At 35.4% G+C, this 72089-nt stretch overlaps 1 protein-coding gene across 1 annotated transcript; it reads left to right on the forward strand.

Moving 5' to 3' along the window:
* EIF3E (eukaryotic translation initiation factor 3 subunit E) lies at window positions 2221-56936 on the forward strand. Its single transcript, XM_021089027.1, has 13 exons — window positions 2221-2764; window positions 8122-8236; window positions 9530-9647; window positions 13258-13300; window positions 14388-14492; window positions 20227-20352; window positions 21179-21303; window positions 37524-37650; window positions 38421-38522; window positions 40073-40182; window positions 54514-54616; window positions 54907-55041; window positions 56756-56936. The coding sequence occupies exons 1-13, from the start codon at window positions 2675-2677 to the stop codon at window positions 56792-56794; spliced, it is 1338 nt and encodes a 445-aa protein (XP_020944686.1). The 5' UTR covers window positions 2221-2674; the 3' UTR covers window positions 56795-56936.

The raw sequence follows: 72089 nt of genomic DNA on the forward strand, positions 1-72089 counted from the left end.
AATAGTACAGGAAGATCCCATGTATCTGAGTAAAGGTAACTTTATTCAGTTTCCTCCAGTGGTAACATCTTGCAAAATTATAGCATACTCTGGGAGTTCCTCAAATGATTAAACACAGTTACCATATAACTCAGCACTTCTACCTCTGAATATAGATGCAAGAGAACTGAAAATATATTTTTACATAAAAATGAGTACATTAATGTTTATTAACAGCATTATTTATAGCAGCCAACAAGTGGAAACAATCCAAATGTCCATCAGTGGATGGATGCATAAATCATATATTCTATATCCTTATAACAGAATATTATTCAAACATAAGAATGAATGACATCCTGATACATGCTACAACTTGGATCGACCTTGAAAACATTATGTAAAGTGAAAAAATTCAGACACAAAAGGCCATATATTTTCTTATTCCATTCATATGAAAGTCCTGAATAGGAAAATTGACCGAGGCATAAAGTAGATTAGTGGTTGCTTAGGGCTGTGGTAGAATGAGAAAGAGAAGATGGAGAAGATGAGGTATGAGAGATTATGCGTCCAGATGACCTAGGACTTTTTAGACTATTTTAAAACCTATACAATTTGCCCTGAGATAACAAGGTGTGGACGGTTTTGAGCATAATTTGGCTTTTATAAGACAGTCTGGCTGTTGCATGGAGAATAAACCACAGGAGGAAAAGAGGGGAAACAAGGTGATTAGTGGAGAGGCTATCCCAAAAATCAAAGCAAGAGATAATGGTGGTTTGGCATAAGAATTAACTTTGTGGGTGGTATGAATTGATTGGCTCTGGATTTGCTTTTTTTTTTTTTTTTTTTTTTTTTGTCTTTTTAGGGCCACGCCTGCAGCATATGGAGGTTCCCAGGCTAGGGGTTGAACCAGAGCTGTAGCTTCTGGCCACAACCACAGTCAGAGCAACATCAAATCCAAACCGTGTCTGCGACCTACACCATGGCATATGGCAACGCCAGATCATCGATTTGCTTCAAAGGTAGAACCAGATGATTTGCTGGTAGAGTCAATGTAAAGTATGAGAAAGAGAAAAACCGAAGATGATTTGAAGATTTTGGGTCTGAACAACCAGATGGATGGAGGTGACATTCACTGAGGTGGAGAAGGGTGCAAAAAGGAGCATTATTTGGACATGTTAATGTTTAGGATGTTGCATATATGGGCACCTGCTATTGACCAATAGTCTGTGTTTGGGTGTTGTCAATGTGAAGACTGCACCTAAAGCCATTAGGTTGAATGAGGTCACTTGGGACATTTGCCTAGATAGCAAAGAGGTCCAAGATCCCAAGGCAGTCCAAAATGAAGAGGCCTGAGAGATGACAAGGAACTAGCAAAGGAGATGAGTACTCAGAATAAAACCTGTAAACCTTACCTTATTATGACCTGACCTATCTCAATGTCTTTAACCCACTCTTCAGTCCAGTAGGATACTCAGTTTTTGAAACACACCAAGTCCTTTTCTGTCTTATGGCCTTTGTCTTTGCTGTGCCTTTCACCAGGCATGTTTTCCAGGCTCTAATTTTGGTCACCTGCTTCTCTTACCACAACTCGCAGCTAAATTATATACCTCAATTTTCTTTTGTTGAAAATTAATCAGTTGACCTAAGAAAGAAGTGGAAAACTTTATCCGAGCCAAATTTGGGGATTATAACCCAGGAGGAGCATCTCAGAAAGCTCTGAGAACTGTTTCACTGGTTAGAAATCAAGGCACAGTTATGTAAATTTTTTGAGACAGGGCTGTAACATCAAATGATGTATTATTGACAGTTTATATAATCCAGATCTAAGCATCATTCTCGTGGGTCATGTGACCCCTTTCAAAATTGAGAAGGAATGTTATCTTTTAAGGAATTGTCCTATTGATGCTAGGAAAATATTGTTTTTTATGCTTGGGCTGGTATCCTGCCGATGGGAGAGGTTTAGTTGATGCATAATGCAGGCATACAATGCACAGTAGCAGGAGAAAGAAGGCCAAAGGTCAGATAACTTTTTAATGTTTAAATTTTTATCTTGCCATAAAACAGTGAATTTTATTTTACATTCTAAATTTCCTAATAAAAAAGTCCCAACCAGCATCCTCCACCTACGACAAGTTATGGATCTTACTATAATCTGTAATTACTTCATTTGCTTTTTGTCCAGAAACCCGTCCCGCTTTAACACACAAAACCGTAACTATATGCCAAATACAAGTTCAGCTATTCCTCCCTGTATGTAACTTTCAGAAGAGCAGAGACCTCATGATCTTATCCCGTGCCACATCTCCAATACAAAGACATTGCCTCAGCAGTCAATTCTAAGTCTTCAGTACCGGTTAGCTGAACACATTGCAGGAGTTTGACAAACTTTCAAGAAGCAATCTTTTCGCGCTCTGATCCGTCCGGAACTGCGCAGAGGGAGGAGGGGAAGGCAGGAGGGAAGCTAAGACCTCGCGCATGCGCAATGTTCTCTGAGCGCCGGCGGTTGAACCCCGCCCCTTTCCTTTGGCGGCTTTAACCAAAGCACATGCGTAGTACCAGGCCTCTCTGAATCCCGCCCCTTTCCCGTGGATCGGTTAACCAGTGCATTTGCGCAGTTCGGGGCTTGTCTGTTCGTTTGTCGGCGCTATCAATAAAGTTTAAGCGAGGGCACACTTTCTTTTTTCTTGCCAAGATGGCCGAGTACGACTTGACTACTCGTATCGCGCACTTTTTGGATCGGCATCTAGTCTTTCCGTTGCTTGAGTTTCTCTCCGTAAAGGAGGTAAGTGGGCCTTGAGAGCGAGGAAGTCTTGGGAGCCCGTGAGATGCGGAGTAAGGCCGACAGGCGGTGGCGGTAGCCCTAGGCCTGACACACGTGTGAGGCGGCCCTGAGTTGGTCCCGAGTGGAGCAGTAAGGACCCTGCCTTACTGGTAGTTTAGCGTCGTCCCCGTTGATTAGCACTGCGGAGTTCGTCCGTGAGTAGGGGTGTGGTGACAGTTTGAAGCTCAGGGGAGAAAGGGAGGGGTTTCTACTTCACTTCTGGAGGTGCCATTGCCTCAGGACTTCCGCGTCATTCTCGGAAGTTGACGATTGGCTGGCTTCGCTGTAGTAATGCCTGAGCTTAATTTAAATTCAGGCCGTTTTCTAAAAGCAAATTGGACTGTTAGAGATTTTAATTTTTCCTTTGGGCTCTGTAGAAAGGGTGGCCTTCACTTTGTGGTTTTGCCTGGAAGACGGTTTGGAATGATTTTCTTAACCTTAGATATGTAGACGCCTAGTTTCCGCAAAGTTCTGAGTTCTTTGCATTGAGTTTCGGTAGCCAGTCACATCTAGAAGCTTATATTTCGTCAGATGGGGAGGTGAGCTCAAAAATAACAACCTGATAATTTTTAAATCAAGTTGTTCTTCGGTGTATAGATGTACAGACTTCGAATGATTTAAATTGGTCGTTAACCTTCACTTGGCTACTCAAGGTATCTTGAAAAAGTATGTGGTTCTGGTAACTCATTTTAAAATGTCTCAGTCCTAAAAGTTTTGAAATGTGAGGTTTAGTAACATCTTAGGGTTTTTTTTTTTTTTTTTTTGGAAATTGGTCCATTGTAATAGTTATAATAAAGTAATATTGTGATGAAGCAGTTAAAATATTGGATAAAAAGTAAGTGCATTCTGTTTCTGGAAGCAGATTAAAACCTAAGTCTACTGGATTTGGGGAATAGATTTTGTGTGTCTCAAGAGCAATAAAACAGAAAAGCCCTACAAATAAACATTAAATTGTTCAGATAACTTTGCAAATCTTCCTGATGGTTATGTATCATTGGACAGGCATGATCCTCAAATTTATAGGAACCTTTTCGGAATACAGACAACTCTATAAAGTTGTTGATATTAGGGAACCGCCAAGTTTATTTTCAATAAATGTATAAGAATGTCTTGCAATATAAAGCTTTATCTTGAAAGGATATATTTTTGTCTTGATGTTTCTTTTATAGGACATACTTACATCTATATTATGGAGTTTAGATAAAACAGCCCAATCTGCCTTGTTTCCTTTTTTGGATAATAAAGGATAATTCACCAAAGATCAAGGAATAAGAAAAAAATCCTCCTCTGAAATCCTTTACCAGCTCCTTGTAAAAATGCTTCTAAATTAGCCAAACTTGGCATTTTCGTAGTGTCTTTATACTTGATTTTCAGAGCAGACAGAGGAAAGGGAGGACTATGTAAGTGTAAATTGGTTTTTCCTAGGGTAAGACCAAAACTATGAACAGCTGAGAATCCGTGGGATGTAAATGCCCCTTACCTGTTTCCTTGGAGAGAATGTTGGTAAGATGGCTGTAATACACCAAGGGGAAGACAGATGCTAGAGTATTTATCAGTTACTAAGTATAGGACTGCCGTGGAATGGTGAGAAATTGAAGATAAAATCCATACAGTTCATCACTAAAAAATATCTTATCCTTTGGAGGGAATAGAGATCTGCAGTTATAATACAGTGTAATAAATGTCAGAGAAATTCTGGCAGAGTGCTATCAAAATTGAAGAGATACTATTCAGTGGGCAAAAAGGACTTTGAGTTTTTCTGGGATAGAGTAGGTACTCCTAAATGTTTTCAGTTAGGAGGCTAGGCCATCATATATGAGAGGGGAAGACTCAGGGTTTTGAAAGTGAAGTAAATACTGGAAGGGGGACTGAAGAAACTGTCCAAGACAGGGCAAAGATTGGTAAGTGCTTGGAGGGCCCACAGACTGGTCATTCTTGAAGTGAGAAGCAGTAGAAAGTTACTGGAGTAGTATAGAAATGAGTGGAGGTAGGCTGGTGGATGAATGCCATTTAGAGATTGATGAAAAGGATTACTGATAAGAGAAAGGCACAGATATGACTGAATAACATTATTGCCTAGTTTTGTTTGTTTTTTAGGGCACCCACGGCATATCGCAGTTCCCAGGCTAGGGGTCGAATTGGGGCTACAGCCACTAGCCTACGCCATGGCCACAGCAATGCCAAATCCAAGCCGCATCTGCGACCTACACCCCAGCTCACAGCAACACCAGATCCTTAACCCACTGAATAAGGCCAGGAATCAAACCTGTGTCCTCAGATTTGTTTCCACTGAGCCACAATGGGAACTCCATTATTGCCTAGTTTGGAAATATTTTATTGTCAATCTTAGCCAGAACATAGAAAAGAGTTGACTTTTTTTTCAGAGCTGGAGATTGACATTGAATTGTATTTGGTTGGAGAAAATGAATGGAATAAATGATAATTGCTAAAGAGGAGAATCTTTGCAATAGCTAAAAACAATATCCAAAGTAATGTCTAAAGTGATAGCCAAATAGGATGATAGAAAAATTAGAGCAAAGGGTATGTTTAGGATGGTGAAGCATTTTAGAGGTAATAGTGGTAGAGGTCATGAATTTAAGTTAGAAGTCTTTGAGGTGAGGTACTGGATGAAAGTTGTTATAATTTGTGGGATAAAGGAACTTTAAGGTTTTAGTTTCTAAAGAATCATCAGTATGTAGATACTGGATTTGTGGAGGAGTACAGCAGAAAGAGATGTCAAAAGATTTTTAATCTACTGAAAAGTAGGAGCTGTTTTCAAGAAGTTGATAGACTGAGTTAGCAAACTGTAGCCTGTGAACCGAGCACTGTTCTTTCTGCCTGTGTTGTGTGGTCTGAGCTTAAAAATTTTTTTTTTTTTTTTTTTTTTTTTTGTCTGTTTGCCATTTCTTGGGCTGCACCCACGGCATATGGAGCTTCCCAGGCTAGGGGTCAAATCGGAGCTGTAGCCACCGGCCTACGCCAGAGCCACATCAACGCGGGATCCGAGCCACGTCTGCAACCTACACCACAGCTCACGGCAACGTCGGATCGTTAACCCACTAAGCAAGTGCAGGGACTGAACCCGCAACCTCATGGTTCCTAGTCGGATTCGTTAACCACTGCCCCACGATGGGAACTCCCTAAAAAAAAACTTTTTTTAACGGATGAACTTGTACAGCCATTTCAATTATAGAGCGCTAACTGCACCAATTAAGTGAAATATTTCCTGCCAAAAGTGAACTCCATTTTTCTCATTAGTAGTACTGTATTACAAAAAATTTTATTCCATGTTATTACATTTTTTATTTCAAAAAGAAATTGTGGGAATTTGTTTCCTTCTTGTGGTACTTATGTATTGATCGAATCATTGACTTTTGCTTTTTGACTCACAAGATCTAAAATATTTACCATCTTCCCTTTACAGAGTAAGTGTGCCTATGAGATAAAATTTAGAGAGGCTGATATAATGCGATGTACAAGAAGAGGCCAGTGAGTTCTGATGGCAGAGCAGAAATGCTTTGGATTTACTGTTGGCAGAAATAATTACAAATTAAAAGTTATTAATGCAGTGGTAAGGAGAGGTGGAATGCCAGGAAAAGGATGTTTCCACCTAAGATTAGAGTTTCCATAGGGCAAATTGAAAGGAAACTTTATTTTTTGTCAAGTGAACTTTTTTATCAAGTATAACATGCATGAATACAGAAAAGTATGCAAATATAATAAATTTTTCTTTTAAGGAAGCACACTTATGTGTGACCACCATCCAAATCAGTAGATAAATCATTGCAGACATCTTAAAAACCTTTCTTCTGACCTCTCCTAGTCATTACTCACACTTCCCAAAGACTAGTTTGATGATAGATTGGCCTTTAAAAGATTTTATATAAATGGAATTAAGCATTCACCACCTTGTACTGCTTTGTATGACTTCTTTCATTGGGAGATTCATCTAAGTTGTTTGAATGGCAGGGGTTTATTCATTTTTGAAATGGAATGTTAATCCATTGTATAAGTTATGCTATAGTTTAACCGTTTTAATGTTTATAGACCCAGCTGTTAAAAATAGTACTGCTAGGAAGGAACATTCTTGGAAAGGTCCTTTGAATATATGCACCCGTTTCTCTTGAATACCTAAGAGTAGAGTTGCTGGGTTAAAGGGTATTTTAGCTTTAGAAGGTAAAAACAACTTTCCAAATTGGTTATAGTTTTGCCAGCAGAGTAAGTGTTCATTTACTCTATACATCTTTACCAACACTGGTATTGTCAGTTTTTTAGTTTTCAGTGTGGTTTTAATTTACATTTCCTTTATAATTAGAGAGGTTGAGGACCTTTTCTGGTGCTTGTTGGCCATTTCGTTATACTCTTATGGAGTGCCATCTTTTTTTTACTATTTTGTAGGAGTTCTTTATGTAGTTTGGAAGGTTCAGGTTTGGTTTTGTGGCTCTACCCTTTGACCACTTTTATCTTTTCATGGGCTGTAAAATGTTGTAGAATCTTCTTGCATTTTTCTTTCCTTCAAATTTAAATTTAGTATGAAAATCTGGAAACCTTGTCTTGACTAAACTATTTGATTAAGACATTTTTTGAATTCACCTTCTATCTCCCTGAATGCTGTTGTATAGAATCCTTGTATATTGCTTAATATACTTCATGTTTATTTATTTGGGTTTGCATATGTATCTAATTTGGTTGTTGTACAGTGGGTTAAATTGTTTTTTTTTTAACTCTTTGCAAAAGCCAAAACCAGCAAGACAAAGTTGACTTATAGAATGGATGCTAGTTTTGTTCCAGGGTGTGGATGGGGAAGCATATAAATAGTTTTTACTATTTAGTGAAAAAAATAATGTGGGGCTTAAAGAGAGGCCACCTCAAGGAGAAATGGGTAAGCATCATGTGGATGTGAGAGATAACTGAGACAGTAAGAACATTTAAGAATTGATTCCAAATTACCTGAATGTGGAGAGGAGTCAACTATCAATGCAGTTGGTGTGGTTGTTTGTTTATACAGAGCCTTGTTCTATAAAAGATGACATCAATCAGGACACATAAAAAAAATCAGTTTAAGTCAGAAGTTGGTGGGAATGGCTTTGCAGTGTAGCCTTTATTTTAAAGTTACTAGGTAAACAAGATATTTTATGTCTCTGAAGTTTGGTCCCTCACCTTTATTCTTACAGGAGAGTGAATTAATAGTATATAATATTTTATTAAAAAAATGTAGTTTAGGACATGTTGCCAGATACACTGATACTAGTTTAGTATTAACCAGTTTATTTGGGGGAATTTCAACTTACTCATTAGAAAGTAATTTTTTCTTGCAGATATATAATGAAAAAGAATTATTACAAGGGAAATTGGATCTTCTTAGTGATACCAACATGGTGGATTTTGCTATGGATGTATACAAAAACCTTTATTCTGATGATATTCCTCATGGTAAGTTTTGTCATTACAATTGAAGCTTGGCTTGTGAACTGAGGGCATGTGTATTAAAAGTTTTGTGATTTATGGAAGTTCCCTGTTAGCCCAGTGGGGTAAGAATCTGATGTTGTTGCTGCTGTGGCACAGGTTTGATCCCTGACCCAAGAACTTGAGCATGACACAGGGGACGGAGGCCAAAAAAAAGTTTTGTGATTTCTAAGTGTTTTAGCCAAAAGTCTTAGTAATTATTTGAATGATTTAAAGGTTCTTTGGATGAAAGGTAATACGAAGATTACAGGTCTTTGAAAGTATTATTTTCTCACCATAAAAGGTGTGAAACTACTTTGAAACATGGTCATCGAAGTTGTGCTTATGGATCAAATTGTGCTTATGGATCAAATTGTTTCCTTAGAATTATCTGAGAATGTTGCAGGTGTTTGGCTTGCTAACTCTTAGTTAGTATCTTGTATGCCTTAGAGATCCCTCTTTTATTTTGTCTTAAAGCATCTGGGTATAAAAGTTAAGGATTTGATATTGCTGTGGCCTAGGTTGCAGCTGTGATTCGTATTTGATCCCTGGCTCAGGAACTTCCATATGCCTTGGGTGTGGCCAAAAAAGAAAAAGAAAAAAAAGGGCATTGGTATTAGTCCTGATTCTAAAACGTGTGGCCCCAGAACCAGCATTACCTGCTCACCTGGGAGAGCTTGTTAGGAATGCAGATTCTAAGGCCATATCCCAGGTCTACTTAATCAAAAACTGTTGGCTGAAAACTAGCACTCAAATTAGAGAATTACGGGAGTTCCCTTAAGGCTCATCTGGCCTTGTCACCGCTGTGGCTCAGGTGTTCCAGTTGTAGGGTTCAGTCCCTGGCCCAGAAACTTCTATGCTGTGGGTGTGACCAAAAAAAAAAAATATTCTAGGATAATATTCAGTGACAACAAATTCAGTGAGAGAATTCAGTGACAGTGAATTTAAAAACACTAAGAATGAAGTCTCTGAAATGTAGAGTTAAATAATTGTTCCTATGACAGTTTCTTCCCCCAGTGCATATTCCTCACTTTTCTTAAAGAATTTAAAAAAAAAAAAAAAAAAAAAGGATTCTCTTTTCCTTTATGTGCCTTTGTAGTGTTAGGTAGAGGAAATTGGATTTGGGATAGTTACTGAGTGGGTGATTCCTGGCCTGTAAATATGTTGGGGAGAAATGAATAAATATATGCACAATTTAGATAGGTTGAAAAATTTCCAGCGGTACCCTCACAGTGAGCAGTATGGTTTAACACTGTAGTACTCATTTGTGTTTCTAATTAGCTTTGAGAGAAAAAAGGACCACTGTTGTTGCACAACTGAAACAGCTACAGGCAGAAACAGAACCAATTGTGAAGATGTTCGAAGATCCAGAAACTACCAGGCAAATGCAATCAACCAGGTAATGTCTCCTTTATTTGAATTCTAAAAATTCTTTTTTCTGGATTAATACAAATGTTAATTCATTAGTGCTATGTTATTGTGGCCTAAAAGTTCAAGCTTTAAAGAATGGCTTTATCTTTTATTTTCATTTATCCTTATTGTGTAGGGACCAGGAAGTTCCTAATTATAAATGTTTGGTACTATTCTTTATAACTTCTTTACCAGTTAATACAAACTGGATTATGTTGAACAGCTCCACCCTCCTTCCTCCTTCCCAGGGGCCATTTGCCAGTGTCTGGAGACATTTTTAGTTGTCACAACTGGAGAGGTGCTACTGGTATCCAACCAGGAGAGTCCAGGGATACTGCTGTACATCCTAGAGTTCATCTGCCTGTACCCCACCTCCCCCAAAAGAATGACCCAACCCAGAATATCGGTAGTGCTAAGGTTGAAAAATGTTATATTTGAGTGTATTGCCCTAAGCACATGGGTTGTTCACTGTAAGAGAAACCTGAACTCACTTTATCACTATGCTATGTTCTCTCATATCCTTCCCTGCCTAGCCCAAGGAGGGTAGTATAGAGCTACCATACATATAGATACGGTTGTATTTTATTCTTGACTTCTTCTTAACTGGAAATACACTTACTGTTTGGTTTCTAAAGAAAGCGTGTTACCTTACTGTGGAAATATATATCACTAATTGAAGCCCTTTGGGTTGTTTAAAAATGTTTAAAAATAAAATTGAAATAAAATCAGGAGTTCCCATTGTGGCTTAATGGAAATGAATCTGACTGGTAACCATGAGGACACAGGTTCTATCCCTGGCCTCGCTTAATAGGTTAAGGATCTGGTGTTGCCGTGAACTGTGGTGTAGATTGCAGATGTGGCTCGGATCTGGCATTGCTATGGCTGTGGTATAGGCCAGCGGCTACAGCTCCAATTCGACCCTTAGCCTGGGAACCTCCATTTGCTGCAGGTGTGGCCCTAAAAAGACAAATAAATAAAGGAAAATAAAATCGTCTACTAAAATTTAATGTTGCCATTGTAGTAAATCTTATCTGTCAGTATTGTCACTTGAGGAATTGTTCAGATTTACCATATTGCACCTTGATAAGTCATTGAACCAAATTTTTAAAATTTATTTCTTTCTCTAGCTACCTCCCTATCTACCTACCTACCTACCTATCTGTCTATCTACCCATCTATCTATCTACCTATTTATTTGTTTATGGCTGTGACCACAGCACGTGGAATTCCTCTGGCCAGGGATCAAACCCACACCACAGCAGCAACCCAAGCAGCTGCAGTAATGACACCGGATCCTTAACCTGCTATACCACAAGAGAACTCCTGAATCACATTTTTAGAGTGATTGACTCTTAAGTTTTCATTCGTGATTTGGGAAAGTGTTAATAGATATTTTTTAGAAAAGTAGCAAATAACTGTACTTTTTCTATACTATTCTATAATATACTACATATATATACAGAGATAGCTATATCTTACAAAGCTATTATATGTATTTTCATATATATGTATATAGCTTGTATATAGTTATCTCTTGTGTGTCTACGTATGCTTGTATACACTTAGAATATAATGAGTAATTATAGGCCTTTAAGTCACATGTAAGTGCCCACAAAGGGACAGCTGAAATAATCTAGATGTTAGGGTACAGCAGAAAATTTAGGGTTTAAATTTTAAGTTTAGTTACTAACACACTAGGAAGTAATAGGATTAGGGTATGAATAAGATGAATGTAGGTTTGTTCACCAATATTAGAACTCCTTGTAGCTTAATAGGTACTGAGTTGGAGATAAATGAAAGGGTAGATTGCGGGTTAAAAAGTTGTAATCTAATTTAATTTATAAACTGATCATTTTTTGAAATAGTAACCTCTCCCTGCCGATTCCCCATTTTAAAATTTCATTGAATAGGAGTTCCCTTTGTGGCTCAGTGGTTAACGAACCCGACTAGGATCCATGAGGATGCAGGTTCAATCCCTGGCCTCGCTCAGTGGGTTAAGGATCCAGCATTGCCGTGAGCTGTGGTGTAGGTCGCAGATGTGGCTCAGATCCCACATTGCTGTGGCTGTGGTGTAGGTCAGCAGCTGTAGCTCCTCTTTGACCCCTAGCCTGGGAGCTTCCATATGATGTGGGCGTGGCCCTAAGAAGCAAAATAAAATAAAATAAAATTTCATTGAATATATAGTGTTGTCCTCATGCTTTCCCAGAAATACTCAGTCAGCCAGAGGACAATGATTATATACCTGAGTATATAAGAGATGCCAAACAAAGTTATTCATCATGATCTACAGCAAGATCTTTTTTGTTTGTTTGTTTGTTTGTTTGCTTTTTAGGGCTGCACTTGCTGAATATTGAAGTTCCCTGGCTAGGGATTGAATTGGAGCTGCACCTGCTGGCCTGTGCCACAGCCACAGCAACTTGGGATCCAAGCTGCATCTGTGACCGACACCATAGCTCACGGCAACACTAGATCCTTTACCCGCTGAGCAAGGCCAGGAATCAAACCCACATACATCCTCATGGATACTAGTCCGGTTCGTTACTACTGAGCCACAATGGGAACTCCTGAAACCTTTTTATGTTAAAATTTCATGGGTTTCTATTCAGTATTGTAATGTGCTCTTGTTAATTTTAGTAATAACACATCACCTCCCCGGTGAAATTATGTTCCCAGAAGACACACCATAATGTTCCTTCTTGCAGTAAGCATGAGAGAGAATGATTTTGTTTTTGAAAATGTCCAGAAGGTGAACAGCTCTGTGACCTTTCACTTTTTCCTTGGTGTCTTTGTCATCAGTTTGTCTTTTACCAGCCTGCCCACATCTCAAGCTAGTTTTAGAAAAGTTAAATTGACACTTTGGTAGATAATAATTATATAGGTTGCGTAACATAGATAGCATGTAAGTTAGGCGTGCTTTATTAATCTTGTAAATTGCCAAGTCATTGTCCTTATGCAAAATATTAACATTGTGGAGGAGGACAAAATTTATATATAGGATTAATTCCTGCTTGTATAGTACATTTATATCAATCTCTGTTATATTTTAAGAATGTATTTATCCATTAGGAATGTATTTTCAGTAGAGCAAATACCGTTCTCAGTAGGTTTTCACCTAAGTAGACTATGACCTCACGGTAAGAGTACTCAGAATAGGGATTCACTGGTGATTCAGTGGGTTAAGGGCATTATCACTCAGCATTGTCACAGCTGTGGTTACAATCATTGCTGTGGCATGGGTTTGATCCTCTGGCCCAGAAAATTAAACATGCCACAGGCCTGGCCCTCAACAAAAAAGTAGTGGTCAGAAGTTCTGGTTTTATTATCTAAAAAATTTAGATCATGTGGATCAGAACACACGATTTTCAGTTAGGGCTAAAGAAATCTGAAAGCGAAATTTTAAAGTTTACGGTTCTCCTTTAGTTCCTGTTCCTTATGTCCAAAACATGTTCTGTTTATTTCATTCTGGAATCTTCTTTTTAGTGTTTTAAGTATTAAGGTAATTAATGGCTTTATGTGAGTAATAAGATAGAAGTTGGTTATGCTTATTTTGGTTTCTGTGACCTATAAAATAACAGTAATTTTTGTTTTTTATTACTAAGGGATGGTCGGATGCTGTTTGATTATCTGGCAGACAAGCATGGTGTAAGTATTAGTCTTTTAAAAAATTGTTTAGTTGTCATGTAATAAGGCTAATTACGAAATAGTGCTGTATAGATAGATTCATGGCTCTATTATATCAAAAATATAATTTCTAGATTTGTTAGACATAATACCTGGTACATTTTTGAAACTTTAGTTTTTAAAAATGGGTCTTGATGGAAAATAATATCCTCCCTTTAAAATAAAAAAAAAAAACTTAAAAAAAAATAATATCCTCCCTTTAGATAACAGAAGTCTCAAAACATTTTTTCCAGAATGATCATAAAATATACTTCTGATAGATTAACAAGTAGGTAAAGACAGAACTGAATTTGAATTAGAATGCCTTGAGCAGTAGAATTAAGTAATGTGTTAGCTGCCCTGTGTAGTACACTAGTCCTTGATATTATCAAGACCTTCATAAATCCCCAAAAATGTTGTTACAGGCTTTCGTAGTCCTCTCCCAATCTCCCTCTGCTTATGCTAACTCATTTTGAGGCTTTGTATATAATTCTTTAACTTGCATTCAAGTTTTAGCTCTCATATAGCAGTTATTTTAGCAAGAGGCATGCTGACCACTGTGGGGAATTACTCTTTCTAGTTTCCATTTAGAAAGTTTGATGTATTTGTTAATGTTCTAGTTCAGACCCCTTCTCTTAGATTTCTTCTCTTTCACTTTGCTTGCATCATTAACTTGAAAAGTTGATATAATTTGGGAGCCAGTTTTTGCAGAGAACTGAAGTTTACTATATACATTATTTGTATAGAATAACACAATCTTACAGCATATGCTTGACAGTGGTCTAAGCTCATTCACCAGCTAAGGGACTCATACGTCAGACCTTCAGATACAGTTTAATTTGTATCACAAAAACGTAGGTGTTGTTACAAGTTGTAACTGAGGCCAGAATTATGAATGTTAAATCCAGTAATTCCTAATATATATTTTAACAGTCGTGTGGGTTTCTGATTTTTGTCAGGGGAGTATAACTTTCGAAAGAACGACCTGAAAGAGTAAATGGTTTGAATTTTAAAACTCAAGATTAAGAAATAGAACTTAAGCCTTTTTCCCTTTTTTTTTTTCTTTTAGTTTAGGCAGGAATATTTAGATACACTCTATAGGTATGCAAAATTCCAGTATGAATGTGGAAATTACTCTGGAGCAGCAGAATATCTTTACTTCTTTAGAGTATTGGTAAGTAATTTTTTTTTTCCCCTGTCTTGTAGGATTACCTTGATTCCTCAAAACATGACTATAGATTTGGTTCTGTCCATTAAGTTTTCAACAAGCATTGGCAAAAGGAGGAAAAAAATAAGGGAATTTTCAACAAAACCCAAATAGGAAGAGGAAGCTTAATATCAGGGCCTTAAAATCTGGAGGGAGATTTAACTTATCCTTGGAATCCAAAAGTAGGAACCACTAATTAGTCATTTTATGTATAATTGTATGATTTTAGTAGAATTCTGTCCTGTAACTTGTTATATTACTGTACAGCACAGTGAGTGGCACATTACAGATACTTAATAAATATTTATTGAAGAAACCCATTTTTTTTGTTTGTTTTGCTTAAACAGCTGCACTCACAGCAAACGGAAATTCCCAGGCTGGGGATTGAACCCCCAAGCCTCTTCAGAGACCCAACGCACTGCAGTTGGATTCTTAACCCACTGAGCCACAGCAGGAACTCCCAGTATTCCTCATTTTAGTTCAGTGTTTTTATGCTGTATATATTCCTTGAACTTGTTCTAAAGCTGTGAAATTCTAATGATATTTGAAAAGATTTTATGTCTTAATAGTAGCTTTTTTCTATTTACTTCTGTTGTCAGGTATTAGAATATAAAGCTTAGTTTTTTTTTGTTTTTTTGTTTTTTTTTAATTTAGGGAGTAGATGAGTTTCAGTGGTACTGCTGGGGAAGCAAATCCCTAACAACAAGTACACTTTTGTTTTAATTTGTTTGACGAGTTCCTAGATTCATTGCTTTTGTCAGGGAAGGAGAGTTGTATGAAGCTAAAGGAAAACTCAGGCTTTCGCATTGACGGATTTCTTTCTCATTCTGCCTTCTGTTTAGGTAATCATATTGATAAATCCCCTCTAAAGTTACTGAAATGCTCTTGTTTTATCTAGCCTCTTATATGTGAAATTATAATTTGTTACTTTGGGTTATCAAGTAAGTACCTAAGTCTCTGATATCTCTAGTTAAATCTAGAAGTTGGAAATGACCTCTTAAGACAGAGACTGTTTGTCTTCAAACCTTGGAAGAGTCTGTTTTTTCTGTCTTTATTTTCTGCCTTTCTTCTTTTAGCCTCATATGTCACAAAGAAAAAACTCGTGGCTGCTATCTTTCATTGTTTTCTAGGAAATTAAATTTTCCCTTTTTTTCAAGAAAAGGAAGAGTTTGGTATTATTAAATCAACTAATCCTACACTAAAGAAAGTACTCAGACAACTTTATTTTTAAGTAAAACAATTTTTTTATTGAAGTATAGTTAATTTAGTGTCAGACAGCTTTGTTTTTTAAAAGTATTGTTCTTCCTTCAAAGAAATAAAAATTTGTTTATTTCCAAGTTTGATTTTAAAAATTATTTTCTTTTACTCCTATTTGTAAATGAATTCTTAATTTATAGTTTAGCTGTGGTTAGTTTGCAAGTATATTGAAGGTAATGGGTGATGCTAAATTTGTAGTGGCTTATCAGAAAATTCCATCAGTTTTATTTTGAATATTATGAAGGATTTAGGAGAGCAAAAGTTGATTACTTTGGAAATGTAAACAGTTTAAACCAGGATTGTAAAATCAGAAGCCTGATATGATTACAGGTACATGAAAAGAGTTGGTTATTCATATCATTTGTTAGTGCTGCTAGTGAATTTTGAGAATGAAGATTTAGTGTCATGTTAGAGTTCTGGCACAGTAAATTTATTGTTGCTGGTCAGCGAGTGAATGTGCCATTTTGCTAAGACATGGAAACTTAAGGTAACTGCTGGAAATCCAGATATTGAAACTCTTCTAGCATATCCACCCTTGAAAGCAAGTTGGTATGAAGAGCCAACTGTAATGACATGGACTTGAGCCAGAGTAGTAGGCATGAACCTTCTGGGAATTAAAAAAACTTGTTATCCTGCTGTAAAAGCTTTTATCCTAAGGCATTTAACATATTCTAGTTTTAAAAGTATTACTCTGTTTCTGTAGTATGGTTTTATAATTAGTCTGGAAATTTCTGCATGTGTAAGTATATGCTAAAGTTTTTATATTTACTTTTCTAAAATATGAAGATCTAATTAGTTTTCTAGCTTAAAAGAAATTCTGAGTTGATTTTAAGCTTTTGCATTGCCTAGCAAATCTTGAGATCTCAAAATGACATTTAAGTGATTGAATACAATGGTCTGGGTACAAAATTAATGTTTTACATTAAGAGCAGTTAAAATATAGTGCTTGGATAGGGCTTCAGAAATTAGGTTTAATTCATTTTAAAGTTTTTGTCCCATCTTGTGGCACAGAACATTTGAGTTTATATATGGGAATTGGTTACTTCATGTTGGCATATTGATAAAGGCTAACCAAGCCAAGTTTGAAAATGGATTGTTTTACTTTTTCTTTTGATTTAGATAGGCACCGCTACAAAAATCTATGTGTTTGAAATCTTGTTAAGAGCAAAGATAAAAATCCTGTTTTGGATTTGGGATAAACAATGTCAGTGCTTTTGCTTATTAGTGATTTTAATTTTATTTTTTTGCTATGGCCATTTTTCATGTCTAAATTCTTTTCTTGTGGTTGATTATTCTTTTAAATCTATGCTTAGGGAAACATAAGCTATGAAAGAACCATTGTACCTATGATCTGAGATTAGAATTTGACTCTCTGAGTGACCTATTGTAGGTCAGTGTTGTATAAATTAAAGCTATGTGACCCTAGAATCTACCTTTATTTTAAAAAGACTTGGTGGCTTTTAGAATACAATGAGGAGTGCTTAAATGCACCCTATTTGTTTGTGAAACTTCTTTGGATTATGCTCTAAGAATGCATTAAGGAGTTCCCTCATGGCTCAGTGGGTTGGGGATCTGATATTGTCACTGCTATGGCTCTGTTTACAGCTGTGGCATGGGTTTGGTCTCTGGCCCAAGAACTTCTATATGTGGTGGGTGTGGCCAAAAATAAAAAAGAACTGCATTAATTTGAATTGAAATGGTGGGGCAGATTTGGTAGGAGGTTTTGTACATTTTTATTTTAAAAGTTATTAGTGCTATGTTATGGGGGTGGCAAAAAAAAAAAACAAAAGATGCCAGGATTGTTGGTGATCATATTTGTGTGTGTGTGTGTGTGTGTGTGCACGTGCATGTGTTTCACTCAGTTTAGTTTATCTGCTGTAAATACTTGTCATTCAATTTAAAGTTACTTTTTCTGGACTCAAGAAAGCTTGAGTAAGGACGATTTGGGGAAGTTTTAGATCTTAACTGAAGATTTGGATCTGATGTATGGTTTGATAATGTCACTGTAAAAAATGTTTTGTATTGATTCTTAGGATAGTTTGTTCCATTTTAACATCCAGAATTGGGGTATGTCCTGAATTGGTTGTGGTTTTAGCTTTGGGAACTCAAAATAATATATCTTAAGATTGATGGCGTCTAAGATTCAATGAAATATTCATGCTCAAATTTCTTTGTAACAATCAAATATTTTATCCTTTGCAATTTGAACAATAGTGTGTGGATTTTTATATCAAGTTTTTAATTTCGGTGAGTTTTGATATATACATATGCTGGTGCAGCTACCACCAAAGCAAGATAAAGAATACTTCTGGGATTTCTCATTGTGGCTTAGTGGGTTAGGAACCTGACTAGCTAGTCTCCATTAGTAGGCAGGTTTGATTCCTGGCCTTGCTCAGTGGTTTAAGGATTCAGTGTCGCCGCAAGCTGTGGGTCACAGATGCAGCTTGGCTCCCACATTTCTGTGACTGTGGCATAGGCTGGCAGGTGCAGCTCCAATTTGACCCCTAACCTAGGAACTTCCATGTGCCATAGGTGTGGCCATTAAATTTTTTTAAAAAGGGGAATATTTCTGTAACCCCAGAAAGACCCCTTGTTCCTCTTTGCAGTTGTACTTTATTCCTGGTTCATCCATTGATCTACTTTCCATCCTTGTAGAGTAATTTTGTCTGTTCTAGAATTTTACATAAGTGGAATGATAAGTGTAAGCTTGGGCCTGGCTTATGTTGACTAGCAGGTTTTGAGATTGATTTGTGTTATTATATGTACCAGAATTTTGATTCTTTCCATTACTGACTAGTATTCCATTCTATGAATATACTACAGTTTGTTTATATATTCATCTATTGATGAACATTTAGATTACTTCTGGGTTTGTCTATTTCAAATAAAGTTGTGAGTATTCATGTACAAGTTTTTGTCAACATATAATAAGAACCAGTAGTTTCATGATTATGTTTCAAATTTTAATTTGCAAATTTAGTCTCTGCCATTTGCTTGTTCTGAGTTTCCTAAATGTTTTTTTAGTACATTTGAGTTAATTACTGCCATCAAAGGAAGAATCTCCATATAGGCAGAGTCTGAATTAGGTATGGTTTTGGTCCTCATAGTTTAGGCAGCCTGCAGTATTCTGATATTATCATTTCTATTCTCATTATCATTTTGTCACATTTCCTAAGCTTTCATTATGTATCAGTTGATTTTGTAATCTTTTTACATGTTTTATGTCATTTAAATTGTATAACTGAGGTAGATTCTCTTACTTTCCCCATTTTATAGATGAGGGAGCTAAAGCACAGATAGTTTAGCTATTTTTAAGTGGTAGAACCAGAATTTTTGGTGGTTGTATTTTCAGTCTTGCCTGTACAATTTTATTTAACTTATAATTACAATATGTACTAATAGGGCTTTACAACTGTATCACCATGTAAGCGCTTCAGTGAAAAATCAAATTCAAAATTTTAACTTGAGTGCAGAAATGTATTCTCTCTGCAGTACCCTCACTTGCTTCTGCGGCTTTAGCACAGTTCAGTTATTATGTCCCCCTTTTTTTTTTTTTTTTTTGCCTTGTTTCGAAAGTTCTGCTTCTCTCAGTTTTGTTATTAACCCAGTTCTTGTAGGTATTTGGGTTTATAACATTCTCCCACCAGTGGCCAGAAGAGATAGGGTGGCCCTTATTCTTCCTTTTTCATAGTTTAAGACTTTAGTATGAAATAGCTTTCATGATTAGAAGTATAATTTTGGGCAAATTACACTCTCTATGCATCAATTCCCCCTCTTTAAAATGGGGATAAAAATTATTATTTCTCTCTATGCATCAATTCCCCCTCTTTAAAATGGGGATAAAAATTATTATTTATCTTTCAGGTTTTTAGGATTATATGAGAAAATGAATTTCTCTTGCTCAGTACACATACCTTTGATAATTAATTGTTAGACCTGCCCTTTTTTTCTTTCTTTCCATGAACTCCTCCATTTGTGTCATAATTTAGAAATTTTTTTGTTCTGGAAATAACTAATTTTTCTGAATTGTAATTGAGACCCACAAGACTTGATTTCTTCTTCTTCACTCCATGAATTTTTAGTAACAAATCGCCTCTGAATCTAACTTTGTTTGTTTTGGTTCCTAAAATTTGATTAGTTGTATATATAGATTATTTGAAATGGGTTACACTGAAACACTGGTGCTGTATCCTTTTAAGTTACTCCTTATTTTCTTATCTAGACTGAATATCAAAGACCTGAGAATTTTTAGTACATTAAGTTAAATGAAAGCTGTTTGAATCCATTTCATCAGGATGATCCAGATAAGGACTTATATATTGAGTTTGAGGAAGAGAACTACAGGTCTTACGGTGGGCTAGATGAATAGGTAGGGTATAAAATATGCATTGTCTTTTTTTCTCCAGAGTATTCAGAATATAACTAATTATGATTGCTTACACAGGTTCCAGCAACGGATAGAAATGCTTTGAGTTCACTCTGGGGAAAACTGGCCTCTGAAATCTTAATGCAAAATTGGGATGCAGCCATGGAAGACCTTACCCGACTAAAAGAGACCATAGATAATAATGTGAGTTACACATTTTCGGGGTAGTTTTCTGAAATTTCTTTGTATCCTTCTTTTTTTTTTTTTTTTTTTTTTTTTTTAGAGGAAAACACTGTGTACTTTAAAAAGGAAGGGAGAGAGACTAAACTAAAAATGTTGACCTGACGTAAAAATCATCATAGGTTAGTGAGTTGATAAGTTTCACTGAATCTCCTTGAAGGAAGCTGTCAAACTTCTTTTGGCTCTTAGAAAAAGTAACTTAATTTTCCTTTTTTGTTAGAGCTATAGTGCCTTTTTTTTAACTTGTGCCAGTGAAGATGAGACAGTACTGGTTAGTGTCACTCGTTAGTGAAAATCCCATGCAGGAGAGAGTTCCAGTTGTGGCGCAGCAGAAGCAAATCTGACTAGGAACCATGAGGTTTTGGGTTCAATCCCTGGCATCACTCAGTGGGTTAAGGATCCTGCATTGCCGTGAGCTGTGGTGTAGGTTGCAGATGTGGCTCAGATCTGGCATTGCTGTGGTTGTGGCGTAGGCCAGCAGCTGTAGCTCCAATTAGACCCTTAGCCTGGGAACCTCCATATGCTGCAGATGTGGCCCTAAAAAAGGGGGGGGGGGGCAAAAAATAAATAAAAAATGGCTTAGTGGACATTATTGAATCTCGTGTTTGAGGGGCAGAGAAATTTTGAATGTCAAGGGTCATGCAGAAAGTAGAATGGTCTAAGGGATTGGAATTCAATCATAACCTTAGAAGGTTCTCATTTTAACTGAAATTCTGAGGTCAGCAATGTTTATTCCCTTTCCTCTTTCTCATATAATATTTCCTGTGTATATATATTTTTAACCCTTTAGTCTGTGAGTTCTCCACTTCAGTCTCTTCAGCAGCGAACATGGCTCATTCACTGGTCTCTGTTTGTTTTCTTCAATCACCCCAAAGGACGTGATAACATTATCGATCTCTTCCTTTACCAGCCACAGTAAGTTATTTCATTGTATAATTTTGGCTTTAATTATATGAAATCAAATGCATTTTTTAAAAACTTTTAAGATAAACTTTTGTCCAGCATTTGAATTTATTGTCACATTTTTTTCCCCTCTTCATGTGGTAGATTTGCTTGTTAATTGAAAAAGCTTACATGTAACTCTTAAGTAAATTACTTGACAAAAGTATACTCTAAGCCCTTGAAAGTGCTATTTAAGTATTGTCCATGGGCCAGCAGCATCGGTATCATGCAGAATCTCAGGCCTTATATTAGAGAAACTAAATCAGAATCTGTAATGTAACAAGAACCCAGGTAACTCATATACATTAAAGCTTTAGAATTAAGGCTCTATGGCATATTATTTGAAAGGAAGATTTACATTCCAAAAGAATCCCTTTATATCATCTTTACTCCATCATTCAGCTTTTGTTGATAAGAAATTCACTGCTTTATGAACTAGACTGTTCTGTTAACTAGAAATCATTTTTAAAAATGTATTCTTTCAGCTGAGGAAGGTCAGTGCCTCTGAATCTTCTGCCCATTATTTCTTATTTCTTTGGTTGCAACAATGGAAAACAAGACTGCTCTATGAAAATAATTGAGATATGTGAGGATAATTTTACTTATCTTTCTTTCCTTCAGGCTAAATATCTCTGGTTTTATCAAATTGTATAGTAATGTAGTTTTTCAAATTCTTTAATATTTTGGCTGCTGTTCTAGATAATTGCCACGCCACTTTACCCACAGCCTTCTTAAAATCTGAATCTTTAAAATTGAAAGCTTCTTCTAGGATTTTTGCTCCTATGTCCAGTACATACTGCAAGCCCAGGCTTGCAGTAACATAGTTTAACAATTGGTTCTTAATAGGACTTATTGAATATATCGTTGACTAAATTTCACATGAACACTTAGAGCCATATTTTTGCTCTTTTTAACCCAAATGAAGACAGAGATCCTATTACATTTCACTTGATTTTGTTTATTGCTATTTGTCAAATTAAGATTTGATTTTAACATTTTTTTCCTAAAATGCATATATATTTACAAAAGTAAAGTTTAGGAATAGACGGAATAGCTTATTTTTAATTTTTTTAGTAATTTTTTAAGTCTTGAAAATAAGGTAATAATACTTTAGCAATATTTTTACATAAGTTGATGAAATATAATCATTTAAACCAAGTCACTTTAATAAGCATGTTCTTTAAGTGCTCATTTTAGTAAGATTTTTAAGACTAAAATATTTGACCTGTTCAGGTAAGTTGTTAGCATAACCATGAAGACTTTGAATTTAAGAGAAATTAAGTTATTGGTGATGATACAAAGGAAAAATACTTGCCAACCAAGAAGTGCCAGTAATTCTTTAATGTAGAAACAGGGAGCCATTCTTATTCTTAAATGGTGTAAATTGTGTTCTCTGCACTAAATGCTAAATGTTCTCCTCAGTCTGGCAAATAGAAGCACTTTCATTAGAAGTTTATTTTTGAAATAACATTATAACTGAAGTTTAGTACTAATGTATTTAGTCAGTATTTGCATGGCATACTGGTCCAGTTTGTTAAAACTGAGCATGAGCAGGAAGTTCCCTTGTGGCACAGCAGGATAAGGTATCCAGCATTGCCCCACCTGTGGCGCAAGTCACAGCTGCAGCATAGGTCTGGCTCCTAGCCAGGGAATTTCCACGTGCTGTTGATGTGCCCCCTGTCCCCCAAAACAAAAAACTGAACATGGGCAAAGAAGTTTTTGTAACAGAAAATTATTTTTGTTTTTCCTTGAAAAAAGAGAAGCAAAATGTCCACTGTATTAACTGGGAAAGAAGACAGTGTGTGATATTTGCCTGCATTCCAGCAGTAAATTTTAATTGTAAATTACAAGAGAAAATTTTATAATTTATGTAGCATTATAGTAATTTCTTTTTTTAATTAGAGATACTTTTTAGCATTCAAATATCCCTTATAGATTCAAATTATTCACAAATGTGGACATAATTATGCTTTATTCTGTCTAAGCTCTTGTTTGTTCTTAAAGAAATTCTACTTGTGGGGAATTTACACTTTTTAAAGTTATATACATATTTTACTTTTGCTGTGATAAGTTATTTGTAATCTGGAAAGTTAGATAAGTTATGGTCCATATTGTTATATTAAGTAAAAAGCTTTTGGAAAGGGTTAAAAAAAGAAAAGCCAAAAAGTTGCTGCTGTTGCACAGTGGGTTAAGAATCTGACTGCAGAGGCTCTGGTTCAATCCCCTGCCTGGGCTGTGGGTTAAAGGATCCAGAGTTGCCAGCTGTAGCATAGGTCGCAGTTGAGGCTCAGATTCAATCCCTGGCTCAGGAACTCCATATGCCTCTGATGTGGCCATAAAAAAAAGAAAGAAAAACCACTGTGTACTAAAGTAAGATCCTACAAAGATGGTATTATTTTGTTCTGGACTTTGGTTTAGCAAACTCACAACTTTGGCAGTATCCTAAGGGTAGGTTTGCAAAGAACAAAGCTGAATTAACCTCTAAAAGACTGATACATAAAACAAAAATGCTGTCATTATTTGCCTTGAGAAGTGCTCCGAGGACTAAGTACTTGAAACATTGACCAGATTCTGACCTTACAGGTTTAATACATAGGAAGCTGTAGAATACAGAAGATCCCTTTGTGATTTCCTGGAGTCAGAATAGAAAATTAACTTACGTGACTAGAATGTTCAGTGGCACCATCCAGTTAAGCATCATGTTAACATGTACATTTTTCACAATAGGAATATTCTTACCACTAGGACCAGCTCATGAACGTTTTTGGCATGCAGGTCACCCTAAACATTGGATGGGCATTTCCAAGATTTGCTTTTTACTTCTCTTTTTATGGCTCCCTTTCAGATCAGTACCTCTCACTCTACTCTTTCTCCCATCTCCCTTGTCTTCCTCCCTTGTCCTTCTGTATTGATTTAAATGTTACTGTCTTTTATCATGTTCTTAAGTCTTCCTGATCTGGTAGCTTTGTATTACCAAACTGATGAATCTCTGCTCTGGTGCATTGTTTACTTAATCCTCTGAGGACAGTCTTATTTTTGTTATACTCTATTATTATTTTTTTTAAGGTTTCTTTTTAGGGCCACACCCATGATATATGGAAGTTCCCACTCTAGGGGTCAAATCCGAGCTATAGCTGCCAGCCTACACCACAGCCACAGCAATGCCGGATCCAAGCTACATCTGGGGCCCACATGACAGCTCACAGCAGCACTGGATCCCTGACCCACTGAGCTAGGCCAGGGATCAAAACCCACATCCTCGTGGATACTAGTCGAATTCATTTGTGTTGCACCACAGTGGGAACTCCATGTTATACTCTGATTCTTGAGAGATACTTTTTCCTGCACCCTTTGGGCAGCTGTTACATTTTAGAAGAGGCTTTTTTATTTGTGATATTGGCAGTTGCAATTTCATGCAGTAGTTGAGACATGCCATTATTGGATGAATCTGGAGTATCTAGAAAATGATTGGTAAATTGTTGTGAGAACTTTGGGATTGTTGGTGAGTATAAAATAGTTGCATATTTATTTTTAATGCTAAACTATCTATGCATCTTACTAAAATATTTTATAAGAATTTTAAACTTAGAGTTCTCGTTGTGGCTCAGTGGTTAATTAACCCAACTAGTACCCATGAGGATGCAGGTTCAATCCCTGGCCTTGCTCAGTGGGTTAAGGATTCAGTGTTGCCATTAGCTGTGGTGTAGGTCTCAGACATGGCTCAAATCCCACATGGCTATGGCTGTGGCATAGGCCAGCAGCTACGGTTGGATTAGACCCCTAGCTAGGAACCTTCATATGCCATTGGTATGGCCCTAAAAAGACAAGACAAAAAACCCAAAAAACAAAAGAATTTCAAACTCAAGAATTAAGGATATATTTCTCATTATTTATGGAGATTAACCATGCATTCAAATGTGAAGAGGTTAAAAGTAACATTATCATGTACTATTTTGCCTCCCTCCTAAATAGTAAAACCTCTAAGATTGTCTTATGAGTTGATTGCTATCCCTGAAATCACAGGTGGGATATGACCCTTCCGTGAATAGGCAGATTTGACCCAAACTTTGGATCCTATAGTAACTAGCTCTAATCTTAACATCTAGTAGATGGGTTAAGGATAAGGACAACTCTTCTTGAACTCAGCCAAAGTAATCACTAGGAATTGGCTTTCCTTGCCACTACTTACAGGTAGATCCACCCTCCTGTAGTTTTTGCAGTTACGTATGTACATAGAAAGGAACATTAAATTCAGCTTTTTAAAAAATATTTGTAAGTAATGAAAGGAAGTGTAAAACAAGAAAAGTAAAATGTTCAAACCTACTGTGAAAATTATCTACAAATGAGGGGGAAATGGTGTGGATTTATTCCTGACAACCTTGCTTTTATAAAATTAAAACAATATATTTAAGAACCATTTATTATATAGATAATAGAAATAAAAGGGTAGTTGAATTGAGATTGAAGCAAGTTTTGTTAAAGAAAAAAATCAAACTTTTATAAAGGGAAACAATGCAAAAAGGTAGATTTTTTTAAAAAAAATTTAAGATAAAGATTCATGATCATAGAAATTAAAATAACTACTTAGAGTTAAGACAGTTAATTATCAAGCTGTATTCTACAAATCTGCTTAATACCTTCATTCGTATTTCAGTAGTTCATATACCAAAAAAGACAGTACCGTATGCTGTTAAAAATCTCTTGGTAAAATTTTAAAAAGTAGAAATTTTACGTATTTTGATTTCTGGACAGAACAGTAAAACTAGAAATTATTAAAAGTTTTATAAATAACTGCATCAGAGAAGAAATTAGATGTTAACAATTGTGAAATATCTGCCAAGGCAGCACTCAGAAATTAATTCCTAGCTTTGAGTATTCGTTTGACTTTTAAAACCTTGATTAAAAGTACTGAAAAACAGAACAAAGGCACTGAAAATAAAACTTGCAGTATATTAGTAAATGTTGCAATTACTAATTTTGGAAGATTAAATGAACTAGGTATACATGGGGAGTTACTCTCTTTGTAAGCAAATAGGACCAACCCTAATATCCAGTAAGAGCCTCTTACCCCTTCCAGGACCCAAATTAGGTATACACACTGCAGAGAAAAAAAAATTCGGATGTTTAGAAGAAAAAGATACATCAGAATTACCTTTGGGAAACCTTGTTGTTACTGGTGAACAGTTCTTAAACTTCTTGGTCTTGAAACCCTTTTACACTATTAAGAATTGTTGAGTATAATTTTATTTGTGTTGGCTAAATCTGTTTATACTGTATTAGAAATTAAGACCGAGAAATTTTAAAATATATTAATTGACAAATAGTAAATTTGTTATAGTTGACATGTATTTTTATGAAAAGTAACTTTTAAAAAATCAGTTTAGTGGTAAGAGTGGCATTGTTTTACATTTTTGCAGACCCTTACATTTCTGGCTTAATTGACAGCTAGATTTTCATGTCCACTTTCATACCTGATTTTCCATTAGTCTCTTGAGATATGTTATTTTGTTTGAAGGATATAAAGAAAATCTAGCCTCACAGGTGCATGTAGTTGGGAAAGAGAGGTGTTTTAATAGCCTTTTCAGATAGTTGTGAATTACCTTTTTTTTTTGATAATACACCAGAATTCGACAAGTAGTAATTTCTTAAAAGTTATCGTAATGTGGGATTTGAAGCTGTAGCATTTGATTTTTTTGGATTCCAAATCACACTAGAATTCTTAAACTATATTGGTTGATCTTGCACTTTAAATGGATCTTTTACCTATGCATGATTTTTTTTTTTTTTGCCCGCACCTGCAGCTTGCAGAAGTTCCTGGGCCAGGGATCAGACCCCACCCACATCAGTGACTGTACCAAATCCTTAACTGCTAGCTCACCAGGAAACTGCCCCATGCATGATTTTTTTAATACTATGTATTTGTTGTTTGGAAAGTACAGGTTCAGGGAGTTAAATATAATACCAAACAAATCACGTTTTTAATTTCACTACTAAACCCATTAGAACAGTCTTAAAGTATTGGGAAGTCATCAAACTCTTGATGACAGTTAACATATTTTCCAAAATACTACCTTTTTTTTGAAAGTGCTAATTTTATCATTTGTTTTTATTGAAGAATAGGCTATACTTCATTTTCTGGAAAATAATCTGCCCAGTACCCAAGAATAGCTTTGGTTTGGCTGTCTTCTTTGTGGTTGTTGTTTTTATTTGTTTGCTTGTTTGTTGTGGCCATGTCTGTGACATGTGGAAGTTCCTAGGCCAGGGATCAAACCCACATCACAGCAGTGGCCCAAACCACAGTGGTGACAATGCTGATCCTTAACCTGCTGAACCACCAGGGAACTCCTTTGACTGTCGTTCTTTCAAGTATAAATAGTTCTGTGAATAAAGCAGCTTTTTTGTAAGACTGAGCTGCTGGTTCACCTTGCAGCTCAGTCATACAAGTACTTTTTCTTAAGACAACCATAACACTGAAGTGTTCAGCAGAAGATCTTCTACACACTTCCCATTTTAGTCATATAGAATATTAAAAAGATTAGTACTCAAGGGTTGAAATTTTTGAAAATTAAGAATTTTACTACCTTATCAAGGACATAATCGAAGTTAGCTTCTTCTTTCTCTCTTTTGACTACACCTGTAGCATTTGGAAGTTCTTAGGACAAATCAAACCTTCTCCACAGCCGCAACCTAAGCCACTGCAGTGACAGTGCAAGATCCTTAACCCAATGAGCCAAAAGAGAACTTTTTTTTTTTTATTACATTTTTTTTTTTTTTTCCCACTGTACAGCAAGGGGGTCAGGTTATCCTTACATGTATACATTATAATTACAGTTTTCCCCCCACCCTTTCTTCTGTTGCAACATGAGTATCTAGACAAAGTTCTCAATGCTATTCAGCAGGATCTCCTTGTAAATCTATTCTAATTGTATCTGAAAAGCCCAAGCTCCCGATCCTTCCCACTCCCTCCCCCTCCCATCAGGCAGCTACAAGTCTCTTCTCCAAGTCCATGATTTTCTTTTCTGAGATGTTCATTTGTGCTGGATATTAGATTCCAGTTATAAGTGATATCATACGGCATTTGTCTTTGTCTTTCTGGCTCATTTCACTCAGTATGAGATTCTCTAGTTCCATCCATGTTGCTGCAAATGGCATTATGTCATCATTCTTTTTTATGGCTGAGTAGTATTCCATTGTGTATATATACCACATCTTCCGAATCCAATTATCTGTCGATGGACATTTGGGTTGTTTCCATGTCCTGGCTATTGTGAATAGTGCTGCAATGAACATGCGGGTGCACGTGTCTCTTTTAAGTAGAGTTTTGTCCGGATAGATGCCCAAGAGTGGGATTGCGGGGTCATATGGAAGTTCTATGTATAGATTTCTAAGGAGAACTTTTTTTTTAACTGCAAGAATGTGGTTGTTAAAACATAACAGTGACTAGTATAGTGTGATGCTACTACTGTGATTTGTTCTTAGGTAGCAGACGATTTCATTTTTCGTTTACAATTCATTGATTTTTAGCATCTTTACCAGGTGGTGCAGCCATTACCATAAATTGGTTTTTTAACATTTTCATCCTCCCAGTAAGAACCTGCAATGCCATTTGGACTTCTTTTTTTTTTTTTTTTTTTTTTTTTTTTTTTTAACAGAAATAGCCTGTTAGCAAAATGTTAAAAAGAAAAAACTGTTCAGGAGTTCCTGTCGTGGTGCAGCAGAAACAAATCCGACTAGGATCCATGAGGTTGTGGGTTCAATCCCTGGCCTTGCTCAGTGGGTTATGGATCCAGCGTTGCCGTGAGCTGTGGTGTAGTTCGCAGATATGGCTCAAATCTGGTGTTGGTGTGGCTGTGACATAGGCCCACAGCTGTAGCTCCGATAAGACACCTAGCCTGGGAACCTTCATATGCTGTGGGTGCAGCCCTAAAAAGACAAAAGACAAAAAAAAAAAAAAAAAAAAAGAAGAAGAGGAAGAAAACGTTTAGTATTATTACAATTTACAATTTTCGGTTCTCAGTAAAGTACTATGCTCATCTTTTTCACTTGCTATAGGATCAGATTGCCATCATGTTTTCTTCCTTATTAGTAATGTCTTGGACTTATTTTGATGTTTGTTTGAGTCTAACTTTAGAATACACTCAGTTGACTTGACAGATCATTGTTTTAGCCATTTTCCTAGATTGCATATTAAGTAGAATATCTTCCAGGAAGTAGTATGTCATTTGTATGTCTACAATTAGTATGGTTTTCAGTTTTCTCTGGTGGGTAGTAGGTAATAATAGAGAATGTATCACATTTTTCTGTTTTTTTATTTCTAATAGCATAGGAGTACAGTTTAATGTGGTTTATTGCGTATGTTAAATTGATAGTTTGTATGGATTGTGATTTCAGACTTTTTTAAAATAAGAAAGTACTTTGGAGATAATTTATACTTTTGTCCTTGAAGTGAGAGTCTAGATGACGGTGCAGGTTAAAGTCTCTTACATCGTATATATTGCCATTTCTGCTATAATTTATTCTGAATCTAAAATGGAGATGATTTACACATTTGAAAAATGTTGAACTTTTAAATGTAACAAAATATATAAGATATGGTATCAGGTATAAGCTAGAACATTGTTTGTAGGCTATTAGAGATGAGGCTTTGCCACCAAATGTAGATGCTATTAGGGAAAAGAATGCATTTGTAATACAATGCCCTAGTTACTCTCCAGTTGTAAAAAAAAAAAAAAAAAAAAAAAAATTCAAAGTTCAGTTAGCTAACGAATATTTGTTTTCTAAATAGAAGTAACATAAATGTCCTAAGAAATTTAATTTTTTACTATTCATAGTCAACTAGATGGTGTCCAGAGTTTGTCCTGATTTACCCTTCTGCCTTTATTCTTCCCGATAAGAAAACTTTTTCATGTAGATATTTTACCTGCATTAGCTCAGGATGATCTCTAAATTCCCCATTTAAAAATCCATCCTTTAAAGTTCTACTAAGTCATGCTTTTTAAAATTTTTTCACCCTGTCTTTCTGGAAGTACCTTTCTTTTTTGTATGAATTCAAAGCCTGTCTGTTTTTCAAACTACAGCTCAGGTTTACTTCCTTCATGAGATGCTGACCATTGTGCCCACCTTATATTTGGAATTTAATTATAAAATGTCTTTTTAAATTATTTAATGTCTCTTTTTAAGAAACTTAATAATGCTTTATTCCCCAACTAGATTATATGTATATGTAAGAGCAAAATTTTTAATCTTCATGTCTTTGTAGCATCCCCCATGTAATAGATATTTAAATATTTTTTTAATTTAGTGGCATATTCTACCTTATCCTTTGATTGCTAAATGTTCTGGCTTATAATTAGAAAATACTATAAAAAAACTTTCATGAAAAGTGCAATTGGAGCAGTGTTGTACTAGGGAGAAAATAAACATTTTTACTTAACCATCATAAAATTATTTCAGAAGTTCCCGTCATGGCTCAGTGGTTAGCGAATCTAACTAGGAACCATGAGGTTACGGGTTCGATCCCTGGCCTTACTCAGTTAAGGATCTGGCATTGCCGTGAGCTGTGGTGTAGGTTGCAGACGCGGCTCGGATCCCGCGTTGCTGTGGCTCTGGTGTAGGCCCATGGCTACAGCTCCCATTCAACCCCTGGCCTGGGAACCTCCATGTGCCACGGGAGTGGCCCAAGAAATGGCAAAAAGACAAAAAAATAAAATAAAATTACTTCAGATAAGCAGCGAGATCCTGCTCTGTAGCAGTGGTAACTATATCTAGTCACTTGTGATGGAAAATGATGGAGAATAATGTGAGAAAAAAGAAAAATTTATATATATGTATGACAGGGTCACTTTGCTGTATATTAGAAGTTGACAGAACACTGTAAATCAACTATAATGGAAAAAATAAAAATCACAAAATAAAATTATACTTCAGAGCTCAGTAAATACTGAAGCTCTTATTTAAAGGAAAAATAATTTTAATAATAACTTAAAAATAATTTAAGGAGGTATAGCCTTTCTTACGTAGTGTATAATTGAAAAGAAGTGTCTTAAGAACATAATTATATGCAGATATATTGTGCATGCTAAACACAGTGTAAATATATAACAGCTATCATTGAGACCTTAAAAAGTTAGAACAGTCCAATGAAGATGAAAATTGATTTGACCTTTAAATTTTGATTTAAAAAAGAAAGATGATATAAAAAAGTAGTAGAACAAAAGAGCACAATAGTTGTGGATATAGGCTGTTAACCAAATCTATGGTTTTGTTTATATTTGAACTAAATATATAATTACTGATCCTACAAGCGTGTGAACTAAGATAACTTCTCCAGAATCACCCTTAATCCCCACTTTCTTCCTTTATGTATGGATCAGTATAACATCCATGCATATATACATACATACCTACATACATACTACATAGAAAAGATCACTTCCACCCTAGCAGGTAGCGATTCCCTGCTACGTTTAGAAGTCAGCTACAATAATGCTGTACACCAGGATCTGCAAACTAGGGACTAAAATTATGAGCTAATAGGAGTTCATGGTGGCCTCGTGGTTAAGGATCTGGAGTTTCACTTTTGTGGCTCAGGCTCAGTCCCTGGCTTCAGACATGCTGCAGTGGTGGCCAAAAAAGAAAAAAAAAAATTATTAAAAAAAATGGGCTAATCTTGTGGCCCACTGCCTTTTTTTTATATGGCCTGTAATCTAAGAATGGCTTTTACATTTTAAGTGGTTGAAAAAAAAATGAAAAGAATAATATTTTGTGTTATAAAAATTACATGAAGTTGCAATTTTAGTGTCCATAAATTTTCACTGAAACACACAGTCATTGATCTATTGATTGTCTTTGGCTGCTTTTGAACTATAATGGCAAGAGTTGAATTGTTGTGGCAGAGATTGTATGTTATGAACTCTTCTTGCCTCACTGTGCTACTTAGTGGATGAATCCCAGTGATGCTGCAGGTGGTAACTAGGTGAAGTTTTAAGTGCCATGGGTGTCACTGTACTGCAACCTTTATTACCAATGTATACTTATTATTTCAAAACAAGAAGAGAAAAGTGGACTTCAGGTGTCTTAAATTTTAAGGCACAGTGGAGTGTGGAGTAGAAATTAATTTTGTTTCAAATTAGAAAGCAAAGTACTGAACTGTAGATATGTTGAAAGAATATAGTGCACATCCACATTATCAGAGTGTAATCACTCATTACAGTAGCTCCAACAGATTGCAAAGCAACTATCAGAAAAATGAGGAAATTTAAAACAGAACATCACACCACAGCAGAATTTTCCTTGCAAAAATAATGAAATGGGGCTTCAAACAAAATAAGTTCCTGAGCAGCTCTTTTGTTAGCCAAGTAAGGAAAGCCATTTATCAGTGGTGATTCTGTTAAATTATGTTCAGTTGCAGCAGCCAAAGAAATACGTCCAGAAAAATGAATTTGTTTAAAACTATTTGCCTTTTGGTGAGAATAATTACTCAGAATTGAAGATATTGAGAGCAACATTAGTAATCAATTTTAAAAAAAGCTTTTTTTTTTTTCTTTTTAGGGCCACACTCATGGCATATGGAGTAAAGCATATGATTTTTAGTGGTTTTCCTTGACTCTTGATGAGTCGACAGATGTTTACCAGTATGGCTAGTTGTTGGTTGGTGCTAGATTTGAAATGACTGAAGAACATGCTTTATGAAAAGTCTATGTGGAACAACTACAGGTGAAAAAGTCTCTAAAGTTGAGAAGACACTAATTTAGTATAACCTGAAGTAGAATCTGTTGAGATGTTTTAAAACTTCTGGTGGCAAATATATTGTGGAGGGGAAAAATGCTCATTTGGACAAATTTACAAGGCTTGTGAAAATGTGAGATGTTCAAGGCCTTATAATTATTGATGGCATTACTCATTTCCAGATACTTTGTGGAAAATACTTGAATGTGTGGTGTATTATTGAACCGTTATTGTCAGCAGTGAACCTCATTTGCTATCGTGGACTTAACTGTTGTCAATCCATGCATTTTTGTCAGACAAATAGAGTATCTTGACTTTACCTACTGGTACGCTGGTGAGATGGCTTAGCAGTGACAAAAGTTTTACTGTGACTTTTTTGAGCTTAGGCAAGATTGAAATTTTCAACAAAAAAATTGCCCTTAACCACTGTCACAAAGCCCTGAATGGCTCTAGACTCGATAATGTTTCTTAATTAATTCGACTTAAAATTACAAATCAAAACAGGACTTATATGCAAAACTTATATTCCAATAATCATTTTGATGACAGTTAACATATAATGAAATATGCAGCTGCTTTATACATTTTACATTCTTTTGAAAGTTAAAGGAAGAAATGAGGAGTTCCCTTTCTGGCTCAGTGGGTTACAAACTCGACTAGTTATCTGAGGATATGGGTTCAATCCCTGGCCTCACTCAGTGGGTTAAGGATCTGGCATTGCCATGAGCTGTGATGTGGGTTTCAGACAGGGCTCAGATCCTGTGTTGCTGTGGCTGTGGTGTAGGCTAGCAGCTACAGCTGCAATTCAGCCTCTAGCCTCAGAACTTCCATATGCCGCAGGTGCGGTCCTGAAAAGCAAAAAAAAAGGGGGTGGTGGTGAATTACACCTTCATTTCAATACAGATTTTTAGCAGATACTTTTTTTTTTTTTTTTTTTTTTTTTTTTTTTTTTTGTCTTTTTGCTATTTCTTGGACCGCTCTTGCGGCATATGGAGGTTCCCAGGCTAGGGGTTGAATCGGAGCTGTAGCCACTGGCCTACGCCAGAGCCACAGTAACGTGGGATCCGAGCTGCGTCTGCAACCTACACCACAGCTCAGGGCAACTCAGGATCCTTAACCCACTGAGCAGGGGCAGGGACCGAACCTGCAACCTCATGGTTCCTAGTCGGATTCGTTAACCACTGCGCCACAACGGGAACTCCAGCAGATACATTTTTTAATTCAAATTGTAACTTCAGAAAGTTTTAGACCTCAATACAAGTACAAAGGAAATTTTTATATTTAAAAATAAATTTCACCGCAATTGAAATGAAAGTGATTTATCTGCAGTGTGATGATATGCTAAAATGTGATGTCAAAAGAAGAATTTTGGAGTTCCTGTTGTGGCTCAGTGGGTTAGGAACACAGCATAGTGTCTGTGAGGGTGCGGTTCGTCGCTGGCATCACTCGGTGGGTTAAAGGATCTGGCATTGCCACAAGCTGTGGTATAGGTTACAGATGCTAGGTTGTAGATGTGGCTCGAATCTGGTGTTGCTGTGGCTGTGATGTAAGCTGGCAGTGGCAGCTCTAATTTGATCCCTAGCCTGGGAGCTTCCATATGCCACAGATGAGGCCCTAAATGAAAAAAAAGAATTTAATAGAATTTTATGAAAGACTTCTAAGTGAAAATATGCTAAATTAAAATCTTATGCCTGTTGATTGATATCAGTATTCGGTAGTACCTATACATGTAGAAAATCATTTTCATAGGTTAAGTCTGTAAAATCTCTCATTGGTCAGCATTAACAGATAAATATTTGCAGTAAATTTTAGTGACAGTGATCTCAAACTTTGAACCCACTTAAGCAAAGTTACCCTATTAAAGGAATTCTAGACTTCTCATTAGTGGATTCAAATGATAAAAAATTGTACTCAACTATTACATTTTGAGTCCTGTCAATAAAATGTTTTAAGAATTTTTTTTTATTTAAGTCCCTGATTAATAGTCTCAGTCTCACCTCACAACCTACAAAACCTAAAATATTCATTATCTGGCCCTCTACAAAAATTTTGCTGATACTTGCAATGTACTCACACAAGAGATAATTGCCTGAGGAAGTTATTCTTCAGTAAAAGCAATGAAATTGTTCATGGTGCAATGATATAAAGAAAGGATAAGTAAAAATAAATATGTTTAACATCATACAAAATAAGCTTATAGTTATTTATCTTTTATGATAAATTCATGAATGAGGTTCATAAAATGCCTGCTAAAATTACCTACTTCAAAAGTGATTAAGAAACAATCATGCTCTCCAGTGCTTGTATATATTTCTGATAAGAGAGTACCAAGGCAATCACTTTTGCCTAGCAAATATTTCATTTAAAATTTTTTGCCTGGGGAGTTCCTCTCGTGGCACAGCAGAAACAAATCTGACTGGTATCCATGAGGATGCTGGTTCAATCCCTGGCGTTGCTCAGTGGATCGGGGATCTGACATTGCTGTGAGCTGTGGTGTTGGTTGAGGATGTGACTCTGATCTTGTGTTGCTATGGCTATGGTGTAGGCTGGCAGCCTTAGATCCAATTCAACCCCTAGACTGGAAACTTCCACATGTCATGGGTGTGGCCTTAAAAAAAAAAAAAAAAAAACTGCCCGAAACTCAGGTTTAGTTTTTCAGATGATGAAACTTTAAGATGATTTGTTTAGTTATCTTTTCCTAGAAATTGTTTTTTTCTTGAGTGAATATTGATTCTTTTTATACTCTGCCTTGTTTAGAGAGAATTTAAGGAGGGCTAAGTAGATTTTATTAAGTGTTAGATTATTATCAGATTCTAGGGTCCTCTAAAGAGTTCAGAGAAGACTTATGGGGAATCTACAGTGTGACACAGTATAAAGATTTATTTTATTAACATAGTCTGGGAGAACTTGGAAGATAAAGTATCTGGCCCACCAGGTTAAAGATCTGCGTTCACATTGCTATGGCTGGGGTTTGATCCCTGGTCTGGGAACTTCTGCTTGCTGTGGGTGTTACCAAAAAAAAAAAAAGAGGAAAGCAGGAGGCAGTCAGTGGTGGTGTGGTGGGAGATGGAGGTAGATGAGTACTTTGAGGCTTGGAGATTTGATTAAGAGAAATGGACTTTATTGACAGGTATTTCCAGACTTGGCATATAGTGTTTGGTGCTCAGAGATAAAAATTGGGGCCCTATATAAGAACTTTGAGCAGGAGAAATACAAGATAAACACAGAATGACAGAGGATGGCCAGATGCGGATCATCAGAATAATTTGCAATCTTTCATACCCTGAATTGAATGCTTTAAGTGCCTTATTTTCTAAATACGAAGAGTGTTTTGCACATAGTCTTTTATACATTGTTCTGATAGGTAAATGCAATCTTTTTTTTCCCCCCCGCTGTACAGCATGGGGGCCAAGTTACATTTACATGTATACATTTTTTTTCCACTCTTTGTTCTGTTGCAATGTAAGTATCTAGACATAGTTCTCAATGCTACTCAGCAGGATCTCATTGTAAATCCATTCTAAGTTGTATCCGAATAACCCCAAGCTCCTGATCTCTCCCACTCCCTCCCTTTCCCCCCAGGCAGCCACAAGTCTATTCTCCAAGTCCAGGATTTTCTTTTTTGTGGAAATGTTCATTTGTGCAGTGTATTAGATTCCAGTTATAAGTGATATATGGTATTTGTCTTTGTCTTTCTGACTTATTTCACTCAGTATGAGAGTCTCTAGTTTCATCCATGTTGCTGTAAATGTCGTTCTTTTTTATGGCTGAGTAGTATTCCATTGTTGTATGTATACCACATCTTCCTGATCCAATCATCTGTTGATGGACATATCGGTTGTTTCCATGTCTTGGCTATTGTGAATAGTGCTGCAATGAACATGTGGGTGCATGTGTCTCTTTTAAGTAAAGTTTTGTCTGGATATATGCCCAAGAGTGGGATTGCAGGGTCTTGTGAAAATTCTATGGATAGACTTCTAAGGTATCTCCAAATTGTTCTCCATAGAGGTTGTACCAGTTTACATTCCCACCAGCAGTGCAGGAGGGTTCCCTTTTCTCCACAGCCCCTCCAGCACTTGTTATTTGTGGACTTAAGTAATGGTGGCCATTCTGACTGGTGTGAGGTGGTATCTCATGGTAGTTTTGATTTGTAGGTAAATGCAATCTTTTGAAACAGACTAACAGCATGTATAAGGGTCTTCTAAAATCCTTTTACTCACCAATGGTAATAGGATTATTTACCTCTTAAGTGAGTCTCTCATCTCACTCCAAATTGGAAAATACCAGCTAGTGTTCTCATCATGTAGACTTTTTCTTGGAGATGTCCCTTATAACATTTATTCTTAAGTTTTTACATCCTAGGACAGTGCAGTTTAGTGGGCTGCTCAAGTGCTTTCTTTAAATCACAGAGATTATAGATCTAGAAAAACTGGGTAACTTAAGTAACTTTTTTATTTTTACCACAGGTATCTGAATGCAATTCAAACGATGTGTCCACACATACTCCGCTATTTGACCACAGCAGTCATAACAAACAAAGATGTTCGAAAACGCCGGCAGGTACTAAAAGATCTGGTCAAAGTTATTCAACAGGTAAAAACTAAAGTCTTCACTGATAATTAAAATATACCTATACTTTTCAGTCTAACCTCTTTTTCTAAAGTATTTATTCTTAAGGAAAGGCTACCTAAAGTATACATGAAGAGATCTTTAAGTTCAAGATATACTTATGGTAGATGTGGTATGAATGAATACTGCCCTCTGCTAGTTGGATACCTAATACACATTGTTACTAGTGTTGGTCTTACTGCAAAGAGTCAGAGAGATCTGGAGCCTAGAAGTCTTTTGGAAGGCCACCACCTACATAATTCCAGAGTAGTGACTTTTACATGGAGTGTAATTTTAATAGTCCCCAAGTTGTACAAAAGCTATAGCCCTACTGGCTGATTTTTAGTAAATTTCTCAGCAATAACTTAAAAAAACACACACACACACACTTAAATATTTATTTGATCTAAGAATAATTTAAGTACAAAAAGACAATTTTATTCTGCAAGATATGGGTACCCTTTTACTTGGACAAGTTCATCACTGTTTATTGACTAAGGGAAACTTTTGGCAGTAGAGGAATTTGAAAGCTTTTGGAATGGTTCTAGGATGAGAATTTCGAGAACTTAGTCTGGAAGGCCAAGGTGTGGTGTGGAATTAGTATGTGAGCAATTGCTTTTAGAAGATAGTACTTTGTTATAAATTTGTTAGAAATTAATGGTAAGGCAGGAGAAAATAAAATAGAGCTATTCTTGGGGCAATGTACTAAACAATGTTGAATCAGATCCAACATGACCTTTGATTTAATTTTACAGGAGTCTTACACATATAAAGACCCAATTACAGAGTTTGTTGAATGCTTGTATGTTAATTTTGACTTTGATGGGGCTCAGAAAAAGCTGAGGGAATGTGAATCAGTAAGTATAAATTTTTACTTATAACATTCTTAAATGTGGAGATGTAAGAATTAACTTTGTAGTTCTATTAAAGTAATTATATTGGATATGTTCATAATCTTAAAATGGCAGATTGTTTTGGAGTTCCTCTTGTGGCTCAGCAGGTAAGGAGTCTGACTAGCATCCATGAGGACACAGGTTTGATCCTTGGCCTTGCTCAGTGGGTTAAGGATCCGGCATTGCCGCGAGCTGTGGTGTAGGTTGCAGATGCAATTCGGATCCTGTGTTGCTGTGGCTGTGGTGTAGCCTGGCAGCTACAGCTCCGATTAGACCCCTAGCCTGGGAGTCTCCATGTGCTGCGCATGTGGCCCTAGAAATGCAAAAAAAAAAAAAAAGGCAGGCAGATTGTTTTAAAATGTGCTGGGGTGAAGAAATTTTTAATGTTATTGCTATATGTGTATCCCTTTTGTTAGCACAGTTGTTAAAATATCAGGGGCATTATGAAATTCACATACAATTTCATATCTTATCCTGAATGAGTAAGTATGTGATATATTTTATATATATAGGAAAAGTCATATGGACTTTTAGATCACAACTGTGTTTCCACTTTGTTACAGAACCAGGCCTTTCTTTACAATTTTTCACATGATCATATTTAACATTCGATATAAATCAGTCAAGCTGAAACTGAATTTAACTACAGTGTCTTATGTTGGTTGGTAGAAACTAAAATACTTTGAGAACAACTGAAAGCGTTAGATTTATGGTTTCTTTTTGAATAAGTTGGTTTGCAACTTTTGAGAAACTAAGAATTTTTACCTGTTGAATGCATTTACCAAACAAATTACTAGCTGTCAGTTTCATTTCTGAACCCAAATGTTAGCACACAGAAATGGAAAGAATTTTTTGAAGGACTAAGATCTTAATTTGTCTAAGAAAAGGAAATTATGTAAGTATACCTTTAGAGGTGATTTTCAAACACTGGACAAAATTAGAATCCATTTGTGTATATGAAGTCAAATGTCATGTTATTAAATATTGATATATATTTGTAATGCTGAGTATCTAGGTCTTGCCAAGGCAGTGGGGCACTTGGTTGCTATTTTCAAAGTTGAAATATTCTTTTAATTATGATACTATCTGTGGAATAGGTGCCACCCCTTGAATTTTTCTCTTTTAGATTTTTAAGTCTGCTTACTATCACAGAAATATGCTTATATTGAGTCCACTCATAACTATTTTAAATAGATGGAAAAGATATGTTATCTAAGAGCATTTATGTAGGATAATGACAGGACAAAGCTTTGTTACAAGATTGCTTAAGTTGTCAGTGAAACAAGGAGAACATTGCAGTTCTTAGTTCTTATTCTTGTAGCTTTCATTTACTTGTTTAAATTACTGAAGACTTGAACATAATGTTCTAGATAGTGCTATAGTGTAGAACTTGTGTTGTTAGATGAGAGAATTGTGAATGGAGTAATGAGTAAAGTATAAAATGTTTGAGACTAATTTTTAAAAATTGCTTGTCAACACCATTAATTTTTTTCTTTTATATTTTATACACATAGGTGCTAGTGAATGATTTCTTTTTGGTGGCTTGTCTTGAGGATTTCATTGAAAATGCTCGTCTTTTCATATTTGAGACTTTTTGTCGCATCCATCAGTGTATCAGCATTAAGTAAGAACACCCTGATTTGATTTGTATTTTCTACTTTCAGATTTCTGGAAACTTTCATTTATTATAAAGTTAGACTTAATAGGATTCCAGTTAATTGGATTTTTATTTTATCTCTCTTTGCTTTAGAAGAAAAAAGAAATAATCTTATAGTGATTTATTAAAATCTTAACTTCTGTTTGAATTCTGGAATGGTACATACAGATCCTACTTCTTTAGTTTCCATGTGTTAAAGGGGACAGCATGATTTTTGAATATGATAACTTCAAGGTAGTATTATAATAGTCAGTGACCATTTTAAAGGGGTACCCTTTAGGAGTTCCTATTGTGGTGCCAAAGAATCAACAGTGTCTCTGGAGCCCTGGAACACTGGTTGAATCCCTGGCCTGACACAGAAGGTTAAGGATTAGCATTGCTGCAGCTGCTGCACTGTAGGTCACAACTGAGGCTAAGATCTGATCCTTGGCTCAGGAAGGCCATATGCCACAGGTGGCACAAAAAAAAAAAAAAAAAAGTTACCTTTTAAAAGAGTACTATTATACCATTACTTAGGGAGAAAAGGACAGCAACCCGTTTTAGAATGGTCTTCGACATGAGTTCAAGTAAGGAGTTAGTCCTCTAGTAAATCAGAAATACTGTTGAAAAGACCACATTTGGTAATCATTTTAGTTAATTTGTTATTTAATTGTATATTTGAATTCTCTTATAGTAAACTGTAACATCCTAAAGTGTTGAAACATGAAAAAATTATGGCGAATTTCAGCTGAAAGTTTCTTTGTTGTTTGAGAAAATTACTGTGAAAAAATTGTGAAACTTATGAGAAACTAGTTTTACATATTAGAACTTGAAAAATAACAGTGGCTTTTGGCCACGGATGAAGTCAAACAGTAAATGATCCATAAATGTTTAAGGACTTACTACTTAAATGCTTACCTCTTAGGAATTATATGTAGACCAAAGTTTTACTTGAGTGCCATTTGTTTTTGCTAAGGCGTCCATACTTGCTTCCCTCATTGTAGTGGGTTGTCATTGAAGTGGTTATTCAGAGTTAGAAATATTGTAATGTGGGGCTTTTCCTATGGGAGTTGAAGCCATGACTTCTATTTTATTAGTACTTTACTATAGCTAACAGACATATAATTTTAAAAAATTCGATTCTCTTAAAGAATACATGGAAATAGTCCTAATACGCCATTGGTTGGGACAATAGGTAACTGAATTTTTACATTGCTTTTTTATTTTTTTTAAGATTTATTTTTCAGACTTAAGGAGGAAGGATGTTAATATTTTGGTTTCCCTTTTAGACTTTCCCCCATTTCTCATGAGAAACTGATCACTTGAGTGGCCTTTTTGTTCATAACTCATTTAACTGTCCTTGCTGTGAGCCTTTTGAGGGCAGATTTTAAAAACATCTTTAGCACCTGGCTTACTAACTTTGTATAGATGCTCAATAAATACTTGTTAAATAAATGTTTTTCCTTTGTATTAAGGCATCTGTCCATTATTTTTGTCTGTGATAATGCTTTTTTTGTTTGTATGGTTTTTGTTGGTTTTTATGACAATGTTTTTTTTACTTTGATGTTTGCTTCAGAGCTGCCATGAATAGGAAGGTTTGTTCCAGTTATCCTTTATTAACTCTGGGACCTTGTATTCATTATTTTGCCTTTGGAGATCCAGCTTAATATTTTTAACAGTAAAATATATAAAATGTTTCTCTAATAAGATGTACACTCAAGAGTGATGTACAGCTCAAGGAAGGTAATAGAGTGGGACTGCGTCTGTAAATTTTCATGTGACATTATCATTCTCTAAGGAATTTCTTAGACATCTCAGTGTAGTGTATGACTTTTTTTCTTTGATTGCTGTAGTTCTTTGATTCCTGTATTTGTGAGTTTGTGTGTGCGGTTTTAGATAAAGTCTAAAGCATTTAGTGGCTTTTTAAAGTCCAGATATCTTTTCTCTCTTCTATTAATAGTGTTGCCTTATCACTTAGGTTGTTTAAATGTTTTTGGCTACCTGTGGAATGTTTTACTTAATTAGGTGATTTTTGAATACATTAATTAATGAATTTCCTTCAGATGCTGGGGAAGAATTTTAGAGCTGGAAGAAATTTTAGTGTGTTTTTAATCCAACAAGACACAGCTATGGAATCATTGACAGTAGGACTTCTCAATAGAACTTTCTGTAGTGATGGAAGTGTGTACATTTCTCAGTATAGTATCCAATAACCATAGGTTTTTTGAGCACTTTAAATGTGGCTCAGGTTTCAGGTTCTAGAACCATGGTTTTTAAATTTTGTGTGTAGGACTTACAGTATTATGAAGATGAATGTGTGTGCATATAAACATATCAAGTCAGAGCCCCTTCATCTTGTTTAGCCTGTACCTCTCTTTAGTTTCTCTCTTAACTTTTTGAACCACATGACTCTGACTTCTGGAAACCCAGTTTTACAAGACATTGACGCAGTACAACTCCTTTGTTTTGTAGCTACCCATCTATAACTGAGAAACTGAAGGCTTAGAGACATTAGGCTGCTTAGGTCCTATTTAATGAAAGAACCTGAGCTAATAGGTCTCTGACATTCATGTATTGTCCCTCATTAAAAGTCATTCTTTTTCATTGTGAATAATTGATATTTTTAGAAATAGCAGATTTAAACTGATGTGTTGTTGGTATTATCACTTGGGCCAGAGGATCAAGATGGAAACTATAAGTCAGTGTTTAATTCTGTGTCCAGAATTTGTACAGTTTTGTTTTTTATTTTACAAATACAGATTCCCTGAAACCACCCTAAACTTTCTGAATCAGGTTTTCTCTCTATGCTATGCTATGCTGTTCTGTGCTGTGCTTTGTAATAAATAGGGCTACTATGCTATTCCATTTAGGATGATAATTCCAAAACATATCCAGGATTGAGAACCAATGTATCAGGTTGCCAGTTTTTTTAGGCACATAATTATAGCTTGCTAGAGTAATGGAGTGAAAAATCAGTGCTTTAATAGTTTTAGTATAAAATGAATTAAGGTAGGGCATGAAGTAAAGAAATGATAATGAGAGCAGCAGTGAGCTCTCAGGTTGTAAAGTTTAGGGGGGTGATAGTGGGGAGTGTCTGTAGGACCCAGTCCATGGGGGTAGGCTTCTTCATGTATTTAAAGCTGCTTTAATGGTTTAGGAATATGGCTGAAAACAATATTAAGCATCCAAGTTGGGCTTTTATAGATACAGCAGATGTCTTAATTCAGATCCCAAGGACTTGGAATCCACAGTAATGATCAACAATAGCTAATATTTACCTTCAGACAATACATAGAAAAAATTATTGTACTCTAATCTAGAGGTTTTAAAACATAGTTTTACATCACAATCATCTGGAGAACTTAAAAAAACCAACTTAAACTTAAGAAGAATAGAATTTTCTGGCTTTACCCCAGACTTGCTGAATAAAATCTTTGGGATCAAGGCTTGAGAATCTGGCTTAAAACTTCCCAGGTGTTTCTTTTGCATTCAGCCTTAGGGAATTATTGCTCTAAATTAGTGATTTGTAGTCCTAACTCTACATTAGAATCAAGTGGGAAGCGTTCAAAAGAAAGAAAAATAATGGATGACTGAGCCCAGCTCCTAAAAAACTAAAACATTCTCAGGGTTGGGGGGATCTTAGGGAAGCTCCTCTAAGTAATTAATGATGCACAGCCTCTTTTTTAAACTTACACTTACTGAGATGATAATAGATTAACCGTCACTTGTAAGAAGTAATAAAATATTTGTTTCCCTCAATGGTAACATCTTACAAACCACAGTAGAATATCACAACCATCATATTGATGTTGATATATTCAGATACAGAACATTTTTCTCACCACAAAGATTCCTTAAATTGCTTTTATAGCCATATTCATTTCCCTCCCACCTTGCATTAACCCCTGGAAGCCACTCATCTGTTCTCCATTTCTATAATTTTGTCATTTCAAGAATGTGCAAAACTTATAAAAGGTAGTGTTTAATTTTCTAAAGAGAATAAATACATATGATATACATTATGATATAGTTATGAACAGTATAACTAATACAGTTGTCTAAAGAAAATACTACAAATGGGAATGAGTGTCTCTTCTGGCCAGGCATTCGGTACAAAGTAGGGAGCACGGCCTCAGAACTTAAAATCCAAAGGAAGAAACAAACATTAAGTAAAGAGAAAATTACAAATTATCGTAAGCATTTTGAAGAAAAATACAGAGAAGGTAGAATGTCATGGAGATAATTTGTATATTAAGAAACCAGAAAATAATTTGGATTGAAGGTTCAATGAACCTGATAACTCTAAATGAAATATCTTTAATAGACTCTTTTCCACTGTATACTAATTATGACAAATTACCCCATTCACTAGTTTATGCTGGCCCATCTCTGCTTCCAGTTTATTTAGTTATTTGATAGTTGATCTTTTTTGGAGGGTGGAGGGAAAGGATATGTCTCTTTGCCTAGTGGGCACATTTTAAATGCTATTCGATATTACAAAACCATGGTTCTTTATTAAATAACTCTTTGCATTTGTGATTTGGAACATCATCCATTGATAGGATTCTTCATTAAATGGCTGTAAGCGCATGTGATAGTCTTATCTTTCTAAAAATGCATATTAAGAATGTTTTATCAGTTTATATACAACCCTATAGATTTGTAGGATAAGTTACAAATTTGCTTACCATAAAGTTTGTAACATCTGTCAAAAAAGATTACTGTGGTGGGATTTAATTTAGTATAGCTGAATAGTTTATCAGATATGGTGTGTGTGTCTGAAACTTAAAAGCTGTTCTAGGATAACTTTTGGACCAGCTTTCAATTGTAGAAAGAAACAAAGTATGGAAGTAATATTTTGACTGTGTGTGATAAACATATTGGAGCATACATTAATATAATTTCCCTATGGGGGTTAGTTTTGGCTTTTAACAAAAGTATGTATTTGCCAGATGCTCTTGCATTTAAGTTACGAAGTCATTCTGTTTTGCTTATTCTATTAAGTAACATTTTAGATCTTAATATTTTTCTTTAAGTTTTTATTACCACATAGCAATTTATTTTCTTAATTATACTTCCTGATATTAGAGAGAAATAAAAAGTGCATTTCCAGATGGAGACAAAATAGTTTCAGCAGCCATTATCTTTGTATTTCTCTGTTAACCATCAAGTAATATACTAATGAGATGGAAAATTCAATGAGAATTTTCACTTGTCACACACAGCATTTAGCATTTCTCGATTTTCTTCTGTTTTCTTTTTTCTATTTCTCCTATTTCCTCCTGACAGTTAATACAGTTTATACTTAACGCTTATTTAATTAGTTGCCATAGCATATCCTTGTGAAAGACTGGAGTTCTTTGGGTATGCTGAAAAGTTAGCCACGGTCTTCAGTGAAAAGCAAGCTAAAGGTTTCCATAGTTTAGTGCTTAAGTCAATACCATTTGAAGTATATTGTGCTTATCAAATTAAATTTGGAAAGCCAGGTTATTTAAACAGGTAATTAATAAGCCTGTGAAATGCTGGACCCCAAATCCTTATTTGTTAAGATATAAGATACATTAGGGCAAGGGCCATAGCAGGATTTGGAAAGGAGAGACTATCTACAGATTAGTCATTGAAAACCTGATAGACAGTCAGCCTGTAGTTGATGAAAGCAGAATTGGTTCTCCAGATTTAGATTTATATATCTTATGTTCTTAAGTGGGACCACTGATCTTAATTACAGAAACAAGAAAAGTATCTGATTTTGTGCTGTCATGAGCATGTTTAATTAATGAAATTGAATAGAGGATGAAATACTTCTACTCTTCCTTGAAATAACAGGACTCTGTATTTTTCCCCTCCGAAGGAGTGATTTACATTTTTATTTAGTCAAAGTTAATAAGCTTTTCCTTTATGGTACTGGATTTTATATTTTATTTAAAAGTTCTTTCTCATAATAGGTTTATATATGATTTATCTGTTTTCTTCTAGGATTTTTATGGCTTTATTTCTTCTTGAATTCATCTAGGATTTACTGGGGAATAGAAAGTAGCTAGCAAAACAATATGCCCCTACTGATTTAAAGGCCCCCACACCACTTTTTTTTTTGTCTTTTTAGGGCTCTACCCACGGCAGGTGGAAGTTCTCAGGCTAAGGATGGAAGCTATAGCTGCCATCCTACGCCAGAGCCACAGCAACACGGGATCCAAGCCGCATCTGTGACCTTAACCACAGTTCACAGCAACCCTGGATCTTTAACCCACTGAGTGAGGCCAGGGATTAAACTCCCATCCTCATGGATACTAGTTGTGTTCTTTACCTTTGAGCCATGACGGGAACTCCTACACCACATTTTAAATTCTCATTTGTATGTGGGACTCTTTCTGAACTCTTTTATATATATAAATATATATAATTGAGTGTTGATTTTCAAACTAGCACTGATTTCTTTCAAAAAAGTTAAATTTGTATTATGTTTTAGTATTCAGTATTTATTTTCCCAAGAACTAATTGCCATTTTCCTCCCATTTACTTGCTTCTTCTACTTAATGTCTTTTTCATTAGTTCTACTTCAGACTCAATGCCAATTTAGAAATCTCTTGTCAAAATTGATTATTTTATCAGTTTTATCTTTCTCAAAAAATCTAGACTGGTTGCTCCTTGTGCCAGGTGCATATATGTCTCTTTCTGTCACTTGTCCTAGTGGTTCCCTTAGCCTATGATAGAGCTCCAGTTCCTTGGACAGGATGCTTTTCTTTTTCTTGGCTTACTGTCATATTTGGTAAAGCATATTCTTCAATAGTTTTATAAGGAAGGGGACTTTGGAGGTAAATTTTTTCACATCTAAAATTGTCTATTTGATGCTGTCTTAGGCAGCAAATATACTAAAATTAGAACGATACAGAGATTAGCATGGCCCCTACGCAAGGATGACATGTGAATTTGTGAAGTGTTCCATATTTTTGCCTCAATAAAAAATAAAAAAGGAGTTCAACAATTTCTTATGTTCACTGTTTGTCCCTTCTGAAACTTCCATTTGTTTTTAGATATTAGACTTCATGGACCAGGCTTCCAATTTTCTTATCATTTCCTCAAATTTTCCGTCTCTTTGTTTTCAATACTCTGATTTTCTCAGTATCTTTCAGATCTTTTGTAGCGGAAAAACAAATCTCTATTATTTAATTTCCGTGAGCCCTCTATCACTCTTTTTTCTTTGAATGTTTTTTCTTTATAGCATTCTGTTCTTATTTTGTGAAAGAATACCACAAAGGTTTTTAATTTTACTAAGGATATTAATGATAGTTTTTGTTTTAGGTTTCTTTTTTTTTAATTACATAATTAACATAGCAGAACATTAGTTTCAAGTGCATAACATAATTTGATATTTGTTTATAAGGTGGAATGATTGTCATAATAAGTAGTTATTTAACATTCATCACCGCACATAGTTGTATTTTTTTTTCTTGTGATAAGATTTAATCTTTTGGCAACTCTCAAATATACAATATAGTATTACAACTGTAGTCATCATGCTATACATTATATCCCTAGACTTATTTATTTTCTTTCTTTTTCTGGGGGGCATTACCTGTAGCATGCAGAAGTTCCCAGGCCAGGGATAACTTGAGCCTCAGCATCTGCCTGAGCTGCTGTAGTGACACTGTGGGATCCTTAACCCATTAAGCCACAGGGGAACTCCTGAGACTTAATTTATTTTGTAACTGGAACTTTGGATATTTTGACCCTTCTCCCAACACACACTCGCCCCTCAAACACCGTCTGTTCTCTGTATCTGCTGAGCTTAGTGCTCTTTTTATTTGTTTTAGATTCCACGTTATAAGGGACATATGGTATTTTGTCCTTTTCTGTCTGACTTAATTCACTTGGCTTAATGCCTTCAGGGTCTTTCCATGTTGCTGCAAATGGCATGATTTCATTCTTTTAATGGTTGAATAATATTCATGTGTGTTCATCTCTCTGTCTCATTTCTTCATTCATTCATTGGTGAACACTTAGGTTGCTTCTGTGTCTTGGCTATTGTAAATAATGCTGCAGTAAACATGGGTTTTCATATATCTTTTCAAGTTAGTATTTTCATTTCTTTTGGATAAGTGGAATTGCTGAGTCATGTGATAGTGTTTTTTTGTTTGTTTTTTTGTTTTTTGCTTTTTAGGGCCGCACTTGCTGCATATGGAAGTTCCCAGACTAGGAGTCCGATTGGAACTACAGCTGCCGGCCTATGCCACAGCAACATGGGATCTGAGCCATGTTTGTGACCTATATACCACAGCTCACAGCAACGCCGGATTCTTAATGAGCAAGGCCAGGGATCGAGCCTGTATACTAGTGGATCTTAGTCAGGTTCGTTAACCACTGAGCCATGAAGGGAACTCCCAGTAGTTCTATTTTTAATTGTTTGAGGAACCTCCATACTGTTTTTCATAGTGACTATACCAGTTTACCTCATCATCGATAAGGCAGGGGTTCACTTTTCTCCACATTCTTGCTAATGCTGATTTTTTTTTTTTTTTTTTTTTGTCTTTTTGATAACAGCCATTCTAACAGGTGCTATTTCATTGCTTTTTTTTTTTTTTTTTTTTTTTAATGGCCACACCTGTGACATACGGAAATTCCTGGGCTAGGGGTCAAATCAGAGCTATGGCTGCCGGCCAGTGCCACAGCCACAGCAACATGGAAACTGAGCTGCATCTGTGACCCACTCTGCAGCTTGTGGTGATGTTTGGATTCGCTCCCACTGAGCAAGGCCAGGGATCAAACCCACATCCTCATGGACGCTTTGTTGGGTTCTTAACCCATTGAGCCATAAGCTTAACTTCACTCATTGTATTTTTGATTTGCATTTCTTTGATGAGTAGTGATGTTGAGCACCTTTTCATGTACCTCTTGGCCATCTGTATGGCATCTTTGGAAAAATGCTTACTCAGATCTTCTGCCCAATTTTAATCAAATTATGTGGTTTTTTGATATTGAGATATACGTTACTTCTGTATTTTAGTCACTAACCCCTTAAGATATGGTTTGCAATCTCTCCCATTTGATAGGTTGCCTTTCATCTTGTTGATGGTTTCCTTTGCTGTGCAGGAGCTTTTTTAGTTTGATGTAGTCCCACTTGTTTATTTCTGCTTTTGTTGCTTTTATTTTTGATCCAAAAAAAATCACAAAGACTAATATTAAGGAATTTACCAACTGTTTTTGTTTTTTTTTGTTTTTTGTTTTTTTAAGGAGTTTTATGGCTTCAGGTCTTAATGATCAAGTCTTTAATTCATTTTGAGTTAATTTGTATATATGGTATAAGATAATGGTCCAGTTTCATTTTTTTTGCATTTAGCTGTCCAGTTTTCCCACCACTGTTTGTTGAGACTTTTCTTTCCCTGTTGTGTATGCTTGACTCCTTTGTCATAAATTAATTGACCATATATGATTGGGTTTATTTGTGGACTCTGTTCTCTATGTCTCTATATGTCTATTTTTATGCCGACAGCATACTGTTTTTGTTACTGTAGCCTTGTGATATAGTTTGAAATAAGGAATGTGATGCCTCTAGCCTTGTTTTGATTATTTGGGGGTTTATGTATTTCTTATTGAAGATAATTCAATATCACTTATCAGGAGCACTCATTAACTAAAAGATGTGTATAAGGGATTTACACAGAATATTTAAAATGTCTTCTTTAAGTGGCCTACTGATAGGATTGAGATTGTTATTGTAATCTAAATTATCTAGAAATTATTTTTGAGTTTAAAGTCTAGATTGATTAAGGTTTTTTTCTCAGAAATTCTGCATTTTGATATATTTTTATGTTTTTGTTAGTTTATTGATAGACTGAATTATTTTAAATAAAATAAGCATGATGTAGGATAGCTTAAGCCAGCATCTTATTTATTTAAGCTTTAATATTAAGGATATTAAATTTTATTTTGAAATCTAATTTTTTATAAAATCAGCAAAATGTAAGATAATTGTGGAGTTTGAGGGTTTCTGTTAATCATTTAATTTCTTTTGCTGTGTATATTTTCCTGTTACTTAAAAGAAACTGGATTATTGCCATATTCTCTAAATTATTCTTGGAGTGATTCGTAGCCTAGGTAACCTGAGATGCCATCAGTAATTTACTAATATTTCTTGGACCCTATTTCAAGTTTTTCTTTGACTTGATTTAGTAAGTAAAGGATCAACAATCATAGTGCAAAACAATAAATCCCCAAAGTGGGGTTATGGGTCAGCATGCAGACATTTATTTATGGTTCTTGATGCATTGTTACCACATTATTCCAGCCATGTTGGAATATGAGGCTTAGAATATGGATGTAAAGAAAGAAGAGGGATGGAGAATTCTAGTTGGAATTATATACAATTTCCTTTTTTTTTTTAATCTTAAAATTTGACTTTAAATATTTCCTAAGATAAACTGTCTCCAAACCTCCAGATTAGAGCTGGTTAAACCCTTTTGCATTCACATAGCTCCTTCCATTTTTTTCATCATTACACTTAACATAGCTTATGTATTTGGGGGATTAGGTAATTGTCCCCTACTCCTCAACCCCCAGCTCTAAAGTTTGTAAAGTGGGAAATAGATTATATGTTTTCACTGGCATCTACACAGTTCGTATTTTGTTGAATGAATGACAAGGAAGAAAGAGAATTGATTTGGTTTGGTTAGTGTTTGGTATTCATGAGGAGGACTCGGAGGAGGCTAGAAAGTTAGATTGTAGCTCAATTGTAGAGAACTATGAAAGATAAACTTCACAATTTGAATTTATTATTTTGGTAGAACGGCTCTATTAAAATTTTTTAAAAATTTCTGTGGGTTTTTTTGTCTTTTTAGGGCCACACCCATGGCATATGGAGGTTCTCAGGCTAGGAGTTGAATCTGAGCTGTAGCTGCTGACCTACACCACAGCTCATGGCAATGCTGGATCCTTAACCCACTGAGAAGGCCAGGGATTGAAACTGCATCCTCATGGATGCTAGTCAGATTTCATTTCCACTGAGCCATGATGGGAACTCCTCTATTATTAGTTTTGAATGAAATTTAGGAATAAACTGATAGTTGGGTTTTAGGATTAAGCTGGCAGCTATGTAAAATTGATTTAAGAAGAGACTCAAGAGGCAGGTTAATTAGAAAACTAGGAGACAGTAATGGAACCTGAACTAGGGTAATGACTAGGGTAGGAATCAGACAGTATTTATTAATTACTTCCTGTGTCCTGGGCATTGTGCTAATTCTGGATATATAGCCATGAACAAGGAAGCTATGGTGCGTGCTGTTGGGTTACATATACAGTCCATCATGAAAGCAGATATTTAACAAAACAACTACAGCTTTATGAATGCTCTGAAAAAATAGCAGGCTGTGAAAGCATCAGATGTGTCATGGTTGAGAGAGGTATCTTGGAAGACTGATGAGGGTGCTGTTTTATATGAGACCCATGTAACACATAGCTAAGTGAAGAGAAAGGTGGATGAACCTTTTAAGCAGAAGGCACAGCATGTGCCAAGGCCCTGAGGTGCTTCAAAACCTGGCATGTTTAGTGATTGTAGAGGTTCAGTCTGGCCAGAGGAGAGTCTTTCAAGAGGAGAGTAGCTTGGATCTCAGATCTAGTTAAAGAGATAATTATAGGACTTAATAGTTGGATATAGTTATCAAGAAGAGGAGTCTGATAACTTAGGCTTAAGACTAAGTATTTCATTATAATTTTAATTATGTAAACAACCTCCATAAGTAAGTTTTATGTTGTAATTTTTAAAAATCTTCATAAAACCAGCTATACACAGTAGCCACTAGGAATGTTTCTGTTTTTTAAAAGTATATAGAGATAGTGAAGGTTGAAGTTTTAATATATTTAGTACAAATTTTTTCATTTATCTTTTCAGAGTAAAATGGTCTTGGCCCCACTTTATTTTGTTAAAAAAATTTTTTAGTGGTAATAATTGTCACTTATCTGCTACTTGAAGGCACATCCTACAACTTGGAATGCTGTCCTCAAATCCTGAGAACTTACAGTGGCTGTATGCTTTAGACCTGCTCCTTGTCCAGTGGTGCCAACTTTGTTTTTTTCTTTTCCTTCTCCTTTCCCTTCTTATTTTAATTTCACCTCAGTCCTTTAGGCTTTTCCTAAAACCAAGGTTGCTGCAGTGGCTTAAATGTTGTTTCTTCCAATGTCTAGGACCGCTTTTGTCTTCCACACTGTTTTTCTTATGGTCTCTCAAGCCCACAGGGAAGCTCGGGATGGAGAATCATTCTAAGGGCTTTGCAGGTCCTAATGTAGGCTGTTGCTAGGGTTCAGGAAATCTGAGGAACATGCTTTTCTGGTTGAACAGCTCTGGCCAGGAGAATTCCACCTTCTGTCCACACTTTTTATCCCTCCACCACTTCTGCCTTATTGAAATTGTTCGGCAGTGTCATTCTGCAGCATCATATTTTCCCAGATCTTCTGGTGTTGAGGGAATTGGGGAGGATATGGGGGCTGCATCAAGCCCATGTTGGAAGGGTATGTGAGCAGAGATAATTATGGAGCAGGTTTCAGGCTCTTGAAAACCTGATGCCAGCTCCTTTGAGATCCTTTTCTCCCTTAAGAAGGTCATGCACTTCAGCATTAACATTTGTTTTAATGTTCTGAGATCAAAATTATCTTCCTGTTCTGCTGCTCTTGGAGGGTTAGCATCACAGAAGAGAAGGAAACATACACATCTCTAAAATAAGTCATGCACCAGCAGGAAACATAAGGAGTTTATTGAGGAGCCACAGGAAACACCAGCTGCAAGAATTTTTTACTAATCAAAAAAATTCCTGATTGTTTAAGTAAAATGACTTAATATTTCCCTACTTTTAGTTGTTAAAGTGAAGTGAGATTTGGTTAGAGAACAGTGATAAAGAAAATAAAGTGAAATCAGTTCAGAAATTGCATAGTCAGGGACTCATTTTTCTTTATGTTTGCTAAGACTGTGTACTTACAGCAAAATTGATCGTAAAAATCCAAAGAACAAAATTTGACATGTAAATCCAGGGAGTCTTATGGTTGAGTTGGCTCATACTCATCATCATGTTTTTAACTTCAGGCATATTTTAGAGATAAAATTGAAATGATTATGTCTTCATAGATTTAGTTTGTAATAATTTTATTGTTAGCATTAACTAATTTTTTACATTTTGAATGAAATTCTCCTACCTCTTTGTCAATAAATACATAAAATAAGGATGGCAAAGGTCTATATATATTATTCCCATAAAGGTATTTTTATTAACTTAATTGGTTATTTTTGTGTTGGTTGTTCTGGAATTACATAATTATATGATTGCAGTGTCTTGAATATTTATATTTTAAAATTGGGAATGCTATCAGATCAGGAAATTTTAGCTCGTAATATTCTAAGGAATTAATTTGTTATTGGTATTCTGGCTCTTTTCATTAAACTAGTATTAGCATTAGAAAGCCTGGCAAGTTTGTAAACCTAACGAAGACAAGCAAAAGGGGACAGTTAATGTTTCTGTTTAAACATTTGTATATGCATATACATATATATATTAGCTTCTTAAATACTATACATGCTTACATAGATACTCTTTAATTAGCTGACTGACTGACCTACTAGGCTTGTGCCTGTGTTAGTCCTGATAAGTTAAGCCCTGCAGCAGCCTCTTTTTCTGCCTGATCATAAATTAGAAAATGCAGATGACATCAAAGACATTAGTTCATAGATTTGGGTCTTGGTGTGTCTCATCTTTTTTCCTCCCCTTTCCTTTTCTTATGTTTTCTTTGTATGTTTGTCTGTCTCTTTTCCCTTAAATTCATTGGCCGTTAGGTTATATACTATACAATTCTAGGGAGTGTCTTCAAAATTTATAACACAAACATACATAGCGGCCCTGAGTTTTAGTTATGCTTTTCATTGTATTATAATTGTTACTGATGCTCCCTGTAATTGGTTTAATTTGTATACTCAAATATTTAATATTAAATATTAAACTGATACTCTACATCAGAAGATATTTTTCTTCTTTAGATCATTACTGGTTAAGCACCTGGTAAGTGTAAGATACTTTTCTGGAAGCTAAAAGAATTTCTGTAAATGCAGAATATGGGACACTTCCCTTAAAGATCTTACAATCTGATTGGTGAAATGAGATGGACTGTGAACAGTACAAGATAGTAATAGCACAAACATATGAACAGTAGTTTTAAAAGTCATAATATTTAAGATAAAGTGGCTCTTAAATACCTAAAAGTTTCTATACATAGTATAGGTCAAAGACTATGTATATAAAATAAAGCTTTTAGACTCAGTTAATGTCTTTTTTGTTTTTTAATTAGCATGTTGGCAGATAAACTGAATATGACTCCAGAAGAAGCTGAAAGGTGGATTGTAAATTTGATTAGAAACGCAAGACTGGATGCCAAGATTGATTCGAAATTAGTGAGTATTATGATAGCTTTGCTACATACTAGAGAGATTATTTTATATTTTGGAGGGGGGCTTTCATTAGGAAATCTATTCTTCTCTATTAAGAATTTATTCATGTATAGTAGTTCCTTGAAGGCAACAGCTACCTCCTGTTTTGTGTTATTAGATGAATATTGTCATCTCTCTACAGTTCAGAAAAATATGTGCAGCAGGCAGGTAGTGTTATGGTGTCATACTCATGACTTATGTGGGAAACTCAGTTGTTAACATTACAGGATCAATTTCCCTCTGTCTCATTTTAGGGTCATGTGGTTATGGGTAACAATGCAGTCTCACCCTATCAGCAAGTGATTGAAAAGACCAAAAGCCTTTCATTTAGAAGCCAGATGTTGGCCATGAATATTGAGAAGAAACTGAATCAAAATAGTAGGTCAGAGGTAAGAACCACACCTATTCTGTCTGGGATTTAGCAGTAATGTAACATAATTGTCAAAGGGGCTTCACTTGGAAACAAATTAATATTGGTTGTATCTGATTTTGTATTTGTTTATTGGGGGTATAAACTATTTTGTTTAAGAAATTACTAAACTGAAAAGACAAAAAAAAAAAAAAAAAAAAAAAGAGTTCCCGTCGTGGCGCAGTGGTTAACGAATCCGACTAGGAACCATGAGGTTGCAGGTTCGGTCCCTGCCCTTGCTCAGTGGGTTAAGGATCCTGCGTTGCCCTGAGCTGTGGTGTAGGTTGCAGACGTGGCTTGGATCCCGTGTTGCTGTGGCTCTGGCTTAGGCCAGTGGCTACAGCTCCGATTCAACCCCTAGCCTGGGAACCTCCATATGCTGCGGGAGCAGCCCAAAGAAATAGCAAAAAGACAAAAAAAAAAAAAAAAAAAGAAATTATAAACTGAAAAGAATTTCTCTTAGATATATTATGCATTAATCGAGGAAGGTAAAAAATGTGTTCGTAGTTTATTATATTTTTTTCCTTTACTTGTGTGCCTTCATTAACTCATTTCCTCGGTGTTTTCAGCACATTGTTTTGATACTGGCAAATGGTAATTTACATGTGTTGATCTCTTTCAAGTACTTGAAATTTGTGGTCCTTTTAAATCTAAAGAACTTCTTTGGAAGTGTTGACCTTATTATATCTGTTAACATTGATCTTATAGAATTTGATTTTTATCTGATATTCATATTTAACTGTCAGAAAAATATATCCCCCTTTTTGATAGAAATTTTGCATATTAGATATTAAAGGAATTTGAATGGCCTTGTTAAAAAGACAGAAGAATTAAGAAATTGTCCTTGCCTATTACAACCAAGTCTAGAATGATTGAACCTGAAAAATAACTTTTATACAATGGGTTTTTTTCCTACATGCTTATGGATCAGTCTATATTGATTTTCGTTATGGTATTGATGATACTGTCATTGTTATACTTTATAATTGGTCAAAAACTGTTCCAGGGTTTTTTTAAATTTATTTTATTGAAATATAGTTGATTTACAATCTTGTGTTAGTTTCTGATGTACAACAGAGTAATTCAGTTCTTTATGGATATACATGTGTATGTATGTGTATATGTACATACATACTCTTTTCCATATTCTTTTCCATTATGGTTTGTTACAGTATATTGAATATAGTCCCCTTTGCTATACAATAGGCCCTTATGTTTATTCTATATGTAATAATTTGCATCTGCTAATTCCAAACTCCTAATCTATTCCTCCCCACTCCTCTGCCCTTGGCAACCACAAGTCTGTTCTCTATGTCTGTGAGTCTCTTTTTGTTTCATAGATAAGTTCGTTTGTGTCATATTTTAGATTCCACACATAAGAGATATCATGTGGTATTTGTCTTTCTCTTTCTGACTTACTTGGTATGATAATCTTTAGGTCCACCCATGTTGCTTCACATAGCATTATTTCATTCTTTTTTATGGGTGAATAATATTCTGTTATATACCTAATCAGATGGTATTTTGATGTGTTTGTTTTGCTCTAAGTGAGACACCTCACATTTAGTAATTCCAGGATTTGTTAAAATCTTAAAGAATGTTGTAGAAGTAATGCTGAAAAAATGCTAGTGTCACTTTTTTCTAAGGTAGCTTTTCAGAAAATATTTTTCACTCTGTTTCTCTTTGTATTTTAGGCTCCTAACTGGGCAACTCAGGACTCTGGCTTTTATTGAAGATCTGTAAAGAAAAATGAAAAAAAACTGTAAAAGAAAGATGAAATAATAAAGCCATTATATAAAGGTGAAGCATTTTAGAAACAACATACTGATTATAAATTTTGGAGATTTTGAATAAAATTGGCTGTGTTTCATTTTATTTCCTTGTGTATGTAAGTGTTTGCTTTTTATTTTTAATTTTTTTAATTTTTTTGGTCCTGCATGCAGCAGTTTGATATGGATTAAACCCCAGCCACAGTGGTGAAAGTACAGAATCCTAACCACTAGCCCACTAGGGAACTCCTCAGTGTGTGCTTTTTTTACCTTTTCATTTTGGAATAATTATAGATTCACAGGAAGTTACAAAAATAGTACAGAGAGGTCCTATGCAACCTAAACCTAGTTCGTTTTTAATGTCAAAACTAGGATATTGACATTGGTACAGTGGTGTGAATAGCTCTGTGCCATTTGAGCATTTTTTTGTGTAACCATCACTGCAGTCAAGATATAGAGGTATCATCCTCATAAAGGTCTCCCTTATGCTACTACCCCTTTGGAGTCACATCCACTCCCTCCAGCTCTAACCTCTGGCAACCATCAGTCTGTTTTCTGTCTCAATAATTTTGTCATTATGTAGATGTTAATAGCAATGGAACCATACAACATGTAACTTCTTTGAGATTAGTTTTTTCTGCTCATGATACCCTTGAGATCTGTTCAAGTTAGATATATATGTATTCAAGTTATATATATATAAAACTATTCAAGTTATATATATATCAAGTTATATAACTATTCAAGTTGTATATGTATCAATAGTTTGTTCCTTTTTATTGCTAAGTTGTATTCCATGGTATTGATGTAACACATTGTTTAAATCCATGTACCTATTTTGGGAAATTTTGGTTGTTTGCAGATTGGAGCTAATAACAAATAAGCCTGCTGATAAAGTGCTGTTAGTTGAAGTGGCTTCTGCAGTCACTCTCTAGACAGCTACAGAGACTTAAATAGGATTATAAGTTGAATTTTAGAAATACCTCTCCTTGAATATCATACACACACACACACACACACACACACACACACACACACACACACACAGTTAACTGGCCACCTGTGATATTTAAGAAGTACATAAAGCCCTGGTTGGCTCTGCTTTACTTAGAAGTGATTTGATTTTCACTTCGATTGTTAAACTAAAACTCAGTCACATAAGAGAATTTTCTGTTTCTGCTCTCAAGGAATGGTACAAAGATAAAAAGATACTTGCATATTGTACCTGATCAGGCCACCCTCAATATACAGTTAAGTTTGAAGAAGGCAGGCCAGATTTGGGCTTTGTGCTGAGGTTTCAGACCTCTAGTCTGTAGTATTGGTTCTTCCAAACTATAACACAAAGATGCTGAAGCTAGGGGGGAGACTGCTGATCAAGGTATGCCAAATGCTAATTTTTGATTCATCTATAACTAGTGTTGTGAAAATGCCAAATCTAGAGGATGACTTGTATTACAAAATGATCAAGATTCATAGAGAAAATGTACCAAAATGTGGCATAGATAGAAACATACCCTTCTTTTTTTTTTTAAATAAGGAAAATTTCTTGAATTTCGTGTCATTCTTGCTCAGGGGCCATGCTAATCTTCTCTGTATCATTCCAATTTTAGTATATGTGCTGCCGAAGCAAGCATAAAACAGACGCTTCGCCTCATTGTAGGAGCTAATTCCCTGGGTCAAAAGTACAGATCTATAAGAAATGGAGCAATAGTTACATAAAACTGTATAAAATTGTATGTATTACTCAGGCTGTGTTAAAGTGGGAAGAATGTTAAAATGCCAATGTTTCTGTCTACCAATGACCCAAGGGCAAAATGTTCTTAAAGTCATCATTAATAGTCACTTTTTATCTTAAGACTTTTGCTCAACCAAGCCATGTTAATAGCAAAGATTTCTAGGTGATTATATCACCAGTAGTTAAAAGCAAGTCTGGCAGTTACTAGAAGTGTCTTAGAGGATGAGTAAAATCTGCAGGGAAAAAAGATAGGATGCTAATTCTAAGCATTTACTATGTGTCAGGCATTTTTACATCACTTTTTAATTTTTTTATTATTTTTATTTTTTCTTTTATAGTTGATTTACAATGTTCTGTCAATTTCTGCTGTACAGCAAGGTGACCCAGTCATGCATAGATATAGACATTCTTTTTCTCATATTATCCTCCATCATGTTCCATCACAAGTGACTAGATATAGTTCCCTGTGCCTTACAGCAGGATGTCATTGCTTATCCACTCCAAATACATCTATATATCTGAACAACCCTAAGGAAAAGAAAAGGAATGCAACATTTGAGTGCCACTGTAATTTTTGTGCTGATATTTGTATATTGATTAGGAAACACACAGGTGGTTACTCAGGGTCATACCTAGTAAATGTTAAAGCAAGGAATTGAAAACAGGCCTTTTCAGTTACACCATGTCTCCTTAGATCATTATTGCCTTATAAATCAATCCAGACTAAATTTACAAAGGGTTTAAAGAATATATGTTTAGTAGATTATAAATGAGGATCTTGATCCAGAAAACTATTCAAGTCCCTTGGCACCATTATCTTCAAATGAGAGGAAAGGGTGTTTTCATGTGTGTGTGTGTGTGTGTGTGTGTGTATAAAACTCCTGTGTAAAGATTTTAAACATACCTACTTAACCAAAATCTCCTTACTTAACCAAAATCTCCTCAGCTTAAGAAATTGAATGTTCGAAGTAACTCTGAAGAGCTCATGGGGCCCTCTCTGATTGTATTTTCCTTTGCCCCTGAGAAGTTAACCATTACCATTACCATGATTTTTATGGTATATGATATATATATATATATATATATATATATATGTATTTCCTTAAATTTCTTGGTAAGGAACACACACCATTAAGAAAAGTAAGGATATTAACACATTCCTATCAAAAATGTCTGGTTTTATGTATTTCAACATGTGTAGTTAATTGATAATACTTTGTATTCTGTGGCTTGCTTTGTCAATACTGAAATTTACCCATATTGATTTATTCTTGTTGGTATATTCAGCTCTAGTCTATTCGTTTTTAACTGCTTTCTAGTATCCCATTTTCTGAACGTACGTATTTCATTCAAGCATTGATAAACACAAGGTGTTTTCCAGCTTGTTATCTGGTGTTTTTGGAACCAGCCTGACGATCATGTGTTGCCTAACTGGAAGGTTAAATTCATTTCCTTTTATTGTGATTATGAATGTATATGGACTTATTTCTACATCTTATGAGCTTTCTGTATGTACCGCTTTGGCTCTTTTCCACCCTATTTTTTGCCTTCTGTTTTTTGGTTTTTTTTTTCTTTCTTCTACTAGTTGAGCAACTGAACGTTCTCTTTTTATAGTGGTCACCCTAGAAACTTTAGCCCTGTGTATTTTAGGGCATTCCAGTTATGATTGAGCGGTAACGAACCCAACTAGTATCCATAAGGACGCGGGGTTCAATCCCTGGCCTGGCTCAGTGGGGTAAGGATCCGGTGTAGCTGGCTTGGATCCTGTATGGCTGTGGCCGGCTGCTGTAACTCCAGTTCAACCCCCTAGCCTGGGAACTTCCATATGCTGCACGTGTGGCCCTAAAAAGCAAAACAAAAAAACATGTATTTTGGAACTTAATGCCTTAAAATTAGTATCTTTGGCCCCTGCCAACAATATGAAGAAAGCTTTTACTGTAGTTATCTTTCTCAGTTGTGTTCATCATCTTTCCTAATATAATCTTTTACTTTTATAAATTAGATATTATTTTAGACAATAATACCCTTTCTCTTGTTTATTCTCTTTGTAATTAGACTTTTTTTGTAAGTTGCTTTTAGGATCTCCTTTTCATTGGTGTACTATAGTTTTGCAGTGATGTGTCTCAGTGTGAATTTTATTTACTGGTAGTTACTCATTGGACCTCCTGATTCTGAAAATGCCTTTTGTCTTGTGTGAAAATTATCTCTTTGGATATTTTTTTCTTGATTCCTTAAGTTTTTGAGTTCTCACTCCAGAAAAACCTTCCCTTTCATATTTTTTATCTCTGTCATCTGTGCTGCATTGGGGTTTGGATAATTTCTTCAGCTCTGTCTTGTAACTCATTAATGATCTCTCCAACTGTGTCTAATTTGCTGTTAAATACATTCAGTTTCTTTTTTCAATGATTTTCTTCATCTTTGGTAGTGTCTTATACTTTCAATGCCCACTTGTATTCTTTAAATTTATTTCATATTTTGTGTTTTGAATCTACCTACTTCTCTGCCACTATTCTTGTCCAATATCCATCACTTAAATCAAAACAGTAGCTTCTGAATCACTTTCCCTGTAACTGATGTAGACCCCCCTTTCAGTCTCACCTGTTTTCTATATTTTAGAGTAACCATTTTCAATTTAAATCGGATTGTTTTCCGTCCCTGATTATAATTCTACAGTGGCTCCCCATTGTTCTTAGCCTAGAGACAGAATCCTTTACCTGGCCTTCATTATCTGCTTGCTGCATCAGCCCCATTATATCCCAGCCTCAAGCCCCACTGGCCTCTCAGTCCTTTAAAAAGTAGCTTCAAGCTATTTTGACTGCTGCAGACTAAGAAAAACATTTTACATCATGACCTAATACTATAAAGAGTAAATATATGATGCAAATATTTTATAAAACTGTATACCCTTTCAATATGTAATCTATCTTTTTCTATTCTTTTTTTTTTGTTTCATACATCTAGTTGGTATCAATTCATATTTGAAAAATACTCCCTAAAGAGCAGCAGTCTTTTTTATATCATTATGTGCCAGAAGCACACATGTACTTCAGTGTTTATTTTTCCTCCAGAACTCAACTCATATATCAAAGTACGTTTTCTTTTTCAAGGAAAGTTTCCATGAGTCTCAGACTAGGCTAGATTCTTCTCTTAGTCTCTTGTATTATTTATCCCACTTCTAGTTACACTAATTTCATAATTAGTTGGTTAATATCCACTCTAGACTGCCATTTTCATTTTTTTTTAATGGCTGTATCTATCTTGTTCATTGCTGAACGTAATGCCTGGCTTATATTAGGCCCTTGATAAATTAGTGAACAAATGAATGAATCTTTTTCAGAATGGTACAGTATAAAAAATTGTGCACTTGGAAGGAGAAAGTTTAATAAAAGAACCTGTTTCGAAATTAAGTCTTCCACAGCCCTTCTCCATAAGTTCATAGTTGATGTCTAAGACACAAACACAACAATATAATTTGTTAAGTATTAGTGTATGTGAAGACACTTAGACTTATGAAGTGTGTTATAGGATACTTTTTTTATGGTTAGGGCTAGTTGAAAACGTTAAAATCAACACAATGTACAATTTATGAAAGATTTCAAAACATTTTTTTCCCTTTGTCTTAGCTCTTTCTTGCTAATGGTAAAAGTAAAAATAGAGGCATATATATATTCTAATGATTTCGGATGTTTTCCATCCTCTGTACTTCCCAGTGGTAAGGAAAACAGTCGAACAGCATTAAACTATTGACTTCCAAAATTACAACATTGTGAACTCAGAATTCTATTTGTCAGACCTCTGTTGATACCCACATCTGGCCACTGTTTTGTTTTCCAGCTGTTGGATGTGTGGACAGGGAAGAGGTATGGGTATCCTCATTTATGCTCAAGCATCCTGCAGAAGTCATTTGGGAAGTAAACACTTTTGGGTCTAGTGCCACTGCTAACACATGAGCAGTTGAGACCCTAAATCAGATTTGCCTTGGCAGTAAAAGTCACTAGTAAAATACTGAGCAATAAAGATCATCAGTAAGAAGTAACCAAGGTCAGGGCCAAACTATCTGCTAGAGTGAAATGTTTAAAACATCCAATGAGTCTTTAATTAGATCCTTAGAAAATAGTCTGCTGTTAAATTGTTTTATGTGTTTTCCATGCATAATTTACTCCCATGCGTTCACTCAGAGATCAAGCCACTCCTCTGGAAAAGTGTTAACTTACTGGAGAGGTAGCACAAACACTGTTAAGTTTTGTTAATTTTTCGTCCCATGTCTTTAATAAACTGTTTGACTGTTAGAATCTGCAAGAAATAACATTAATCTAAGGCATCTCCTATTTTGGTTCTAAAACTGTGACTCTTGTGCTGACTTCCATTTAGTCTAATGAGATGGGAAGAATAATGCCAGATTGATTAATTTTGTTTTTAAGTATTGTGAAGACAGTTGAGAGGTTCACATTTTGAACTGGAAAACAGCTTGGATACTTAGGCAAAATTCCAGGTAAATAAACAAAGTATACTTAACATGTATATACGTCTGATGGCTTAAATAGTAGGCATCTTAAGATTCCATATGGAACAGTCCTAGACAGTGGTGGTTTGAGGACAGGAGGCACAGCTTGTATGCTAATGGCATGGAAAAAAACAATTGGATCACAGACACTCTTATTTAATCGGGACTTGAAATCTGGCACTTTCCTAAAGGAATAAAATAGTATTGGATTGCATTTATTTGTGGACATTTTTTTTTTTTTTACTTCTACATGCTCTTTAATAAGTACGGTAACCATGATTTTTTTTCATCTTTTACACTCCCCATCCTAATAATAGGTAACTGGTAGATAGTTACTCCACTGCCTATTTATTTATGTAGGTACGCAGTTGATTGGTAGATATTAAAATAGCAGTCTAGCAAAGAGCTCATTTCTGTGATTCCCTCTGGTTTCCTCAATTTAGGGAGTATACAGCTTTTCATTTTATTTTAAAGACAAATGGTCTGCATAGAGAAGAAGCACTGATTAGTTGTGTCTTTGTTCACTTGGCTAATTAGGATGGTGCTGTTGGTCCATCTGTGCATAAGCCAGTTAATGTTTCTTCACTCTAGCCACAGATTTGCACCCTGAACCTTTGCCAGCTGTTTCCTAAGTGCATACCATTGGATGCGAGGGAGACCTGGAAAGAGTGCATGTAGATCCACTTAAAATCATTATAACTTTTAAAAACAAAACCTAAAATATGCATCCCACAATGGCAGGTTGGAAGCTTTATCTTTGTATATTCAAAGGTCAGTACTTTGGTGCCATATGTGCAGCTGTCAGTGTAAACACTACTCTGACAGGGACAAAACTTAACTGTGACAAACAAGCATTGGGACTTTTATTATCATTTTTACTTAAAAATTTAAATTTATGCTAGTGAGTTAGTATAACCAATCCTAAGAAATACTAGGCAGAATGTGAATAGTCTCATTGATTCAGAAATCATCCAGAGGTCTATGTTTTAATAGATGTTTAATAGATGACATAATTAGAGAATATTCTTAGTTGTCTAGCCTTGTAACTCCCTTGTCTAGGGACTCGAGGCCTTGTTTTTTTGAAGATTTTTAGGACTCAAATGAGGTTTCACTGACATTTAATAGTAGTGCCTCTTATTTGATTCATTTTCACTTTTAGTTAACATTCCATCATTTTAAAAGATGTAACAGCCTTGTAAGTTGGACATTATTCTTCAGGTTTACCATTTGATCATCTGGCCACATTTCCTTATCTGAGCATTAATGACCTAAGGAACTCTGGGAAGCATAATTGACTACATACTTTAAAAGAAAAAAAAAGCCCCATACTGACAAAATATTTCTTTTATAAGATACCACATTCTCTTACTAGTAAACAGAATAAATATTTAGATTCATCTCTATCAAAGTTTTGAAAAATACTGAAACCTTGTGCTCCCTTCTAGAGCATCTAAGAAAAAAGTGAGAGAATTCCCTTTGGCATCTCTGGATATTTATAATAGACAAGGAAGAATTGTAGCTCTTTTTTTTTTTTTTTTTTCAGCTAAATTATCCTAAGAACACTCTGCTCCAACATAGGAATGCCAGTGGAATAAGAGATGGTAACACAAGATGCACCAGGAGACTCGAGGTTTTGTGTGTTTGAAACTTATATTCTACTATAATGACTAAATTGTAGAGAAGCAAAACTAATGTGTGTGTGTGTTTTTAAATTTACCCAATGTTTTTTTGGTTCTGTCTTCTAGGAGCAGACAAACTTCTTTTGTTTTTTGTTTGTTTGCTTGTTTTTAAAAGTTCACTCAAATTTTATAAAACAATATAAAAGAAAGGAAAGTCAAAAAGTTGTACTATGTTAGAATAATATATTTGCCGAACATAGAAATGCCAGACATTAAATGTATAAAGTGGTTCAGTGTTTTTTTCCACAAAATTTATTTATATTGGTAAGACATCTTTTTGTCTTTCAACTTTTAATTTCACTGTAAACAAAAGTGAAGTAAATATAGTTCACTGAATTTATCAGTTGAATACTACTAGATGGAGTCTTAGTATTTAAAAGAACATAACTCATAAACTTGATTTTAATTCAAGAATAATTATATTGGGTTCTTATGTACAACTGAACAAAAAAACATGCGGATGTGTGTTTTGGCAAATGTTCTTCCAGATTTTTCAGTGATAGTCATGATAACCAACAGAGGAAATTTAGATTGGAAGGCCTCTTTGTGTACAAGATTCTAATCATCACCCTAAGAATAATTCTAACACCTACTGGTTACTTTTACTTGAAGGCCTTCAGTATATATACATGACGTAAAGTCAATGACTTTAAGTGATGAAGATAGGGATGTGGATAACTTTTTGGAACAGACACATACACAATACATGCTCCTTTCCAGCTGCACTGCTGTTACAGGAAAAGATTTGGGTAAGTAATAAAGTAGTAAAAATATAATGTTTTCATAACAGGCTTTTTTTCTCTCAGACTTTTTCTCCTTATCATTCATGTTTAAAGCTTTCCCCAGAGAGCAGAATTAAAATTGTAAATCTTAGTTGGACATATGTTACTACCATAAAGAAAAGGAATCTGTACACACGCAATACACACACACACACACACACACACACACACACACACTTGTAAAACAGAGATGTGGGTGTTGTGCAATCAACAAAACACTGTTGTGCAATAATTAAAGAATTTTTAAACTGAAGATTAAATTGGAATGTTGTTATAAACATAAGGGAAATGGCCAACATTTTTCTTTGTATCAAAGGAAAACTCATTTCTAAAAATAAGCACCCTCTTTGTGATGACCCTTTAAAGTAACTTTAAGTGATTCCTTTCACAGATGAGCTTTTGGGTCGGCAGCACTTTGCTGTAAGTGGTTTGCTCTTTGATCTGTATGTAGCCTTTAATCAGGTGTGTATCGAGAAGAAAGCATTGGCATGGCAATATCAACCCATCAGACTCTGCATCTCTCTGGAAGTGAACATAGAATGACTGAAACAGGCTGCTGGTCCTGAAAGATTTCCTTTGGTGAATGAACTTAAGAAAATATTGGTTAAAGCTATTTCCCATTGTTGAGCTTTTGTTTATCAAATTGAGGGAAACATTGGATCTTTCTAAAGTTACCAAATTTAAAAATCACCTTGATTGGGGAAAAAAAAAAAAAGGAAAGTGTTTTGTTGTCTTCCATATTTCATTTACTTTTCCAGAAATTAGATTTAGATAAAAGAAAGGATTGAGAAATGTTACTCGTCTTTTAAATATTGTTGACTTTCAGTATTCAATTTCTTTGTAGTGCAAAATTGATTTAGTGTAATCTAAATATCCCAATTATTTTTTACTTTTAGTGTCTTGGACTATGCCTTCAGAAATGCAAGAACCAAAGAATTATTCTTTTTATTCCACCTCCCACTCTACTCAGATCCACACTTCTTTTTTTTTTTGTCTTTTTGCTATTTCTTTGGGCTGCTCCCACGGCATATGGAGGTTCCCAGGCTAGGGGTTCAATCGGAGATGTAGCCACCGGCCTAAGCCAGAGCCACAGCAACGCAGGATCCAAGCCGCGTCTGCAACCTACACCACAGCTCACGGCAACGCCGGATCGTCAACCCACTGAGCAAGGGCAGGGATCGAACCCGCAACCTCACGGTTCCTAGTCGGATTCGTCAACCACTGCGCCACGACGGGAACTCCAGATCCACACTTCTTATCACTACTGATCCTGTCGTTTAGACATCAAATCTTCATCCTTTCTTCCAGGTCCTTTTGCTTTCCCTATCTAACAGCTTTTCCCCTTGTAATAACTTAGTGGTTGAGAACTAGGTTTGAATTCTTCTTTGCCAATTATAAATTGTTATAACTTGGCCCTGGGCAAGTTACTTTACCTCTCTAAAGACTTTTTCCAATACCTATTTTGTCAGTTTATGGGATTAAATGAAGCAATTCTTGTGCAGCAATTAACACAGTGTCTACTCTCAATAATACGTGTTAGCACTATTTCCCTCTCTGTTGTTCCCTCCTTGCCTCCCTCGCCTGCTCTGCCCATTTGCCTTTCTCTTCCTCTCCCTGATCTTTCTCCTCCTCCAGTCTGAGTGAGTGTTTGGTACAAGGTAACCACTCAATAAAATGGTAGTTTTCACTGTTATGAAACTGCCCCCTCTCTAGGAATCAAGCTCTCATCATTTCCCTCCTGGAACACTGAATTTAGTTAATTGGCTCATATGCCCTATTTATCTGTGTCCTTCACAATAAAATTTTGTATCCATTGACTTGAGTTTCTCACACTCAGTTTTTAAATAAAATTACACATTTAGGATTACAAAATGAAATGTTGCAGAAACCACTGTTAACAACTGTCATGTTCTTGCTTTCTGATCATATCTTCATGTAGATGCTCCATATAACTGGTGTCTTCATGTAGACTTATTCTGAAGATTTTTAAATGACTTTGAGAATGTATATAAACTTTTGCTTAAAAGGACTTTACCATGTGCCAACCACTGTGACTTAAGTACGTGCTTTACGTACAGTAGCCTATTTAATTCTCAGTAACCCATGAGATGTTTCATATTATTGCCATCCATTTTATAGAGAAGGAAATGAACAAGAGAGTCATGCTAAAGTTCATACAGCTGTAAATAGTAGAGAGGATTTGAACCCGGATGCTCTGATTTGAGCCTGTGCTCCAAAGTACTAGTCTATACTGCCCCCCTGCTTCCAGATGCAATTAAGTAATAAAGTACATCCTTAACCAAGTATTTTCTAAGTCCATGAGTTGTAATGAACAACACTTCCTGGAAATTAACTTTAAAAAGGAAAACCATTTTTTTCTAATAAATAGTGCTGAAAAATAAATCTGAAAATAAACCTTTTGTCTTACATGGCTAGTCAATAGGTTTTCTCATTTAACAGTAATTGTCTGAAAAAAAGGGAATTTGTCTGAAGGATGGCGTCTGAGTTTGAAGAGACAAAATCATGACCTATGAGAAATAGTTGAAGACTCTATAGATATTTAGCCTCAAGAAGACCCAGGGGGAATGAAAACTTCAAATATTTGAAGAGTTTGCATGTGAAGGAAGGATTAGATATACTCTGTGTGGCCCAAGAGAATAGAATTATCACTGTTTGTTGGGTGCAATTAGATGAGAGCTTTCTAACAATTAGCTTTTGCACCATTGAAAATCCCATTCGGAAATATAGTGGTAAGACCTTTACCAATCACAGTTTAACTACTTCTATTCATTTTTTAGCTCACACTTTAAGAAAAAGGAAGGACAGCAGAATCTGGCATTGCTATGGTGTAGGCCAGCTACAGCTCTGATTCAACCCCTAGCCTGGAACCTCCATATGCTGTGGGTGCAGCCCTAAAAGAAAAATATAATAATAAAATACCTATTTATATTTCCCCCCATTTTTTAGCTGTATTATTAGTATTTTAAGAATTTATTTGGGAGTTTCCTTGTGACTCAGTGGGTTAAAGATCCAACGTTGTCACTGCAGTGGCTTGGGTTGCTGCTATGGTGCAGGTTTGATCCTTGGCCCAGGAACATCCATATGTTACAAGTATGGCCAAAAAAAAAAAAAAAAAATAGAGTTTATTCATAGGAATGCTTTATATATATCACAAACCTAAACCTTTATCTATCATGGTTTTTGTTTTACCTTAAATGTATTTATATATTTTTAACACTCAGAAGTTTTAAGTTGTATGTAATCATACTTCTCAGTTTTTGTGATTTCTTCCATTACTATTATTCTTTAAAAAGTCCTTTACCTCAGTCTTTCCTTAATTAGACACTTTGTATCATTCACAGTTAAATCAGAGAAACGGAACCTCCAGGAGACAGACAGACACACACACGCACATATGTATACACACAGGTTTGAGCTTATGCAATTATAGGAGCTGGTTAACCTGTGTCTGCAAGACTGTGTGTCTTTGCATCTGATGCTGTAGCTTGAAGTTCAAAAGGCAAGAGGTTAGGAAGGAAAGATGGAGGTAGAGTGGGAAGAGCATGGGCAAGGTAGAACCACAAACATGAGCTGGGCCCTGTAGTAACAGAGTGACACCAGTGCCTGTTGTTGCATCTGCCCATGGTGTTATGGTGTAGATGTCTGTCTTTGGTCATGAGTCCAAACACACACCTGGCCCAGGAGTCACAGCACTGAAAGAGGATCTAGGAGAAGGCAGAGGATTGCAGGCCTTGCCTGCTACATCACACTAAGAAATGAAACCACGATCTTTGTGTACAAGCTACAAAACGGCTGCTTTGTCACTCCCACTATCCAACTCTCCCATAAAAATATCTCTTGTTCACTCTTATGAGAAAGAGAGTAATAGAAAGGAGATTTGACACATTACAAAGCCACACCACACCTACATCTTTCCTAGTTTTATTAAGTTAACTTGGGAAGAAATATCTTTGCAAAATTAGCCTGTCAATTCAGGACTAGGCACGTTTCTACATTTAAATCTAATTTTATTTAAGGTAAATGTCATATGAACACTACATAATTTCTATTAGAATCATTTTATATTTCTTTTTCTGAAACAAATAGAATCATTCTTTCTAATTTTTTTAAAGTTAATTGAAAAGAAGGATATTGCTTTTAGCATACTTCTATTTTGCTACTTTGCTGAAAACCTATTTTAGAGCTTTGTAAAGTTGATTTTCACTAGTTTTCTAAGCATGTAATTGTATTATCTACAAGCAATAACATTTAATCCTAACTTTTTATTGTGTCTCATTGTCCTGAAGTTTCTAATTGGTACAGTGTTAGCCAATAATGATGATTGTTGGTATCCATTCAGTTTCCTGATTTTACCAGATATTTTACAAACTTTGAAGAGCTACTTCTATTTTTACTTGTTTGTTCATTACTAAAATCAGGAATCTGTGTGGAATGCTATTTGACATCTACTGATATATGTGGTAGGATACATTAATAAACTTCTTAAGTGAACTATCTGCATTCCTAGAATAAATCCTGCATTGTCCCGGTGAAAGATTTATTTTTTAATGTACTATTGAAATGTGTTGCTAATAATTTATTTTTTTAATCTGCATTTCTAAGTGAAAGTGGCTCAGTTCAGCATTCTAAACCACTCAGTTTCAGAGTTATCTTAATTTCCTAAAATTCTAAAGCTTTACTTATAAACTCTGTGGCAGTTTGTATAGCCTGAGAATATGTAGTCTTTGAAGATATGAAAGACCTTGCCAGTAAAACTGGTGCCAAACGTTTTTGTGGTAGTTTTTAAAAATAAGCTTTTTATTGAGGTAAAACATACATATGGTAAAGTGCATACAGCCTAATGGAATTTTAGACACACACACACACAGATACACATTTCCATAACCACCACCTAAATTCAGATATATAATTTCCAACACCCTAGTCAAAATTCCTACAAAGCTAATCACTATTCTGACTTGAAAATACTATTCCCATTTTTTTTCTCATGTGAGTAGTTTCATTTTGAAATTACTATCTCAAAGAAGCAGGTGTTCCAGTAATCAGTTCCAATGCTGATAAGAGCAGGGCCATGAAACTTCCAGATTTAAGAGTCCTATCGTTGTCATGTATTTTAATTCTAACTTATTCTTGTTTTTGTTTCAATCCAGAAAGACATTGGTATTGTTGCTATATACCATTAGTATTTGACTGAATTTATCCACATAATCCTTTCCTTCTAGAACTTTAAACTTTTCATTACAGATCCTATGTGTCTGAAACACATACTTTGGAATTTTCTTTAGTAACATTTTATTGATAGTAAACTCACTATCTTTTTCTGAAGACATTTTCATTTCACCTTTAGTTTAATGACTTTCTGGTTATAGTCTTTCTGGGTATACAATTCTTTCTTTTAGCAAAATTCAAGCACATCATTTCAATAGACCTCTGGGTTCCATTGCTGCTATTGAAAATCTGCTGTCAGTCTAAATTTTGATTCTTTGAAAATCATTTACCTTTTCCTTTTGGGTTTCCTTGAAGTTCTCTCTGACTTTAAAGTTATATAGTTTCAGTATGATATCTAGGTATTTTTGTTTTGCTTTGTTTTGGTTTTTTTTTTTTTTTTTTTTTTTGGTTGTGCCTGTGGCATGCAGAATTCCCAGGCCAGGGATCAAACCGGCACCACAGCTGCAGCCTGAGCCACAGAAATGACAATCCTAGATCTGGGACCTGAGAATCCCAGATTCCAGAAGTGACAATCCAGGGAAGTCCAAGGGCTTTTTTGGTTTTGTTTTTTAAATTTTACTTAGAATTCATGGAACTATTTGTGTCAGTAGAACGTGATCAAAGATGGCTTTCATCAGTTCTGGAAAAATTCTCTGTCAATATCATTGTTGATAATGATAATGTGATTTTTTTCTAAGTGTTCCTACATCTCTTTCACATGCCTATCAAAATAGTGCATTAGTAACCTATGCTTTATAATAAGTTAGCCTAAAACAACAATAATAATTTATTATCTCATAGTTTCAGGTGGTTACATTCAGGGTATGCTCAGTCAATTAGTTCTTATTGGGGTCACTCATACAATTACACCCCTATGTTGGCTGAGGCTGAAGTTGTCTGAAGGCTTAAGTGTTCCTGGTGGAGAATTTCCAAGGTGGCAAATAGGGGTCTTATTTTTTCTCTGCCTGGATTACTCCACAAGGCTGCTGATGAGTCCTCATGTTATGACAGTCATATTTGTTCAGGTTTTTTCTCATTATGAAGATAGAAGAGATGACTTGCAAACTCTTTTTATGTCAGCAGGAACTGGAAGTGCTGATTTTGTCTTTTGAACTTCCATTTGAAATTTTTATTCTATGCTGTTTTCTATTTTAAAATATTTATCATACTTTCTAGCATACTGTAGTTTCATAACTACAGTAATTTTCTTATCTTTCCATCTGAACAAGTTCTTTATAACTTTTTTTTTCTTTTAAAAATTTCTACTTCTCTTTGTTTTGTCTCTTTTGGGGGGAGGTAATTTCCAGTCTTCTGTGTTTTTTTTTTTTAA

The sequence above is a fragment of the Sus scrofa genome, chromosome 4, assembly GCF_000003025.6.
Source record: "Sus scrofa isolate TJ Tabasco breed Duroc chromosome 4, Sscrofa11.1, whole genome shotgun sequence".
Taxonomy (NCBI): Eukaryota; Metazoa; Chordata; class Mammalia; order Artiodactyla; family Suidae; genus Sus; species Sus scrofa.

What these genes read in the sequence shown, in the direction of transcription:
- EIF3E (XM_021089027.1), top strand. Translation starts at nt 2,675, where the DNA reads ATGGCCGAGTACGACTTGACTACTCGTATCGCGCACTTTTTGGATCGG. An exon ending in TGGTCAAAGTTATTCAACAG is followed by an intron (nt 37,651 to 38,420) that starts GTAAAAACTAAA and finishes TTAATTTTACAG; the next exon opens with GAGTCTTACACATATAAAGA. An exon ending in AGCTGAGGGAATGTGAATCA is followed by an intron (nt 38,523 to 40,072) that starts GTAAGTATAAAT and finishes TTATACACATAG; the next exon opens with GTGCTAGTGAATGATTTCTT.